The sequence below is a fragment of the Giraffa tippelskirchi genome, chromosome Y, assembly GCF_054371585.1.
Source record: "Giraffa tippelskirchi isolate mGirTip1 chromosome Y, T2T-mGirTip1v1.2.pri, whole genome shotgun sequence".
Taxonomy (NCBI): Eukaryota; Metazoa; Chordata; class Mammalia; order Artiodactyla; family Giraffidae; genus Giraffa; species Giraffa tippelskirchi.
Window position 1 is genome coordinate 22,067,441 of NC_137290.1, and position 60,948 is coordinate 22,128,388.

Here is a 60,948-nt window from a genome sequence, read left to right on the forward strand (position 1 = left end):
GACCATTTTTAAGCTCTTTAGTGAATTTGTTATCATCACTTCTTTTATGTTTATGTTATCATATCACTTGTTTTATGTTCTGGTCTTGAGACACGTGGGAACTTAGCTCCATGTGGATAGAAGCTGCACCCCCTGCGTTGGAAGGTCAAGTCTTAACCACTGGAACACCAGGGAGCTCACTCCCTATTTCCCTTTGTGTTACTGGATGTTGATCTCCAGGACAATTGTGGATTTTTTGTGTTTTTTTTTCTTTTTCAAAATTTCCTGGGAGAGAACATTTTGGTTTTAAGGCAGTTTTATTATCCATTAATATTTCATTTCAGGATAGTAAATGATCTTTTCAAGACATCTGCTACACCACCCTAGGAAACCCCCTTTAATGTGAGAAGGTAATTGAATAGCAGTGACAGCTCTATGGACTTCTCTGTCATTCTCCCGGCAAGAATGAGAGGGAATGTAGTGGGGTGTCCACGACCAGGAGCCTAAGCAGGTTCTCAATCTAACTGATAGAAGCAAAGTTTCTTTTGATCACTGTCACGTGCTCAGGGTAGAGTTACTTCTCAATTAGATCAGTACTTGGAAAAGAGGCTCAAGATGCCCCCTCCCACCCCAACAGAGGGCTTCACATAGGCTCACCTGAGACCAGCTCTTGACCTGGTACACCAGTTTTGGAACCATGTGGTAATTCATTAGGTTCGCACCACTGATTTGGTCAGATCCTGATATATCACCCCTATCATTCAGTTCACTCTCTCAGTCATGTCTGATTCTTTGTGACCCCACGGAATGCAGTACACCCTGCCGTACGCTTCCCTGTCCACCATCAACTCCGAGAGTTTGCTGAAACACCTGTCCATTGAGTCAGTGACGCCATCCCACCAGCTCATCCTCTGTCGTCCCCTTCTCCTCCTGCCTTTAATCTTTCCCAGCATCAGAGTCCTTTCCAATCAGTCACTACTTCCCATCATGTGGCCTAGGTATTGCAGCTTCAGCATCAGTCCTTCTAATGAAAATTCCAGATGGATTACCTTTAAAATGGGCTGGTTGGCTCTCCTTGCAGTCCAAGGGAGTCTCAACAGTCTTCTCCAGCAGCACAGTTCAAAAGCATCAATTGTTCGGTGCTCAGCTTTTCTCATGGTCATCCTTATAGATATTATTAATATTGTCTCCTCCAAATTGAATATATGCCATGCCATGTAATGTGGCATGTGGAATCTCAGTTCCCCAAGAAGGCGTCAAAATTGTGCCCATGCATTGGGATCCCTGAACCACTAATGTTAAGGACAGCCAAGTAACAAATTTCCTCTATATCAATTCGCTTGTTAAAGTTGAAGAAATCTTCTTTAAAAAGAAGTGCTTGGACAAAAATTTGAAGTGCCTCCGAAGGCCCCAGGCACCTCCATGGCCCCACCCTCCCCACACCCTCCCCTTGCCCTTTGCTTGGTGCATCTCTGAGGGCACGCTGGCTCTCCACAGGAAGATCCAGTCTTTGGACCTTTGAACTCCTCGGTTCCTCTTGGGAAATTCTGTCCCTCTTATGCTCACTTGGCTTACTTCCTCTCCTCCCGCCTTTGTCCTGCTGTCACCTCGAAACCAGGCCGGCCTTGATCACCACCTACCCTCCCATCCTGCCCATCCCTAGAGCCTTCTCTGTTCTCCATTCTCCGCTTTATTTTTCTCCAAAGATCTGGTGGTCAACTGACACACTTATTACACTTAGGTGCTGACTGCTTGTAGCCAGGTTGTGAGCTGAGTGAAGGGTGAGATGGCCTGCGTGTTCTGCCCACTGCCCGTGCACAGAGACTGTGCATGAGAGGCCAGCACACAGTAGATGCTCAGCTAATGGAACTTCCCCTCCACATGGAGGGTCGGTGATGAAGCCATGTGTCACAAAGGTACCTGTTTCTTGACAAGAGGGGAGGAGCAATATTGGGAGCTGGGGGAGGGAAGTTCAGGCAGGCCTGGCTGAGCTGGAGGCTGGGAGTGTGAGCAGGGAGGGAATGCTTGCTCTGGAGTGAGGCCGGGGCTGGAAAAGGAGGAGTCCAAAGAGCTGGGCAAGGGGAGGAGCCTTCTAGGAGGCTGGAACGATATATGTGAAGCTTTCTAAGCTTTCCCTCTCATGAACCCTTCTCTCAGGACCCTCCGTCTTCTCATGGGTTTCGTCTGCTGAGACCCTAACCATTTTTGCACTTCCTTAGAATCTGTTTCTGAGGCGGGAAGTGGCAAACCAGGTTCCCGAAATTAAGCTCTGTGACATTAACAATCCACTTGCCAGGCCTCTGGGTGGCGTGGGGGCTGTCAGACTCTCTGGGATGGTGCAGACAGGTCCAGACCCAGGACCTTAACAGCTCCTTCTTTTCCAAGAACAGAGCTGTGGCTTCCAGAACCCCCTTGCAACGAGAAGCCCTTGCATCACAACTCTAGAGTTGCCCCCTGCTCTCTGCAACTAGAGAAAAAGCCCATGCAGCAATGAAGACCCAGCAACAGCCCAAAATAAATCAATAGAGAAATTCTTTATAAGAAATTCTTACACTACAGAGACGTTTCAAAGAGCAAAAGAAGCTATTACTATTGGAGGAAAAGCCTTCATAACAGAGCCTTTCATAGAGGACATGCTCAGTAACCATGCCCTGTTGCCAGGGCTGCAACCACAGAAACGACAGAAAATCTGTCCTGAAGAACTGATGGTCTATCTGCAGAAAGCAGACAACAGAGAAGGATCTAAAAGACTCTCAAGCAAAACTGAAAGGAACTAGTGATAAATGCTATCGAGTGCCTGCTCTTCTCCAGGCACAGAATCCTGCCTTTTGTATGCATGAACAACAAACCTTTCAGTCACCAGGGATGCAGAATTATTTGTATCCCCCTTTCACCGACTTAGAAACTAAGGCTCGGGGAGTAAGAAAGTGGCAGCGTTGGGACTAGAAAAGGATTCTGTCCAGTCAGAGGCCCGAAGTTCTTCCTGGGACTCTACTCTTTCTGAGAACGGGGTCAAGGTGTAGATGGCACATTTTATTAATCGCCTATTCAAATTGTATTCCATTTACCAGCCAGTAACTGCTTAGAGACATCGTGATAATCAAAAACATCCTCACGTGCCTCCTGGGGGAGAAGCAGCCTCACCTGTAAAGAGTCAAAGACCTAGAGAATTCCAGAAATAGTGATCAAGGGTCACTGGTGAATCAACCCTGCCTCCAGCACCTTCCAGGGTTCTTGTTCAGTGTGATAAACCAATGCTCTCCTGACACTGAAGCTGGTCACTTTCATAACTTGTCCACACAGTAGAATCCCCCAGGGAACTCAGTAAGTCCCAATGCCAAGCAGCAGCTAGGACAAAAAAAAGCAGAACAGTAAATTCCTCAGGGGATCCCAGTGGGAGCCAAGCTTGTGAACCAATGTTTTCACGAATCACCTGGGAGTCTTGTTAAAGACACAGATGTGACCCAATTGCCTTGGGAGGGGCCTGGAGTCTACATTTCTAACAAGCTCCCAGGAGATGGACTCATGTGGCTTCTCCAGGGAACATAGTCTGAGTAGTCAGGGCGAAGCCTGTGGTCCTCAACTTTCAACAAGCATCAGAATCACCTGGAGGTCCAGTTAAGATGCAGAGGGCCAGGCCCACCCCAGAGCTGCCAATCTGACAGGTTTGAGATGGGGACCAGAGAATCTGAATTTCCAAGGAGCCTCCAGATGACCCTGATGCTGCTGGTCCAAGGACCACATGTGGAGCACCATGGTGGGGCTGGAGGCATAATCATGGATGGGCAAGACAAGTCATTTCTCCGTCAGCTTCCCAGGCCCAAAATGGGGATGAAGAGATCCTCTCCCATAGGGTGTGAGGAGGGCGACACTGAGTGAGCTAGGATTTGTAAGCCTCTTGGAATCTGGCTTTAGAAAAGGCAGAGGAACCAGAGATCAAATTGCCAATATCCGCTGGATCATCGAAAAAGCAAGAGAGTTCCAGAAAAACTTCTACTTCTGCTTTATTGACTATGCCAAAGCCTTTGACTGTGTGGATCAGAATAAACTGTGGAAAATTCTGAAAGAGATGGGAATACCAGACCATCTGACCTGTCTCTTGAGAAAGGTGTGTGCAGGTCAGGAAGAAACAGTTAGAAATGGACATGGAACAACAGACTGGTTCCAAATAGGAAAAGGAGTCCGTCAAGGCTGTATATTGTCACCCTGCTTATTTAACTTACGTGCAGAGTACATCATGAGAAACACTGGGCTGGAAGAAACACAAGCTGGAATCAAGATTGCTGGGAGAAATATCAATAACCTCAGATATGCAGATGACACGACCATTATGGGAGAAAGTGAAGAAGAACTAAAGAGCCTCTTGATGAAAGTGAAAGAGGAGAGTGAAAAAGTCAGCTTAAAGCTCAACGTTCAGAAAACTAAGATCATGGCATCTGGTTCCATCACTTCATGGGAAATAGATGGGGAAACAGTGGAAACAGTGTCAGACTTTATTTTGGGGGGCTCCAGAATCACTGCTGATGGTGATTGCAGCCATGAAATTAAAAGACGCTTACTCCTTGGAAGGAAGGTTATGGCCATCCTAGATAGCATATTTGAAAGCAGAGACATTATTTTGCCAACAAAAGTACGTCTAGTCAAGGCTATGGTTTTTCCAGTGGTCATGTAGAGATGTGAGAGTTGGACGGTGAAGAAAGCTGAGCGCCGAAGAATTGATAATTTTGAACTGTGGTGTTGGAGAAGACTCTTGAGTGTTCCTTGGACTGCAAGGAGATCCAATCAATCCATTCTAAAAAAAGATCAATCCTGGCTGTTCATTGGAAGGTCTGATGTTGAAGCTGAAACTCCAATACTTTGGGCACCTCATGTGAAGGGTTGACTCATTGGAGAAGACCCTAATGCTGGGTAGGATTGGAGGCGGGAGGAGAAGGGGACGACAGAGGATGAGATGGTTGGATGGCATCACCAACTCGATGGACATGGGTTTGGGTGGACTCCGGGAGTTGGTGATGGACAGAGAGGCCTGGCGTGCTGCGATTCATGGGGTCGCAAAGAGTCGGACACGACTGAGCGATTGAACTGAACTGAACTGGAAGCTGGTACGGAGCAGGTGGGATAAGAGTGACAGCATCCATTCTTGATGAATTTCCCTTGGTCCGGGGGTGCTCCTGGAGCCCAGGCAGACACATTTCAACCACCATGGATGGCCCTCTCCATGGCCCACTCACTGCCGACTTTGTTTCTGTAGGCATTGTACATCTCCTTCACCCAATGTTCGCTGAAGGCCAGCTTTCTAATCCAGTCCACACCATCGTGCACACAGGAACCCAGACACAGGCTGGCTCCCGGGGCAGAACCGTGGAAGCCATCAGTGGAGAAGTTGCAGGTGCTGGGGAGACGGAAGAGGGCAGGGGGATGGAGAAGAGACAGTGTCACTGTGGGGAGCTGGGAGCTTTTCACCAGGAGACCCATGGGTGGGCTTAGGGCTGTGTTTCACTATGTCCCTGAGTGCGTGAGAGTGCTGTGAGTGTCTGCCTTCTGGGAGAAGCAGGGTCAGAGCTTCCATTAACTTCCCAAACAGCAGTGGCTCCCTGTGCTCATGCCCAGTCAGCCTCCGTTCTCTTTTCTTCTGGTGTCAAAGAACATCTTTGGTTTTTGAGGGGCAGTCATCCAGTCCCCTGCATGCACTGAGTGGCCAAGACAAAGAAAACCCCTCTATCTCCCATTTTGGACTTTGAGGCTTGAAGGCAACTCCAAAAAGTGGTTGGCCTTGGTTCATCCCAAGAGTAGGATGCAGAAGAAAATACCAGTGGGCTCTTGATACTTTGATGCCCAAATTTGCGTGCTTCACATGCCTCGAAAGGCCTGGCTGCTAACCCTTTCTTCCTAATCTGTGAGCATCTCTGTATCTTTCTATAGGCATTCCCCTGTTAATTTTATCTTTTCAATTAGGTGGAGTCAGACTTCTCTGCTGGTCCAGTGGTTTGGAATCCATTTGGCAATGCAGGGGGACACAGGTTCAATCCCTGGCCCCAGGAGATTTCACATGCTATAGAGTAGCTAAGCTCCCAGGCCACAACTACTGACAACATATTCTACAGCCTTTGCTCCACAACAGGAGAAGCTACCGCAATGAGAACACTGCACTCGGCAATGAGGAGTAGCTCCTGCTTGCCCCAACTAGAGAAAGCCTGTTCACAGTGTTGAAGCAAAAAAGAAAAAAAAAAGTAATAATAATAACAATAATAATAATAATCAGGCAGAGTCAATTGCATACGTGCAGAGTACTTTGTATACATTACCCTCCTTCAGCATGAAGCCTGCTCTGGGAACACGACCAAGTGTCATGGGAAGTTAATGACAGGAGTGGCAGCTGGGAGCCAGAAGGGGAATTGTGGGGAATTTGTCACCGATAGTAGCTAGAGTATGAAAAGGAAAATCCCAGCTCTCATGGAACACCATTTTCTTTCCCTTCACCAGAAGCCTCGTATAGATCTGCAAAATCACTGGACATCCCAAGGCAATGTGTAGACCAGAAAATTCAAAAAGCTTTTCAGACAGAAAAAGCCTGGGTGGGGAACAGTTCACCATGGTACACCAGGGCCTCTTAATGGGTGGATTTGGCTGACACTTTTCTTTTTCTCTTATTTTGCTGTTTCTGAATTTTCTGTGATGAGTTTAAGGGCAGAGATACGATGTAGTAGGAATGAAACAATGCTTGGGAATTGTACCTAAGATATCCCCAGTTTAATTCCAGTGCTGCCACAGAGAAAACGAATTTGAAAATGGGAAGCACAGGGTCATTCTCTCCTATGCTTCAGGCTCAGCTTGAATATCATACCGGGGACAACAAAACCCCTGCAGGATCCACAGAGATGCCTTGAGTGATACCTCAACTTCGAAAGCAAATTTCACCACTGGGGCAGGTAGCCCAGAAGGACGCTGACTTAATCTGAAAGGGCTCAGTGGCAGACTCTAGCATTCTCTCCAGGAGAGGCTGGATGGACAATCACAGATATACCAACCCGCTGACAGAGGCTGTTCTTCAGATATCTTCAAATTATTGCCAATATGCCCAGTAAACATACACTCAAGCACATACACATTCACTTCAGTCATTTTTCACAGACATATGTGAGTGTGTACAAGATTGGAAGCAAGTAAGTGTTAATGTCAGGAAGTGGTGATTTGGAGTTGGTGGCAATAGGGGTGATCACCGTCTCTGCTCTGCTCTTTACTGAATTACTCAGATTTAAAAAGATGAGGACTTCCCTGGTAGTCCAGTGGTTAGTATTCTGTGCTTTCCCTGCTGAGGCTGTGGGTTCAATCTCTGGTCAGGGTATGAGGAGCCCATAAACTCTGTAGCAGGTCCAAAAAAAAACCCAAAAACGAATAAATCAAATAAAAATTATGTGCAATTAACTTGATCAACCACTAGCTTGATATCATGGTATTTAACATCCTAACTTCTGAGATCTTGAGAAGATTACTAAAAAATGTTTTCTGCATGGAGATAAGATGTGGTTGTTCTAATAACTTGCTTGTATGACTCTGTTCCCAGAGCTGACCGCCTGTGTCTCCGAGAGGCACTAGGGTTAACACGCCTACTGCTGTTCTGTGTGCACAGACTCTCCTCCCCACCATCCATGCACTACAAGGGAGCCTCCACAATGGATCTGATGCAGTGGATGCTGGCCAGGAAGCTCTGCATATGCTGGCACCATCTCCCCTGAGTACTAGCAAGTGAAATTATGGAATCCTTCTTTCCCACGAAAGATGCCAGTGGGTTTATTACACAGAGGTGTTGCTGTCACTGTCTTCTCAGCCCCTCCCTTGGGTGGCGGTAATCTGGGGCTAAAGAGAAAGAAAATACTCCCCAACTACTGAAAGGGAGCAGACAACATCTAATCAGAAAGACAGAGAACCATTTAGTAAGGATTACACACTGTGCTGGTCACTTTTTGAGCACATTCTTAACTTTACGAGAAAGGGTCTATGTGACGTCGTCCCATCAGAGCTCCTCTTTTCCAGAACCCATGATTTTTTTTTTCCACCTGAGAATTTTGATTTATTGGGTATTTCGATAAATACAAGGTTACTTCCCATTAGAGTGACCACCACTATGACTAACATAAAACGGAAATCATTAGATAGCTTGTTGTATAGAGACAACTACAAGGCCTCTACTCTGGATTTTTTTTTTTCATTTTTAACTCATTATTTTATCAAGTAAAGGAAATTTTATGTTTTTATCCATTGATACAGTAAGAGAAAATATTTTGGATATTTCGTGTTGCTTTATACAAAATATTAAAACACATTTTCCTGAAATTTAATTTTTTCCATTTTGAAGTAGTATTTAAAACCATGGATATGACTAACCTAATGAGTGAGATTTGACTAGAATTTTTTGCATATGTTGTAAAATTCATACTTTTTATGAAAGTCAGTGGATTTTGATAAATTACAATACAAGGACCATGTCCCTAGGAAGATACATTATAAGAGGTCATGTTCCAAAGTTTTGAAATGCAAATGTTGTTACTAAGGAGAATCCTATTCCCCAATAACCTATGCTTTTTGCCACATGCTCCTCCTTCTCTACTGTCAAGGTTTTCATCTTATAACATGATTTTTTTTTTAATTCAATTTCTTTCAACCTCTTTTCCATGGCTTTTTTTTTTTTTTTTTTTAAAGAGGCCGGGGAGGAATAGCTTCAGATCACTTCCCATCCAGTGGTCTGAGCACTGATGTCTCCAGTAGGGAGCTACTGGGCAGGCACAGAGGGTATCTGTGTGCCTCTAGACCAGAAGATATTACGAAGAGGTGGCAAGAATACACAGAATAACTGTACAAAAAGATGTACAACTAAGAAAAAGATGTACAACTGTACAAAAAGATAATCACAATGATGCGATCACTCGCCTAGAACCAGACATCCTGGAATATGAAGTCAAGTGGGCCTTACAAAGCATCACTAGGAACAAAGCTAGGGGAGGTGCTGGAATTCCAGTTGAGCTATTTTGAAATCCTGAAGGATAATGCTGTGAACGTGCTGCACTCAATGTGGCAACAAATTTGGAGAACTCCACAGTGGCCACAGGACTGGAAAAGTTCAGTTTACATTCCAATCCCAAAGAAAGGCAGTGCCAAAGAATGCCCAAACTACCACACAATTGCACTCATCTCTCACACTAGTAAAATAATGCTCAAAATTCTCTAAGCCGTGCTCCAGCAATATGTGAACCATGAACTTCCAGATGTTCAAGCTGGTTTTACAAAAGGCAGAGGAATCCCCTAATCGAAACTATGGTTTTTCGAGTAGTCATGTATGGATGTCAGAGCTGGAGTAGAGAGAAAGTTGAGCACCAAAAGAATTCATGCTGTGAAACTGTGGTGTTGGAGAAGACTCTCGAGAATCCCTTGGACTGCAAGGAGATTCAACCAGTTCACCCTAAAAGACATCAGTCCTGAATATTCATTGGAAGGACTGATGCTGAGCTGAAACTCCAATACTTTGGCCATCTGACGCAAAGGACGGACTGATTCAAAAGACCCTGATGCAGGGAAAGATCAAAGGTGGGAGGAGAACGGGACAACAGAAGACGAGTTGGTTGGATGGCATCACCGACTCAATGGACATGAGTTTGAGTAAGCTCCAGGGTGTTGATGATGGACAGGGAGGCCTGACTTGCAGCAGTCCATGGGCTCACAAAGAAATGGACACAACTAAGCCGCTGAGCAGACTGACTGAACCCAAAATCAAAGAAAGGGTTTCTAGGAAATGTAGCCCCAGCTAGGCAAATTAACACAGCAGAGCACAGAGCACTTGACTTACTAAACCCTTCTGCTTTACTTAGTAGAGTGAACTGAGCTTTGAAAATCTGACCTGACTGATAAAGAGACTTTGGACAAGTCTGCAGGGAGGAGACTTTTTAGTCAATGCTTTAATTTTCCATCTTACGAATTTGCACTAGAAACAGTCTGAATCTATTTTTGCCACCTCTTTTGCAGTCAGAACGTACCATGTGACCTAGGCTCAATCAATTAGATGCACCCAGATGGTACCCAGGCTCAGCCAATCAAATACATCCAGATGGCACTTAAGACTCAATTACTACAGCCACATGGAATGCAGGCTTAACCAATGGATACACCTACAGGTGAAAGCAAGGCAAGTGGATTCTGATGCATACGATTCAACCTAGCAGAGGTGGAAGAGACATAAGGCATCTCACTAGTGGCAGCCGCTGTGTCTTGAGCCAGTGGTAGTGACAGTTCAGTTCAGTTCAGTCACTCAGTCGAGTCCGGCTCTCTACGACCCCGTGAACTGCAGCATGCCAGGCCTCCCTGTCCGTCACCAACTCCCAAAGTCCACCCAAACCCATGTCCATTGAGTTGGCGATGCCATCCTACCTTCTCATCCTCTGCCATCCCCTTCTTCTGTTGCTCTCAATCTTTCCCTACATCAGGGTCTTTTCCAATGAGTGACAGAAGATCCTGCAATTAATTTCTATATTGTCCATGGCTGCCTCTCCAGCCTTCCCTCCCAGAAATCTGAGTCACTTAATATTCTTAATAAGTTTCTTTCCTGCTCAAAGTTACCTGTAATGGATTTTATTCTTTTCAAGTAGAAAGCTGACACTCCTCTAACTTCATTTAACCATCAAGCCTCTTTGCAAAACTGGACTAAGTAAGGAACAATGTCCAACCCCATGGGCAGTGGAGTCAGGGAGAGGCATTTTGTCAACTTATTATAGTGCCACAGGCTCTGGGCCAGTGTCCCTCTGCGGGGGTCACTGACCTGGACTCTGAATCGGGTAGACCCATCTGAATCCAGGCTGTGGTGCTGACTGACCTGTCATGTGACATTGAGCATATCACTTTCCTCATCTCGAGAATGGACTGTGATTAGTACTTGCCTCCTCGGGTTGCCATGGAGACCAAAAGATTCCTGAACGGAGCAATCTCTCAACCACACAGCTCAGCACGTGGGATACACTCACACCAATGATGCTAGAAGGAATGAGAGTGACCTTTCTTTTGCTGGATTAAAAAAATAAGTAATAATAGAGGTGGTGTCCTCATGTAGTCCAAGATGAAGATGGTCTGTGAACGCTGCAGTTTAGAAAACAGTTACATGTTTTTCGTTTTGAATTTTTTAGTTTTCTTTCTTTTTTTAATTTATTTATTTTAATTGGAGGCTAATTACTCTACAATATTGTAGTGGTTTTGTCATACGTTGACCTGAATCAGCCACGGTTGTACATGTGTTTCCCATCCTGAACCCCCCACTCGCCCAATCCTATCCCTCTGGGTCACCCCATTGCCACAGCCCTGAACACTCTGTCTCATGCATGGGACCTGGACTGGAGGTCTGTTTCACATCTGGAAATATACATGTTTCAACACTATTCTCTGAATCCACCCCACACTTTCCTTCTCTCGCAGAGTCCAAAAGACTGTTCTATACATCTGTGTCTCTTTTCCTGCCTTGCATATGGGGTTATCATTACCATCTTTCTGAAGCCCATATATATATATGTATGTCTACATATGTATGTGTGTGTGTGTGTGTGTGTGTGTCTGTGTGAGTGTGTGTGCTGTTGGTGCTTTTCTTTCTGGCTTGCTTCACTCTGTATAATAGGGTCCAGTTTCATCCACCTCGTTAAAACTGATTCAAATGCATTCTTTTGAATATATGAGTAATATTCCATTGTGTATATGCACCACAGCTTTCTTATCCATTCTTCTGCTGATGGATATCTGGGTTGCTTCCGTGTCCTGGCTATTATAAACAGTGCTGCGATGAACATTGGGGCACATGTGTCTCTTTCAGTTCTGGTTTCCTTGGGGTTTACGCCCAGCAGTAGGACTGCTGATACATATGGCAGTTCCATTTGCAGTTTTTTTAAGGAATCTCCACACTGTTCTCCATAGTAGCTCTACTAGTTTGTATTCACACCCACAGTGTAAGAGGGTTCCCTTTTCTCCACACCCTCTCCAGGATTTATTGTTTGTAGACGTTTGGATAGCAGCCTTTCTACCTGGTGTAGATGGTACCTCATTATGGTTTTGATTTGCATTTCCCTGATAATGAGTGATTTGAGCATCTTTTCATGTGTTTGTTAGCCATCTGTATGTCTTTTGTGGAGAAATGTCTGTTTAGTTCTTTGGCTCATTTTTTGATTGGGTCATTTATTTTTCTGGAATTGAGCTGCAGGCATTGCTTGTATAGTTTTGAGATTAATTCATTGTCAGTGGCTTCGTTTGCTATTATTTTCGCCCATTGTGAAGGCCATCTTTTCCCCTTACTTAGAGTTTCCTTAACTGTGCAAAAGCTTTTAAGTTTAATGAGGTCCCATTTGTGTATTTTTGCTTCTATTTCCATTACTCTGGGATATGGGTCATAGAGGATCCTGTTGTGATTTCTGTCAGAAAGTGTTTTGCCTGTGTTTTCCTCTAGGAGTTTTATAGTTTGTGGTCTTACGTTTAGATCTTTAATCTATTTTGAATTTATTTTTGTGTACGGTTTTAGGAAGTGTTCTAGTTTCATTCTTTTACAAGTGGTTGACCAGTTTTCCCAGCACTGCTTGTTAAAGAGATTGCCTTGTCTTCATTGTATATTCTTGCCTCCTCTGTCAAAGATAAAGTATCGATAGGTGCATGGATGTATCTCTGGGCTTGAGATTTTGATCCATTTATCTATATATCTTTTTTGTGTGTGTGCCAGGACCACACTGTCTTGATGACTGTAGCTTTGTAGTATAGCCTGAAATCAGGCAGGGCATTTCCTCCAGGTCCATTCTTCTTTCTCAAGATTGCTTTGACTATTCGAGGTTTTATGTAATTCCATACAAATTGTGAAATTATTTCTTCTAGTTCCCTGAAAATCACCGTCGGTAGCTTGATAGGGATTGCATTGAATATACAGATTGCTTTGGGTAGTATACCTATTTTCACTATATTGATTCTTTCAATCCATGTACATGGTATATTTCTGCATTTATTTGTGTCCAGTTTCATTTCTTTTGCCAGCGTCTTATAGTTTTCTATATATAGGACTTTTGTTTCTTTAGGTAGATATATTCCTCACTATTTTATTCTTATCGGTGCAGTGGTGAATGGAATTGTTTCTTTAATATTTCTTTCAGTTTTCTCCTTGTTAGCGTACAGAAATGCAAGGGATTTCTGCGTGCTCATTTTGTATCCTGCAACTTTACTATATTCATCGACTAGCTCTAGTAATTTTCTGGTGGAGTGTTCAGGGTTTTCTACGTAGAGGATCATGGCAGTTGCAAACAGTGAGCCTTTTACTTCTTCTTTTCCAATCCGGATTCCTTTTATTTGTTTTTCTGCTCTGATCCCTCTGGCCAAAACTTCCAAAACTATGTTGAATAGTAGTGGTGAGAGTGTGCACCCTTGACATGATCCTGTCTTTAAGGGCAGTGCTTTCAATTTTTCACCATTGAGGATAATGTTTGCTGTGGGTTTGTCATATATAGATTTTATTATGCTTAGGTATGTTCCTTCTATGCCTGCTTTCTGGGGTGTTTTGATTATTAATGGATGTTGAATTTTGTTCAAGACTTTCTCTGCAGCTATTGAGATAACCATATGTTTTTTTTTAATCTTTCAATTTGCTAATGTGGTGGTTTATGTTGATTGATTTGTAGATATTGAAGAACCCTTGCATCCCTGGGATAAAGCCCACTTGGTCATGATATATGATTGCTTTAATATGTTGTTGGATTCTGCTTGCGAGAATTTTGTTAAGGATTTTGCATCTATGTTCATCAGTGATATTGGCCTGTAGTTATCTTTTTTCTGTGGCATCTTTGTCTGGTTTTGGTATTAGCGTGATGGTTGCTTCATAGAATGAGTTTGGAAGTCTCCATTCCTCTGCAATTTTCTGGAATAGTTTGAGTAGTATAGATATTATCTCTTCTCTCAATTTTTGGTAGAGTCCAGTTGTGAAGCTGTCTGGTCCTGGGCTTCTGTTTGCTGGAAGATTACTGATTACACTTTCAATTTCCGTGCTTGTGATGGGTCTGTAAAGATTTTCTGTTTCTTTCTGGCTCAGTTTTCGAAAGTTGTATTTTTCTAAGCATTTGTCTTCTTCCAAGTTGTCCATTTCATTGGCATATAGTTGCTGATAGTAGTCTCTTATAATCATTTGTATTTCTGTGTTGTCTGTTGTGATCTCTCCATTTTCATTTTTTAATTTGTTGATTAGATTCTTCTCCCTTTGTCTCTTGATGAATCTGGCTAATGGTTTGTCAATTTTATTTATTTCTCAAAGAATCAGCTTTTAGCTTTGTTGATTTTTGCTCTGGTCTTTTTTGTTTCCTTTACATTTATTTGTGCCCTATTTTACTTCTTCTTTCCTTCCATTAACCCTGGGGTTCTTAATTTCTTCATTTTCTAGTTGCTTTAGGCATAGGGTTAGGTTATTTGTTTGACTTTGTTCTTGTTTCTTGAGGTAAGGCTGTTTGGCTATAAACCTTCACCTTAGCACTGATTTTACAGCGTCCCATAGGTTTGGGTTGTTGTGTTTTCATTTTCAGTTGTTTCTATGCATATTTTGATTTCCTCTGTGATTTGTTGGTTATTTACCAGCGTGGCATTCAGCCTCCATATGTTTGAATTTTTAATAGTTTTTCTCCTGCAGTTGGCCTCTAGTCTTACTGCATTGTGGTCAGAAAATATGCTTGGAATGATTTCAAGGTTTTTTGAATTTACCAAGGATGGGCTTATGACCAAGGATATGATCTCTCCTGGAGAACTTTCCATGTATACTTGAGAAAAAATGTGAAATTCATTGTTTTGGGGTGAAATTAGTGTAGATATCAATTAGGTTTCTCTGTTCTAGTGTATCACTTAAAGTTTGTATTTCCTTGTTGATTTTCTGTTTACTTGACCCATCCATAAGTGTGAGTTGGGGTATTAAAGTCTTCCACTATTATTGTGTTATTGTTAATCTCCCCTTTGATGCTTGATAGCATTTTCCTAACATATTGCTGTCCTCCTATGTTGGGTGTTTATGTATTTTTAATTGTTCCATCTTCTTCTCGGTTTGATGCTTTGATCATTATATAGTGTATTTCTTTGGCTCTTTCACAGGCTTTATTTTAAAGTGTATTTTATATGATATGAGTATTACTACCTCTGCTTTCTTCTGGTTTCTTTTTCCAGCCCCTCATTTTCAGTCTGTATGTGTCCCTTCTTTTCAGGTGGGTCTTTTGTAGACAACATAAGTAGAGGTCTTGTTTTTGTATCCATTCAGCTAGTCTTTGTCTTTTGATTGTGGCATTCAACCCATTAACATGTGAGGTAATTATTGACAGGTATGATCCTGTTGCCATTTGCTTTAATTTTGGGGTTCAGGTTTATGCAACCTTTCTGTGTTTCCTGCCTAGAGAAGATCTTTAGCATTTGTTGAAGAGCTGGTTTGCTGGTGCTGAATTCTCTCAGTTTTTGCTTGTCTGTAAAGTTTTGATTTCTCCTCCATATTTGAATTTGATCCTTGCTGGGTAAAGTAACCTGGGTTGAAACATTTTCTCCTTCATCACTTTAAGTATGTCCCGCCATTCCCTCTGGCCTGAAGAGTTTCTGTTGAAACATCAGCTGTTAGTCTTATGAGAATCCCTTTGTGTGTAATTTGTTGTTTTTCCCTTGCTGCTTTTAATATTTGTTCTTTGTGTTTCATCTTTGTTAATTTGATTAATATGTGTCTTGTGGTGTTCCACCTTATATTTATCCAGCCTGGGACTCTCCGGGTTTCTTGCATGTGGGTGACTATTTCCTTTCCCTTTTTAGCGAATTTTTCAACTATTATCTCCTCAAATATTTTCTCATGGCATTTCTTTTTCTCTTCTTCTTCTGGGACGCCTCTGATTCGAATGTTGAGGCCTTTAACGTTGTCCCAGAGTTTTCTGAGGTTGTCCTCTATTCTGTCCTTTTTTTCTCTCTCTCTGCTTCATTTATTTCTACCATTCAATTCTACCTTATCTCTCCTACCTTCTGCCTCTGTTATTCTACTTTTGTTTCCCTTCAGAGAGTTTTTGATCTCATATATTGCATTATCCATGATTGATTGACTCTTTTTTATTTCTGCTAGGTTCCTGTTCAATGATTCTTCCATCTTCTCAATCCTTGTCTGCAGGATATTTATCTGTAACTTCGTTTTGTTTTCCAGCTTTTGGATCATTTTTAACATCCTTATTCTGCATTCTTTTTCCGGAAGACTCTCTATCTCCTCCTCTTTTGCTTGGTTTGTTCCACATTTACCGTGTTCCTTTACCTGCTGATTTACATGTTTAAACCCCGACCTTGACTAACACACTTAAAAAATGATTAAAAGGACAAATTTTGTTACATCTCATTTACCACATTTAAAAAAAAATTGTAAAATACCCAAAGCAATTATACACTTTAAATGCTATCTCAATAAAGCCTTGTTAAAATACCAACCACCTTGGCTTCCCAGTTCCTTCTGATCATAATTCAGCCCCCATACCCCTTGATTTCTTTTCATTCTCTGATCTCATCAGCCCCATTTCCAATGCTGATTCCCTCATTCTGGACTCCCTCACCTTCCTCCTATTCTGAGAAGTTCCAGAAGCTCCCTCAGGTTTTTCTATTTGCTCCCCCTTTTACCTTGGGTGTTCTTACAATCAGGTTACAGGCTCTGAGATCTAGCTGCCCAACAGAATCACCTGAAGAACTTATGGATGCCCCAACCCTACCTGAGAGAGTCAGATATCGTTACTTGGGGAAAGAGGGAGGCACCTGAACATTTATTGTTGTTTTAGTACTTGCCAGGCGCTTCTAACTTTCAGCCAGCACTACGAAATCATTGCCAAAGACATCATGCTCAATTCCCACATAAAGGTTTCAGTTCAAAGGCCAGTTCTACAAGAGGCCATCCCCAATCACACCAACTACTTCCCTTCCATACTCTACATATTTGATTCTATCCCACCTAGGATTCTATCATATACAGATCTGCTTCCCAGTGAGAATGTCAGATGGATGAAGGCAGAGCCTGTGTCCTCAGTGCCTGGTTCACCACAGATGCTCAGCATACAGCTGTTTCATGAATGACCCTTCACCGGTACCCTCCTGGGTCTAGCTCCAGCTCTGAGGGCTGCAGTTCTCCATGACGACCACCAGGTGGCGATAATGCCTGGCTGCATTAAGGGTCATCTCGAGACCCACCAGTGCAGAAGGCAATGGCAACCCAATCCAGTACTCTTGCCTGGAAGATGCCATGGATGGAGGAGCCTGGTAGGCTGCAGTCCATGGAGTCGTGAAGAGTCAGACACGACTGAGCAACTTCACTGAGCCCTGAGAACAGCTCATTCAGACTAAAATCAGAGGCAGAAGTTCCTGCTGCCCTGTCTGGAACCTCCAGGTCCTGGCCAGTCCTGAGCCCTGGATGTAACTTCCTGAGATGAATTCCATAGGTTCCTCACCTAGCTCATGGGTTGCACACAAGGCTGGTCTACTGGCCATGGCTGATGTCAGCAGACAACCTGAATATCCATCAACTGGGAGTTGTGACACACACTGTCACCTTCCACGTAGCAGGCTCCCATACCCAGAAAGAAGAACAAGGAAGCTCTTGTAAGGTCCTCTCTCAACCGGTCCCATTCCGTTCCTTTCACAGCACCAGCCAGGGATGGCTTGAAGGGCCAAACCATCCCTGCTTTGTCCAGCCATGGAGCTGAGGAGTGTTCACATGTTTAAATGATGGAAAGAAAAATACTTATGTGACCCATGAAGATGAAATGACCAGGATGTGCCTGGGCAGAGTCAAGGTCACACATTGCCCACAGAGCTCCTTGTAGCGCAGGTTGCCATCTTAGCCACTGAAAGACTAATTCATTCCCTCCCAGTGTTCTTCTGAGAGTGACCCCGGATTTCCCTTCTGCCTCCATCTCTGTCAGTAAATTCTCTAGAACTGGACTTCCCAGAAAAGCTCCCAGTGGGGACATCTATTAATAATGTGGAGAGAAACCTTCCTGACCTCATGTGGCCCCATCTCCGTCTTTGGCCGAAACCTGATGCATCCATCCTGACCAAATGGAAAACTGTAAGTTCGAGGAAGAGCAAGGCATATTTTTCCCCCCCAAAACAGCTTCATTTCAAAAAGGTGAAGGAGGAGCGGGACCAAGATGGCGGAGGAATAGGATGGGGAGACCACTTTCTCCTCCACAAATTTGTCGAAAGAACAGAACACCATTCCACGTTCGATGCATGAGACAAGGGCTCAGGGCTGGGGCAATGGGATGACTCAGAGGGATGGGATGGGGAGGGAGGTGGGTGGGGGGTCCAGGAAGGGGAACACGTGTAAACCCATGGCTGATTCATGTCAATGTATGGCAAAAACTATTACAATATTGTAAAGTAATTAGCCCCCTACTAAAATAAATAAATTTATTAAAAAAAAGAAAGAACATCTGAACGCTGAGCAAACTTCACAAAACTATTTCTGAACGCTGGCAGAAGACGTCAGGCATCCACAAAGATGGCGCATTATCTTCAAAAAGAGATAGGAGAAATTATAAAAGATAAAAAGAGAGACAAAAGAGTTAGGGATGGAGACCCATCCCAGGGAGGGAATTGTAAAAGAGGAGAAATTTCCAAGCGCCAGGAAACCCGCTCACTGGTGGGTTTGGGGAAAGATTTCGAATCTTGGAGGGCAACATAACTGGGAGAAAAAATAAATAAAACCCACAGATTATGTGCCTAAAGGAAACTCCCAGCAAAGAACCCCAGACGCTCGCAGCCGCCACCAGCAAGTAGGGCCTGAACGGAGAGCAGCTGGCGGCACTGCTTAGGGTAAGGACTCGGCTCGAACGCCCTGAGAACAATCTGAGGGAGCTAACGTGAGATAGTAACCTAAACTGTGGGACAGCCAGAGAGAGAGAACTATCCCGTGAAAAGCCCAAATCTAAGGCAATGCCAGCCGGCTCACAGAACAAAGGACTGAGCGATGCCAGAGGAGAGCTAGCCAGCTGCGGACCGCCCCATCCCCCGCCGGACACAGTGGGCAGGCGGGGCCAGCCAGAGCCGGAAAGGGGCAAACTCGGCCCGAGAGAGGGCACCCACTACCAAACTGCAAACAGGCTCCCAGTTTCTAAGCAAAGACTGCCTGAGGTCCCAGAGGGTCGACAGCAGCCGGGAGGGTCGCAGCCAGAAGCCAGCTTCCCAGAACCGACACAAAACACACCGGAGCCGGGCGCGCCCATAAACCGAGGCGGGGACCAGGGAGGTGATAAGCCGCACCGCCCCCAACAGGGGAGAGTGCGCTCGCCAAACTCCTGGCTGCCTGAGCTGCTCCGACCTGGAACAGCACAAACCGCGGGCGCAACCGAGTCTGCGCCTTTGTGGAGTAACCGGGAGCCTGAACCTGAGCGGCTTAGACCTAGGAAGTGCACACATCTCAGGGCCCACTCCCCGACCGAGTAACCTGAAGCCTGAGCAGGATAGACGGGGAAAGCACACACGCCATGAGCGGGGGCGAACCCAGTGCGGCTGAGACACTGCGAGCTCGCCACACACATGCCAGTGATATAGGTTTGCAGTGGTCCTTCCTCCCCACAGCATGACTGGAAAAGCGAACCTAAAGAGACCACCTCTGCCCCTTTGTGGCAGGGCAGAAATTAGATACTGAAGAGACCTGCAAACAGAAGCCAAATAAACAGAGGGAAGTGCTTTGGAAGTGACAGGCCAACAGATTAAAATCCCTGTATTTACCACCAACTGCATTGAAAGGGGCCTATAGATCTTGAAAAGTATAAGCAGGAACAAGGATCTATTTGAAACTGAACAGACCCCACACTGATCACAACAGCTCCAGAGAAAGTCTGGGATATATATTTTTATTATTTTCATTATTTTTTTTAAATTTTTTTGTTTTTCTTTCTTTTTTCTTGAAGTCCTCTATTACACCTTTAACTTTCATTTTCATAACCCACTATTACCTCTGCAAAAAAAAAAAAAAAACAAAAAACAAAAAACAAACCCTATTTTTAAAGCAAACTGCATACATACATCTTATACATTCTGTGGTTTCTTTTTTTTACTGTGTTTTTGCCTGTTTTACTTTTTTTTACTGTTTCTTTTTTTTTTTAAACTGTTTTACTGTTTTAGTGTGTTTTTTTCTTTTTACACTGTTTCCTTTTTTTCTTTTTTTATATTATATGTTTTATAAGAGGCTAAGCTCTACTCTAGATTCTTAATCTTTGCTTTACATATTTGATATCAATTTTGCACATTTAAGAACCCAATCTTTAGGACCCATTTTTATTCAGGAGTGTGATCACTGGCTTCATTACTCTCTCCCCCTATTGACGCTCATTCTTCTCCCCCAGGGAACCTCTATGTCCCACCTTCCTTCTTCTCTTCTCAACCCAATTCTGGTAATTTCTGCGGGTGTTCTGGGTACTGCAAAACACATCAGGAACAGAATACTGCCCAGATCTCTCTCTCCCCTCTTGATTCCTACCTTTCTACTTATGCTCACCTCTAATACCTTCCTCCCCCCTCTCTGTGTATCTCTGTGAACCGCTCTGAGCGTTCCAGACTGTGGAGAGCACAGAGGGAAGTGCTTACTGGCTAGACTGCTCTCTCCTCGTTGGAGTCCCCCTCTTCCCCTCCTGGTCACCTCAACCGCCCCCCCCTTCACCTCTACATGTAACTCAGTGAACCTTTCTGTGTATCCCTCACTGTGGAGAATCTTTTCACCATTAACCTTAAAGTTTTGTTATTGATGCTGTATGGATGGAGAAGTCTTGAGACTACTGCAAGAATAAGACTGAAAGCCAGGGGAAACATTAATCAATAAGAGATAATCCAATAGCCTCCACAAATACACTGAAACCAAGCTCCACCCAAGAGCCAATAAGTTCCAGAGCAAGACATACCACGCAAATTCTCCAGCAACGCAGGAACATAGCCCAGAGCATTAATATACAGGCTGCTAAGAGGCACACCAAATCCACAGACATCTCAAAACTCAATACTGGACACTCCATTGCACTCTAGAGAGAAGAAATCCAGCTCCATCCACCAGAACACCAACACAAGCTCCCCCAACCAGGAAGCCTTGAGAAGCCACATATCCAACCCCACCCACAGTGAGGAACCTCCACAATAAAGAGGAACCTCAAACTACCAGAATATAGAAAGGCCATGTCTAACACAGAAAGCTAAATAAGATCAAAAGGCAGAGAAATACTCAGCAAGTAAAAGAAAATGAGAAATACCCACTAAACCAAACAAAAGAGGAGATAGGGAATCTATCTGAAAAAGAATTTAGAATAATGATAATAAAAATGACCCAAAATCATGAAAACAAAATGGAGTAACAGATAAATAGCCTGGAGACAAGGATTGAAAAGATGCAAGAAATGTTTATCAAGGACCTAGAAGAAATAAAAAGGAGTCAATATAAAATGAATAATGAAATAAAGGAGATAAAAGACACTCTGGAGGGAACCAACAGTAGAATAACGGAGGCAGAAGATAGGATAAGTGAGGTAGAAGATAGAATGATGGAAATAAAAGAAGCAGAGAGGAAAAAAGAAAAAAAGAATCAAAAGAAATGAGGAAAACCTCAGGGACCTCTGGGACAATATGAAACGCCCCAACATTCGAATCATAGCAGTCCCAGAAGAAGAAGATAAAAGGAAAGGCCGTGAAAAAATACTCGAGGAGATAATAGTTGAAAATATCCCTAAAGTGAGGAAAGAAATAGTCACAGAAGTCCAAGAAACCCAGAGAGTTCCAAACAGGATAAACCCAAGGCGAAACACCCCAAGACACATGTTAATCAAATTAACAAAGATCAAACACAAAGAAGAAATATTAAAAGCAGCAAGGGGAAAACAACAAATAACATACAAGGGGATCCCCATAAGGATAACAGCTGATCTTTCAATAGAAACTCTTCAGGCTAGAAGGGAATGGCAGGACATACTTAAAGTAAAGAACGAGAATAATCTACAACCCAGATTACTGTACCAGAAAGGATCTCATTCAGATATGAAGGAGAATTCAAAACTTTACAGACAAGCAAGAGCTGAAGGAATTCAGCACCACCAAACCAGCTCTCCAACAAATGCTAAAGGATCTCCTCTAAACAGGAAACTCAGAAAGGATGTTTAAACACGAACTCAAAACAACCAAGTAAATGGCAACGGGATCATACTTATCAATAATTACCTTAAATGTAAATGGGTTGAATGCCCCAACCAAAAGACAAAGGCTGGCTGAATGGATACAAAAACAAGACCCCTATATATGCTGTCTACAAGAGACCCACCTCAAAACTAGGGACACATACAGACTGAAAGTGAAGGGATGGAAAAAACATATTTCATGCAAACGTAGACCAAAAGAAAGCAGGAGTCGCAATACTCATTTCAGATGAAATAGACTTTAAAATAAAGCTGTGAAAAGCGACAAAGAAGGACACTACATAATAATCAAAGTATCAATCCAAGAGGAAGATGTAACAATTATAAATATATATGCACGCAACATAGGAGCACCACAATATATACGGCAAATACTAACAAGTATGAAAAGGGAAATTAACAATAACAAAATAATAGTGGGAGACTTTAATACTCGACTCACACATATGGATAGATCAACTAAACAGAAAATTAACAAGAAAACACAAACTTTAAATCACACAATAGACAAATTAGATTTAATTGATATTTACAGGACTTTTCACCCCAAAGCAATCAATTTCACCTTTTTCTCAAGTGCACACTGAACTTTCTCCAGGAGAGATCACATCCCGGGCCATAAATCTAGCCTTGGTAAATTCCAAAACATTGAAATCATCGCAGCCATCTTCTCTGACCAAAATGCAGTAAGATTAAACCTCAATTACAGGAAAAAAAAAAAAAACTATTAAACATTTCAACATATGGAGGCTAAACAACACGCTTCTGAATAACCAACAAATCACAGAAGAAATCATAAAAGAAATCTAATTGTGCATAGAAACAAACGAAAATGAAAACACAACAACCCAAAACCTGTGGGACATTGGAAAAGCAATGCTAAGGGGAAGGTTCATAGCAATGCAGGTGTACCTCAAGAAACAAGAAAAAAATTAAACAAATAAACTAACTCTACACCTAAAGCAACTAGAGAAGGAAGAAAGGAAGAACCCCCAGGGTTAGTAGAAGGAAAGAAATCTTAAAAATTAGGGCAGAAATAAATGCAAAAGAAACAAAAGAGACCATAGCAAAAATCAACAAAACTAAAAGCTGGTTTTTCAAGAAGATAAACAAAATTGACAAGCCATTAGCCAGACTCATCAAGAAACAAAGGGAGAAGAATCAGATCAACAAAATTAGAAATGAAAATGGAGAGATCACAACAGACTCCACAGAAATACAAAGGATCATAAGAGACTACTACCAACAGCTATATGCCAACAAAATGGACAACTTGCAAGAAATGGACAAATTCTTAGAAAAGTATAACTTTCCAAAACTGAACCAGGAAGAAATAGAAGATCTTAACAGACCCATCACAAGCACGGAAATCGAAACTGTAATCAGAAATCTTCCAGCAAACAAAAGCCCAGGACCAGATGGCTTCACAGCGGAATTCTACCAAAAATTTAGACAAGAGCTAACACCTATCCTACTCAATCTCTTCCAGAAAATTGCAGATGATAAACTTCCAAACTCATTCTATGAGGCCACCATCACCCTAATTCCAAAACCATACAAAGATGCCACAAAAAAAGAAAACTACAGGCCAATATCACTGATGAACATAGATACAGAAATCCTTAATAAAATTCTAGCAAACAGAATCCAACATCATATTAAAAAGATCTTACATCATGACCAAGTAGGCTGTATCCCAGGGATGCAAGGTTTCTTTAACATCCACAAATCAATCAATGTAATACACCACATTAACAAATTGAAAGACAAAAAGCATATGATTATCTCAATAGATGCAGAAAAAGCCTTTGACAAAATTCCACATCCATTTATAATAAAAACCCTCCAGAAAGCAGGAAGAGAAGGAACACACCTCAACATAATAAAAGCTATATACACCAAACCCACAGCAAACATTATCCTCAATGGTGAAAAATTGAAAGCATTTCCCCTAAAGTCAGAAACAAGGCAAGGATGCCCACTTTCACCACTACTATTCAACATAGTTTTGGCCACAGCAATCAGAGCGGAAAAAGAAATAAAAGGAATACAGATAGGAAACGAAGTAAAACTCTCACTGATTGCAGATGACATGATCCTCTACATAGAAAACCCTAAAGATTCTACCAGAAAATTACTAGAGCTAATGAATGAACATAGTAAAGTTGCAGGATATAAAATTAACACAGAGAAATCCCTTGCATTCCTATACTCCAATAATGAGAAAACAGAAAGAGAAATTAAGGAAACAATACCATTCACCATTTCAAAAAAAAGAATAAAATACTTAGGACTATATCTACCTAAAGAAACAAAAGACATATATAGAACACTATACAACACTGATGAAAGAAATCAAAGAGGACACAAACAGATGGAGAAATATACCATATTCACAGATTGGAAGAATTAATATACTGAAAATGAGTATACTACCCAAAGCAATCTATAGATTCAATGCAAACCCTATCAAGCTACCAATGGTATTTTTCACAGAACTAGAACAAATCATTTCATAAATTGTATGGATATATAAGAAACCTCGAATAGCCAAAGCAATCTTGAGAAAGAAGAATAGAACTGGAGGAATCAAGCTGCCTGACTTCAGGCTCTACTACAAAGTCACAGTCATCAAGACAGTATGGTACTGGCAGAAAGACAGAAATATAGATCAATGGAACAAAACAGAAAGCCCAGAGATAAACCCACGCACCTATGGACACCTTATCTTTGACAAAGGAGGCAAGAATATACAATGGAGAAAAGACAACCTCTTTAACAAGTGGTGCTGGGAAAACTGGTCAACCACTTGTAAAAGAATGAAACTAGAACACTTCCTAACACCATACACAGAAATAAACTCAAAATGGATTAAAGATCTAAACGTAAGACAGGAAACTATAAAACTACTAGAGGAAAACATAGGCACAACACTCTCCGATATAAATCACAGCAGGATCCTCCATGATCCACCTCCAAGAATATTGGAGATAAAAGCAAAAAATAAACAAATGGGACCCAATTAAAATGAAAAGCTTTTGCACAACAAAGGAAACTATAAGCAAGGTGAAAAGACAGCCTTCAGAATGGGAGAAAATCATAGCAATTGAGGCAACAGACAAAGAATTAATCTCAAAAATATGCAAGCACCTCCTGCAGCTGAATTCCAGAAAAATAACAACCCAATCAAAAAATGGGCCAAAGAACTAAACAGATATTTCACCAAAGGAGACATACAGATGGCTAACAAATGCATGAAAAGATGCTCAACATCACTCATTATTAGAGAAATGCAAATCAAAACCACAATGAGGTGTCATTTCACACCAGTCAGAATGGCTGCTATCCAAAAGTCCACAAACAATAAATGTTGGAGATAGTATGGAGAAATGGGAACCCTCTTACACTGTTGGTGGGAATGCAAACTAGTACAGCCACTATGGAGAACAATGTGGAGATTCTTTAAAAAACTGGGAATAGAACTGCCATATGATCCAGCAATCCCACTGCTGGCCATACACACCGAGGAAACCAGAATTGAAAGAGACACGTGTACCTCAGTGTTCATCGCAGCACTGTTTACAATAGCCAGGGCATGGAAGCAACCTAGATGTCCATCAGCAGACGAATGGATAAGGAAGCTGTGGTACATATACACAATGGAATATTACTCAGCCATTAAAAAAACACATTTGAATTGGTTCTATTGAGATGGATGAAACTGGAGCCCATTATACAGAGTGAAGGAAGCCAGAAAGAAAAAAACAAATGCAGTATACTAATGCATATGTATGGAATTTGAAAGATGGTAACGATAACCCTATATGCGAGACAGAATAAGAGACACAGATGCATAGAACAGTCTTACGGACTCTGAGGGAGAAGGTGAGGGTAGGACGTTCTGGGAGAATAGCATGGAAACATGTATAATATCATATGTGAAACAGAACACCATTCCATGTTCGATGCATGAGACAAATGCTCAGGGCTGGGGCAATGGGACAACCCAGAGGAATGGGATGGGGAAGGAGGTGGGAGGGGGGTCCAGGAAGGGGAACACATGTAAACCCATGGCTGATTCATGTCAATGTATGGTAAAAACTACTACAATATTGTAAAGTAATTAGCCCCCAACTAAAATAAATTTATTTAAAAAATAAAATAAAATAAAAAAGGTGAAGATTCTGAAAAAAATAGCAGGTGAGGAGAACCCATAAGAACATACCTCGTGAATCCACTGGTTTAGTCACAAAGAAACACCCTCATCAGACAAGATATTTAAGTTTAATACAAATGTTATGCAAAAAAATGTGAAAAAAATACTTCCGTATGTGAAAAGCAATTATGCTTCACAAATAAGGCTAGGTTTTTGTATCTTTTGACAACTGCAATTGACAAATGTTCTTTCTTGTTTTCTTCTAGTACTCTCTTTTTTATTTATTTTCTATTATGAGTAACTAGCTGGAAACTGTACAGTTCGCATACCCTTATCAATAATGAAAAGAAAGAAAACAAGACTAAAATGTACAACAGAATGTACTGGAATGATATTGTACAATTAATTTTTATCCTATACATACATCACCTTTTTGCTTTGTTCAATTCTTCTTGAACATGCATACAAAATGGTATTACAGCATACGGAGTGTAACGGCAGAGTGGTGTCCTGCTTCCCCTCAAACTGCCTTCGTTTCATACTGACATAAAAACTTAAAATTCCATCCTATAAATATTACATACATGCTTCATCTCAGGCTCAAATGTCCTCCGCGTGTGTCTTGCCTTTGACTTTTCACTTCTATGAGGCATGGCCATCTCTTACCAAGAAGGTTTGAGTGTCTTTAAAGGAACCACAAAGCAAAGAAAATCTCTGTTTCGGAGCTTCGGACTTGAATGGTTTCTACGGTCTTCTCTTCTGCAACCTGAGGTGAGCAGGGTTGTTTCTAGTTAATCATCTGTAAACAAAGCTATGGATTGTTTCTTTTTTTCTTTTGTCCCTTTTATTGGAGTAGAGTCATCCTGGAAATCACATCAGATTAATGAGCACATCTATGTGCCCTTCTGGTCCAGAGAGCTTCCCGTTTAAAACATGGTAACATAGTACTTGAAAGGGGCCAGTGGGTGCATGTGACGTGTCCATAGCAGCACTAAATTCTGTGCTGCAAATGCTTGATCCCAATGTGCTGTGTACAGACGTACAAATGGAAACAGCTCACAGGGTGTCACAGAGGAGGAGTTGTGCACCGTAAAGCAACCCCTGTGCCCTCTCTGTACCCCTGTGACAGACTGGCTGGGTGACCATCCTTTCTCCAGAATCCAAACATTCCTTTTGTTGTTGGATGTGTCTTTTCTTTTGTTTTGTTTTTCTCTTTCTCTTTATCTCTCTCTCTTTTTTTTTTAATAAGTTAAAGTTAGGACAAGTGCGAAAAGGGGAAGTTACCCTAGGCTTGATGACAGTCACAAATTGTATATTATTTACATCTAAAGCAAAGATTTCATGTGGATGGAAGAGTCCTCAGTCAAGGGTAATGCAAGACGAAATAATGTGCCCTGCCCTCCATGCCAGTTGTAGAGGCCAAGTCAGAGGGTGGCAGTCCTCCGTCTCATGTTTCTTTGCCGTTTCTGATTTCCCAGGTGTCTGGGTTGTTTCCCTCCATGGAGTGGGTGGCTTGTGTCCTAGCATGTCCCTAGGTACAGAACGTGTCCAGGTGGGACTCTTTCAGGAAGAGGCTCTTTGAACTGGTACCAGTGTTCTGCTCATAGTGGGCGGAGCCTCGCTTCTCCTCACTGCTGCTCCAGGAAGTGGAATTACTGCTCTGGGAATGGTCTGGGAGGGGGAAAGCCAAGGGGAAAGGGAGATTAAGCATTCCTGCCCATCCCTGGCCATTCCTGCCCACCCCCTTCTACTTGATCTGCCCCTGCTTCCCCAGGAAGCCACCTTCCCTTCCAACTCTCCAACACACAAGGGAGAAATCCTGCCACCATTTACTGACCTGAATTTTGGGGTCTTGAAGGATTTAACAAGAGCTGGTTGGAAAAGCAGAAGGGCTTCGTGCTCAGAGAAAATAAAGAGGAGTGGGGAAAGGTACTAACATATCGAGAAACAGGTTTCTTATGCAGTAATTGGGACCAGGCACTCTTACTGCATGTGTAGACACAAAGAACTCCAGGCTCTTGTTATATTTAACCTTGGACACCAAGAAAGGCACTGAGATTTGGTGTTCAATCTACTTAATTCTGTTAATGGAGTTTCTTTCATCACTGTATAGACAACTTGAAAGCAGACTTATACCTCAACCAGCCAAAGGAAAAGGAGTGAGGACCAGAATGGTTAAGCCCACCTGGGCTTAATGGTTAACCCCACCTGGCTCCCAGTATGGACAAGCTAATGGATCAACAGAAGGATGAAAGACCCACGGTAAGGGCTAAGGGAGTTTCAAGGACATGTGCACCATAAGGAGCTACATCGTGGATCAGTAAGATGTGAGGACTCTGAAGGAAGAGACAAATGAGGTGTCTGTCCAGTGGGGAGACACCCAGCCTGCAGGCTCAGTGGGATGGCCGACTCTGAGAGACCTGCCAGCACATCACTAAGATCTCATGATATGTTAGATCATTTACCAAGTTCAGACAGATTGGGACAAAACTTTTTTTTTTTTTAATTCTTGAGGTGGGATGATAATATTTGAACACAAGAAGTCGACTGTCAAACTTAGAGACCGAATCAGAGTGGGGGAGCAATGGACCAGATCATCACCTAGAGAGGAAAGTACTCTTATTAACGCCTAGTGATAGGCAGGATGTGTGTGGTTCTGAGCACTGGTTCTGAAAGAGAAGCAGCAAAGGCAGTGATAAGGATCTCCCAAGTCACATATTCACTCAGGAGAGAACACATGCTCATCACTTGCATCTATGGCCCAAAGGGAGCGCTACTGTGGTGGACAGAGCTGGGGTCCAGGGTGGAGCTCTCTTAGGGTTCTTGAATCCAAATCCACCCCTTCTTAAACATTCTTCTCTACTCCTGACACCTACATTGTTAGTCCTCTGGAAGGTCGGTGATGGAGCTGGTCATCTCGACACGGAAACTGACAACAATGTACTCAAGTCACATCGAATCTCCCCAGCTCTGCTGAAGACAGAGACAGCTAGGCAGCAGGGCTTAGCTTACTTAGCACAGAAGCCACATCCCAGAGCCAGGCCACCTGAGTAAGTGCAGAGCCTGACCTCTCCCGTGGACAGGACAGGGCACGCTGGCTGATTTAGCCAGTCACTGCAGAGGAAATGGGTGTTCATCCAGGACTCATCATGAAAAGAGCAAGGATGAAGCCCCTTCAAGAAGCCAGATAGGGATTCCCTAGCAGTTCAGTGGTTAGGACCTGGTGCTTTCAGTACCAAGGGTGCAGGTTCAATCCCTACTTGGGGAACTAAGATCTCATGAGCTGCTTAGCATGGTCAAAAAATAAATAAATAAAATAAAAACAGGAGAGAGAGACAGAGACAGAGGCCAGACCATCCATCCTCGCCCTCTCATTTCCTACTGCTGCTTCCAATGGCCATCAGGAGCACAGCGAGGAAGAAACCAGGCAAAGCCAAGACCCATCACTCAGGAAAAGGCATGCTCACAAAGAAAACACACACACACACTCACTCAAGAGACGAGCACACTGCCTGCTGGGAGAAGATCCCGGTTGGCTGCCATGAAGTTGGTTCATACTTCCACTTCTGTGCTGGGTAGTTTGGGTGAGGCTGGCGCTCTGTGATGTTTGGGGGCAGAGGCAGGTGATTTGTCACACCTGTTGCTAACTGAAGAGACAGCAAGGCAACCTCAGAGACTGGCGGAGGGCTAGAGTATGGAAGAGAGCCCGAGCCCATACAACCCCACCAGCTCTCTACCCTGCTGTCCAACAGGCTACTGATCTTAGCACTGGAGAACTGCTGGGTCAGTGTTGCCATTTTCCAACTTGAGGCATTCATAGAAGACAAATGTATATTAAACCACGAACTAAGATCTCTGGATGCTGCATGAGATTACAGGTGGAAATAAGGCATACCATGACGTAAAAGCCACAAATTCCCAGAAGTTTGAAAGCAAATTTCCTTCAGAACCACTCTGCCAAGAGCTTAGTTCCTCCAGGGAAACTGGAGGCGCTGGCTCCACCACACTTAGGTGGCAAGGCTCCATCGAAGGAACCTAGATTATTTAGGGTAAATATAATAATGAATCTACTGCCAAGGCTGATGTCAGATCAGGAAAGAGTATTATGGAGGTGCATGGAATGAGAAGAGTTGAGGAAGGAGCCACAGGTGAGATTTCAGTGGACCACATCTCAGCCATGATGGTAGGACACAGACACATACTTATTTGAAATGGAAGAGCCCAAAATGTGTGACATGAAAAGTGTCTCAAGAAAACAACTGTCATGGTGAAGAATTTGGCAGGGAAATGGTTGAAGATATGAGAGCGGTGAGCGGGGAGAAAAACACCCAGGGAAAATTAAGGATATATAGAGATGGAAATGTAATCACAGTGCACTAGTTGACTGTGAGACCAACAGCACGACCATAATGATGGACACACAGATGGTCATCTAGCAACGTTTATGACTCAGCCAACAGCCAGAACTGAGACGGACCAACTGCAGTTATAGAATAGAATGCACAAGTTCTCTCCACCTTGGTGATTGGAAATCAGAGCAGAAAGATGGAAAAGTCTGAAAATGACAGTGGAGGAGAGGTGAGGGAGGAAATGTGCACCAAGAGAGGGGTCCAGAGACAGTTTCCTCCAGCTGGGAGAACAAGGACTAAGGAATAAGTGTTTTATTGGAGCAAGGAAGCCCATAGAGCACGTCAAACAGTGACAGAGTGGTCTGGGAGAGAGGGGAGAAGAGAGGTGGTAAGTGACCCCGATTCTCATCTTCTCAAGTGAGAAGTCAACACGCAATGTATAGATAAAGTCAAGAAACAGAAATATGAGGAAACAAGTTATCTATAAATAAGTACAGGGTGCAAAAAATAGCCATGAAGACTGGGACGAGGAATTGTTTTTCCCTGTATGATTTTATTTTCTCTGACTACACACATCACGTCGTATCAGGGATGGTACAGGGGATTCATTCCACGACCGACCATGGACACCAGATTCCATGGAAACTTAATCTCACGGTCAGCCCTCCATATCCATATCCACAGATTCAAGAAGCTACAGATTGTGTAGAACTGTATTCATTACAGGAAAATAAATCCACTCAGACTTGGACCTGCACAGGCCAAACCCATGTTGTTCAAGGGTCAACATGATATGCATGCATCACTTTAAAATCTTAAGATGAGGAGACAAGTGGACAGGAGAGTCATATGGACACCCCAAGGAAGTTCCTATCTCCTATTTAACCTTTCTTTCTCTCAACTAGACCCTCATGTTAACCAGCCTGATTCCAGAAGTTGATAAAGAGCACAGGAACCTCCATGTTTGTAATGCTCAGATTTCCTCCAGCTTCCACCTACACTGTCAGCAAGCAGTGAGCACAAACAGAAGTCGTGAGGCATATGAGGAATGAGAAAATGAGCTGGTCTGTCTACTTTGACATAAGCCTTCAGCCAGATGGCTGTGGAGTGCAAACAGGGGAAATGAACAGGCGTGTGCTCACAGTTCTGATGAGTCCTCCAGTAACCTCCAGCTCAGCTCACACTCTAGAACAATCCTAAAACACTCCCTAATAAATGTTGACAATTTGGGCTCCTTCCCTCCCTCCCCTCTAGTCATCAGGCTCCCTGAGATGTTCTTCTCCCCACTCTAGCCTCTGCACCAACTCACCAGCGTCTCTAGACCCTTACCTCCTCTCTCCACCCTCCCTTTCTATCCTCTCACACACTAGGGTGCTTCAGGTAGGGGGGCAACCAATGATGGTCCACAGGCCAAATCCAGCCCAATGCCTGCTTTCCCAAGTGCAAGTTCACTGCAGCATAGGAACATCTCTTTATGTGCCATTTGTGGCTGCTTTCATGTGACAACAGCAGTTCCGATAAAGACTGGTGGTCCAACAACCCCTGGGCCAAGAAACACCTCATCCACCTCACAACTGGGAGATGCTGTATATCCCAACAACGTTTGTACATGCAAGCCTCCTTGTCACACCAGATTCCGTACCCCACAGCATCACCAATCCTCATCTTCCCATGTGGATGACACCACTTTGCTGCTCCAAATCCCCAACAGGGCTTCCTGCCTGCAGCAGTGTTTTCCCAACTTGAACCCTTCCCCCGGCCAACCACCTCAATGGCTTTGACACAACCAAAGTCCCCCTACTTATGGTTCAGCTGGTGTTTCTAAACTCACATTCCACTTAAGTCAAACAGAAACTCTTCTATCAACACCAAAAGCAGGAAATCATAATACCTGCCATACACAGATGGCAACTCTACAAATCAACATAATGAAAACACAACTGTAGCAGAAAACTCGAGGTGAGTGCTGTGCTGCTGTTGAAGTCTCAAGTCTGCTCTCCCATTGTTAAAAAGAGAAGCTAGAAGAAGGGATGAGGAAGACACTCAGCTCCAAACACAATGTGTCTTGCAGATGCAGTCACAAGACCCTAGTGAGAGTGAGAAGGGAATTGACAGGCAGTTCAGCCATACTTCCATGCCTATACATGTTCGTATTCCCCGTATAATCAGCTCATGCCACTCTCCCATCTTGTCTCCTGGACCTAAACCCCGCTTCCAGTGCCACTGGGAAACCTCCAGCCACCCTAACAAGATACATCATTTCTTACTCTAAGTACTCAATATACAGAAACTAACTAATAAAGAAAATTTGGTTTTCAGCTGAAGAGAATAATCTGGGAGAGAGAAAGACCCTGGAGCTGAAGGACCCTGAAAGAAGCAGAACTGTTCTCACTGAGGATGAACCATTTTAGAATGCCCTAAAACTTATTTGAGAGGGTGCAGAGGAAAGCCTAAAAAACACAGCTCAAAATCCATAGGAGAGAACTAGAAAAGTTAGTGCCAGATAATCTACCCAAAACAGCCTGCCAGCTTATTCCTTAAGAGGAAAAATTTCTACAGAAAGATCACTTCCGTAGAAATGCTTTTCTCCTCTGAAGGCCTTTACAGAATGTGGGTGCTGGGACCTCAGGTACAGGTTCACACAGTTTAATTTACTATGGTCATTTCTGAGGGCAGAAGAACTGTCCAAACCAAATGTATCTTCTACCTCACCCAAATTCAACAACAGAAACTCTCTCTGTCTTTGATTCAGAACTGAAAAATCAAACAAAATACAGCAAGAAAAAAAAAAAACCCACACTCACACAAATAAGGTAACTTCTCGACTTGGAGAAAGGCCTCAAAGCTGCTTGCCCAGCCATCCCTCACATCTACTGACCAGCCCAGAGTTCCCTCAAAGATCACTAAGGAACCACAGTTTGGAAAACACTTCCCTGAACCCTTCAGGCTCCCCTGGAGGAGATGGCTCCCCTCTGCCCCTGTGGAACATGAGAGTACATACAACCCTCAGGGGGCCACGTACCAGAGTCTAGCTTGGATCATAAGAGAAACGAGAGGGTATTTCCCTGGACCCAGAGAGGTCAAGGATCTAGAAACACAGAAAGAGACAGATGGAGCCAAGGCACTGTGTTAAACAGGGCCTCCCCCTTGCCCCGCCCCAGGGAAGCCCAGGTATCCATGGGGGTGCTCATCATGGCCCCAACAACACCTTCACGCCCTCTGCCTGACATGCTCAGGGAGGGAAGGCCAGGCCATTCAGTGTGGCCTAAGCCCTGTGCCCTTTTCTGCTCCATCTCCCTGGACACAGAACTAGGGAGGCCCCTTACTCAACGCTAGAGCCTCAGCTTCAAAAACACTGTTTGTCAACTCCCCGCTCTCTGACCTATTCCACTTTCTGGATTTCTACCCTATCCCCAAAGGATGTACAGCCATCCCCTAGGACCCAAGGTGGAATGGTTCCAGGACCTCCCAAGGATACTAAAATCCAAGGACGTGCAAGTTCCTTATATAAAATGGCCTAGAAGGATGAATAAAACTATGCCTTTGTATCCAACGGTTTCACATTTACGTATTCAACCAAACACAGATGGAATTTTGGTTGGTTGCATGTAGACGTGAGAACTCCATGGATAGAGAAGGCTGCCTATATATTAAATTGTATTATATCACTTCACTTTTATTCCACAATAACCTCTTCCTAGCCAATGATATCAATGAAGTCAAGGAGGTCTGACTTCTGGGATGAATTGATGTTTTTCCCTGATACACATGAATTAAAATCATAATGACTACAAATGTAAAAAATGACCAGTGTGTCCTCTAAAATAATGTCTGCATGCAATTCATATGGCACCCCTGGGAAAATAAGAAATTTGATGTCTATGTCCAATATGACAGTCACCAGCCACCCATGGCTATTGTATCTACATTAATTATCATTAAATTAATTTAATTAAATTAACCTGAAATCCAGGTTTTGGTCACACTAGCCCCATTTCAAGTGCGCATAGTTCAAGTGCCACATGAGGCTGGTCGGAGGTTCTCACAATGGGCAGAGGGGATGTAGAACATTCCCATCATCACAGAAGGTTCTACTAGACAACACTTGCCCTCAACACACACCTGGGGAGAAGAAGCCCTGCAGAGACTCTGTCACCTCTACATGCAGCCTGAAGACAGACAACTTCCCACATCACGGGAATCATCATGGCATTGGGAGGGGGCTCCTCTGAGATTCTGCTTGGCTCTAGGTGTGTGCGATGGATACTCACCAAGCCACTGTCCTTGCATTTCTCAGCTGTCATCCCCTTTGCTTTCAAGGCGCTGGTTTCCAGGGGGGGGGGGTGCCTGAGTTTCGAGGCAGTGCCCTGGGATAACTTATTTAGTGTTTCCGTGTTCACCTCGGGGTCTACTTCCTGCTGAGGGGTGGTAGTTGAGTGCAGAAGGGGACAGAAGTCACATATACGCCGAGCATAGTAGTTCCCAGGACTGCAGGGAACCCTGCTCTGTGCAAGCCACCATGTGTTAAGACATGCCAACCAGCTCCACCCAGGTTACACTGTGGGCCCTGAATAGCTGGATCAAAGCCTTCCCAGACACAGGAATTCCAGACTGTGTGTGAAGACATGTTCATTTTTAAGAGTGAGAGAGAAGAGTGAAAAGGTTGGCTGAAAGCTCAACATTCAGAAAACTAAGATCACGGCAACTGATCCCATCACTTCATAGGAAATGGATGGGGAAACAGTGTCAGACTTTTTTTTTGTGGAGCTCCAAAATCACTGAAGATGCTGATTGCCGCCATGAAATTAAAAGACACTTATTCCTTGGAAGGAAACTTATGATGAACCTAGATGGCATATTAAAAAGCAGAGACATAACTTTACCTACAAAAGTCCATCTAGTCAAGGCTATTGTTTTTCCAGTAGTCATGAATGAATGGGAGAGTTGGACTGTGAAGAAACCTGAGCCCCGAAGAATTGATGCTATAGAACGGTGGTGTTGGAGAAGACTCTTGAGAGACCCTTGGACTGCAAGGAGATCCAACCAGTCCATCCTAAAGATCCGCCCTGTGTGTTCACTGAATGTACTGATGTTGTAGCTGAAACTCCAATTCTTTGGCCACCTGATATGAACGATTGACTCACCAGAAAAGACCCTAATGCTGGAATAATTGGGAGCAGGAGCACAAGGGGACAACAGGAGGTGAGGTGGCTGGATGTCCAGCGGAGTTTGGGTAAACTCCGGGAGTTGCTGAATGACAGAGAGGCCTGGCATGCTGTGGTTCTAGGGGTAGCAAAGAGTCAGACATGACAGAGTGACTGAACTGAACTGAACTGATTAAAGTTTTATTAAATCATTCTGGAGATATAAGCATGTTCGTGAAGCAAACAGTATGACTCTTCCAATTTCATAATTTCCTAATTTAGACGAGTGTACACCCCCATGCACTTGCTATCACCTTGTTACAGCATAGTTGAGAGATTTTCACAGACCACATGGACCACAAATCCTAAAACGTTTATTCTCGAGACCTTCATAAAAAAAGCTTATGAATCCCTGCCTAGAGCTTCTCAAACTTGGGTCATTTATCTACCACCCTTGAAAAATCTAGCAATCCACTGACACATTTACTTGTCACATTATTTATGTTATTTGTATTTAAATATATTCTTTGAAGTGGAGACTTCTACTTCTAAATACAGAAATCTAGTATTGGCCATAAATGAGCACTAAGTATAAAATATTACTAATACATATTGTTAATCAAGTCTTACTAGGTGGTGTCTCCAGCTAGAGTTTCCTGGCCTGGGATCTGCTTCCCGTGCTTTGGAAAGAGATTTAAAAGACAGATTAGTTCCAAAGCATTGATTGATTTGCAGATGTTAAAAAAACCTTGCATTCCTGGGATAAAGCCCACTTGGTCATGATGTATGATCTTTTTAATATGACGTTGGATTCTGTTTGCTAGAATTTTATTAAGGATTTTTGCATCTATTTTCATCAGTGATATTGGCCTCTAGTTTTCCTTTTTTGTGACATCTTTGTCTGGTTTTGGAATTAGGGTGATGGTGGCCTCATAGAATGAGTTTGGAAGTTTACCATCTTCTGCAATTTTCTGGAAGAGTTTGAGTAGGATGGGTGTTAGCTCTTGTCTAAATTTTTGGTAGAATTCCGCTGTGAAGCCATCTGGTCCTGGGCTTTTGTTTGCTGGAAGATTTCTGATTACAGTTTCGATTTCCATGCTTGTGATGAGTCTGTTAAGATCTTCTATTTCTTCCTGGTTCAGTTTTGGAAAGTTATACTTTTCTAAGAATTTGTCCATTTCTTGCAAGTTGTCCATTTTGTTGGCATATAGCTGTTGGTAGTAGTCTCTTATGATGCTTTGTATTTCTGTGGACTCTGTTGTGATCTCTCCATTTTCATTTCTAATTTTGTTGATCTGATTCTTCTTCCTTTGTTTCTTGATGAGTCTGGCTAATGGCTTATCAATTTTGTTTATCTTCTCGAAAAACCAGCTTTTAGTTTTGTTGATTTTTGCTATGGTCTCTTTTGTTTCTTTTGCATTTATTTCTGCCCTAATTTTTAAGATTTCTTTCCTTCTACTGACCCTGGGGTTTTTCATTTCTTCCTTCTCTAGTTGCTTTAGGTGTAGAGTTAGTTGATTTATTTGATTTTTTTCTTTCTTGTTTCTTGAGGTACGCCTGTATTGCTATGAACCTTCCCCTTAGCATTGCTTTTACAGTGTCCCATAGGTTTTGGGTTGTTGTGTTTTCATTTTCATTCGTTTCTATGCATAATTTTATTTCTTTTTTGATTTCTTCTGTGATTTGTTGGTTATTCAGAAGCGTGTTGTTTAGCCTCCATATGTTGGAACTTTTAATAGTTTTTTTTTTCCTGTAATTGAGGTCTAATCTTACTGCATTGTGGTCAGAGAAGATGGCTGGGATGATTTCAATTTTTTTGAATTTACCAAGGCTAGATTTATGGCCCAGGATGTGATCTATCCTGGAGAAAGTTCCATGTGCACTTGAGAAAAAGGTAAAATTGATTGTTTTGGGGTGGAAACTCCTGTAAATATAAATTAAATCTAATTTGTCTATTGTAATCATCCAAAGCAGTACTTTGTCCTTCATGTAAGAACTAATGATTGTTATAGCCTTGAGTCCAAGATGGGCTCCATGGTGGGGGCTGGCTTGTACATTGTACATTGTGCATTGTAGAAAGGGGTAGAAGATGCATTTGATTTGTATGTGTGTGTGTGTGTGTGTGTGTGTGTGTGTGAGAGAGAGTGTGTCTGCTTAGTCAGTCATGTCAGACGCTTTGCAACCCCATGAAATGTAGCCTGCCAGGCTCCTCTGTCTGTGGCCTTTTCCAGGCAAGAATACTGGAGTGTGTTGCCAATGTTGCCATTTCCTCCTTCAAGGGATCTTCTCGACCCAGGGAACGAACCCAGGTCTCCTGCATTGCAGGCAGTTTCTTTACCATCTTAGCTACCAGGGATGCCCACATTGCTTTGGGCAGAGACAAATGTTGCTCCCAGCAGAGAACCACAGCAAACCACATGGAGCTAAAGTCATCTGGGCTGTCATTACAAGCTCCATTCACACAAGTGAATGCCGCCAAGTAAACTGGAGGTTGGAGACAATGGTGCCTGGAGACTTGGCTATGTGTCTGCCTGCTACTCTAGTGTATGTAGGAGTCACTTGTGGTGAGTGAGTGTGGCAAGTGCCCTGTGATCCAGGAGGAGCCAAGGGCCCGTCCACCACAGTTGGGGCCAGGGGACAATCCTAAGTCCCACCTGACCGGGTGCAAGACTTCATGTGCTCAGGCAAGTGGGCCTTCTGACAGGGGTAGTCAGAGTAGCTGGTATTCCGCAGTAGTAGAAGACGGCCTTCTTCTTGCAGTTGGTACACGACAGCTTCCTCTTGGTCCTCGGCCACTGCCTGCTGCTTCTCCAGCTCCAGTTGCTTCTTCACCTCAGCAATGAGCTGGTCCTGCTCCTGTTCTAGGCTCTGCCGCATCTCTGCCTTGGTCAGCTCTGCCAGAGGAGGGGAGGGGAGAGGATACCGACCTCATCGCCCATCCCAAGCCATGGGCTCATTCACACCAGGTCCGAAGGTGAATCCTAACAGGTTTGAATCCTTGGGTCAGGGATGCCCTGGTCATATGAGCCCGTTCAGAGACTCACCGGCTTCCCTGAGCTCCAATGTCTTCATCTGTAGAATGGGCATCCACCATGCTGACCATGAATGTCATCACGATCATGAACGTTAGGTCCTGAGGACACTGAAAATGGGGCCCTGCGGTGATTCTGCAGGAAGTACTCACAAAAAACCTCTGAAAAATGTCCACTCAATTCACTTTGAAATTTATCATTTGTATAAGCTTTTTTCTCTATCAAATACAGACTACCTATGATCTGTAGGCACTGTTGTAAAGACTTTATATATATGAACTCTTTTAATCCTTACTCCAACCTTAAGGAGGTGTATACTCCTATAATACCCATTTCACAGATGAGGAAACTGAGGCACACAGCTAAGATGAGCAGAGCTGGAGCTACAACTTGGATATATTTCCTTTTTGATGTGTTTAGTGGCAGCAGATCTAATCTTCCAGACAGGGTATCAGGACTGATCACTGGGCTGCAGGACAATTATCCAACTGCTCAGGCTACTGAGACTTCTTGCAATTTTACAACAGGTCAGAGCTCACAAGCAGGAGAAGCTACCACAGCTGTTGTGATGAATTTGTTGCTGATGTTGGTATTTGGAATAGAGGAAAACGGGTTTCTGCCAGCTCCTGCTTCATACCTGGTTTCTCCAGGTTAGAAGTCCTAGGATTCTGTATTCTCCCTAAGAGTGGTAAGGCGGCCTGGCCTACTTTTGACTCAGTGCACATTTGGGCCTAACTCTAGACATGCCAAGAAGTTCCTATCCAGAACCTTTGTCAGTGGAGGCCAGGTGAGCAGCATTTACCCAAGTTGTATTTCATGCCTGAGATCTCCTGTTGGTGCAGCCACTGGAGATTTTTCCCCCCCATACAGTTATATATTTATTCCTTGTTCAAATTCTCCATTATTGTTTTTTTATTTTTAAAATATAAATTTATTTATTTTATTTGGAGGCTAATTTTTTGCAATATTGTAGTGGTTTTGCCATACATAGATGTGAATCTGCCACAGTGTACATGTGTTCCCCATCCTGAACCCTCCCCACACCTCACTTCCCATCCCATCCCTCTGGGTCATCCCAGTGCACCAGCCCCGAGCACCCTGTCTCATGCATCAAAAATGGACTGGCGATTAATTTTGCATGCGATAATATACATGTTTCAATTCCATTCTCCCAAATCATCCCACACTTGTCCTGTCCCAAAGAGTCTAAAATACTGTTCTATACCTTTGTGTCTCTTTCCCTGTCTGTCTCGCATTTAGGGTTATAATTACCATCTTTCTGAAATATATATACATATATATGCATTAGTATGCTGTATTTGTGTTTTTATTCTTGGCTTACTTTACTCTGTATAATAGGCTCCAGATTCATCCACCTCATTAGACCTGATTTAAATGTATTCTTTTTAATGGCTGAGTAATATTCCATTGTGTATTTGTACCATGGATTTCCTATCCATTCGTCTGCTCATGGACATCTAGGTTGCTTCCATATCCTGGCTACTATCAACAGGGCTGCAATGAACACTGGGGTATATGTGTCTCTTTCAATTCTGGTTTCCCCTTGGTATCTCAATCCTCAGCCTGCAGATATGTATGGAGACAGAAAGACTTATAAAGTACAATGGGGTGTTTGCTGTCAACAGGGCTCGGAAGCTCCAGCTATCATGATACGGTTAATGTCATCTGCTGTGTCAAAGAGTGGGAAGCCTCGTCTCTGCTGGCCTCCCCCAGATGGTTGTCAGTGGATTAATTCAAATTCAGGAGAAATTCTGCTTAAACAAACAAAAAAACAAATACAAGTGGTCCATCTTTTCTAAGAGATGCTCCAGTAAAAGCCATTTAAAGTGAAAAAGACCAGATTTTCAAAATAAATAGGACAGTGAGTGACCTACCTATGAACAAGTTCCATTCCTAGAGCACGTTCATAAGTCCAATTTCTTTGTAGAAGTCCAACAAAGTTAGCCTAAGCAACCAACTAACACAATCAACTAGATAGTACAATACCAGGAACATCACTGCTGCTTTTATGCTTGCTTATGGACATCCTGGGCTTGAAATAAAGATACTGTAATAGTGCGCTCTGTACAGTAAAGCACACAAATCACAACGACTTGTAGAGGATGTGTGCGGGTGACAATGTACGCCAGGGAGGTGAACTAACTTACAGCATTAAACATGCAAACATTCACGTCTTTCAAAATTCCCAACTTGAAGGTTCACATATAAGAGACTTCAGTTCCATTCAGCCCCTCAGTCATGACCAACGCTCTGTGACTCCATGAACTGCAGCATGCCAGGCCTCCCTGTCCATCACCAACTCCCGAAGTCCACCCAAACCCATGTCCGTTGAGTCAGTGATGCCATCCAACCATCTCATCCTCTGTCGTCCCCTTCTCCTCCTGCCTTCAATCCTTCCCAGCACCAGGGTCTTTGCAAATGAGTCAGCTCTTTGCATCCAGTGGCCAAAGTATTGGACTTTCAGCTTCAGCATCAGCCCTTCCAATGTACACCCAGGACTGATCTTCTTTAGGATGGACTGGTCGGATCTCCTGCAGTCCAAGGGCCTCTTAAGTGTCTTCTCCAACACTACAGCTCAAAAGCTTAAATTCTTCTATTCTCAGCCCTCTTGATATCCCAATTCTCACATCCATACATGTCCACTGGAGAAACCATAGCCTTGACTAGACTGACCTCTGCTGACAAAGTGATGTCTCTGCTTTTTCATATACTGTCAAGCTTGGTCATAACTTTCCTTTAAGGAGTAAGCATCTTTAAATTTCATGGCTGTAGTCAGCATCTGCAGTGATTTTGGAGCCCAGAAAATTTGAGTCAGCCACTGTTTCCACTCTTTCCCCATCCATTTGCCGTGAAGTGATGCGACCGGATGCCATGATCTTAGTTTTCTGAATGTTGAGCTTTAAGCCACCTTACACGGAAATACATACACACATATGAATTAGAAAAAAGATCTTATGGTTAACAATACCTCTGAGAAAGGGTGGAGAATGAAATATGAATTCAATCAAGACAATAGATTTTTGTGTGTCTAGCTATCCATTTCACTTCATTCTAAGAAGACATGTATGCACTGTCTGTAAAATGAGAAAAGAAAAAAGAAAAGTAAAACAGCAAGCTGCAAATTAATTTTTAAAAATAATGCCACATGGAACGTGTCAGGCCTCTAGGATACAGTGGCCAGGCAACCAAGGGGAACTAAACAAATAAAACAAGGACTATTTTTCTCCTGTCCATGTGGCAAAAAAAGAGCTGGTACCATGGAGTGCAGAGTAGGGAGGCTCGGTATATTTCACAGCCTGTCTGTTCTGATATCTCGTCCTCTTGGAAGACTGAGGCTGCTGCTGCTGGCTTTGCTGCTGCTTCTGCTGGTGCTGCATCTTCTGCATGTGCCTCTTTTGGGAGGACGTTTGAAACTTACTTGATGAGGTCCGCACAACCTGTTGCATGACCAGGGCAGTCTCCTTCGGTAAAAATGGCCTCTGCTTTTTCACCGGGTTTCTCGTGCTGCTGGTGGCGGTGGTGGTGGTGGCTGGACCGTAACCGTGCAGATGGTGCTGTTGGTGGCCGTCACCCCAGCCATGGGAGTTTTGGAAGATGAGTGGGTGAGGACCAGCATTTCGGGGGGAGACCGGCTGCCCGCTGTTGTGGATGATGAAGCTTCACCTACGACGGAAGCAAACACATGAAAAAACAAAACAGAAAGTAGACGGGACTCAGGCTGACCTGCAGGGTCTCCAGGCCAGTGAGTTCTAGGTGACCATCCCAGGCTGCCATGCCAAGGGCCTCCGCGTGAATGGGCACATTCTTGCTTTATATGCTTAGGCCACTTCTTCAGTGTGTGCTAGCTTCAAATATCAGGCTCCTTGGGTTACTCAAATGTGGGCTTGCTCATATTTGAGAAACTTGTCAAGGCCTCTGAGGGACTGAGGCCAACATGACCCAGCCCTTGGCCTGGAGTTGCCCACCTGCTAGTCGATGGCCCGCTGGCTGAACAGAATGGCTGCAAGTACCTTGTTTTACAAAGTTAGAGTTCAGTAAGCACTTTGAGAAAGATTTAGCCAAAGTCCCTCTGGTCATTAACAGGAATCCTTTGCTTGGACAGGAAACCTACAGAGCATGTACCCCAAGGAACCAGACAGCCTCCCAGTGGCCAAAGAACTGAATACCAATGAATCACCCAGAACGAAGAATATTCCCTTTCATCTCTTCTAATTCCTTCGCGAAAAGTCTCAGTGTGGTCCTGGCAGTCTTGACACCTATCACTCAAGGGAACTCCACACCAAGGACAGAACCATCCCCAGCACAATGGTATTTATGGAGAATTTAAAAGCCTTGCTTTCATTTTGACTGCAGTTCTCCATTTTGCATCTTTTATGCACAGCACAAAATACTGTTTTCCCTACTGTGTGGTAGTTAAGTTTAAGTTCAAAATTGAATTCATTTTTTTAAACAGCTGCTGCTTCAGATAAGAAAATATGCTAAGGCAATAAGTGAACAAGCAGGTTTTGGGAATGACAAAAATAATGACTACGAGTGACTGAGTTTGAAAAATGCTGCCTTTTGGAGTGCATCTACTGGGAGAAAATGAGCTATGAGAGTGGAGGGCAGGATTTCAACAGACAGCAGGGAAAATTTGGAAGAGAACAGTTTTAGCCAAGACATGCCCAGGAATAGGCAGAATTTTGGTGGGTGAGGTCAGGCAGTGAGAAGGGCTGGCCCGGTGGGGGGGACCACATGAGTATTCATCTGTAAGGGGAAGGGGTCCGTTATGACTGCAGGGGCCCCAGGCACCAGAGAGATGAACATGCATCCCTAGAGAGGATTCCCTAGGGTTCACACACAAAAAACATGGATGCAAGTCAGCATCCTTGATCTGAGACAATGTGCCTGGACATCAAACTGGGTTCAATAAGGACTGAAAGTGAGGTCCCTCAGTCGTGTCCAACTCTTTTGCAACCTCATGGACTGTAGCCCTCCAGGCTCCTCTGTCCATGGGATTTCCCAGGCCAGAATACTGGAGTGGGTTGCTATTTCCTTCCCCAGGGGATCTAACCAACCCAGGGAAAGAAACCTGGGCCTCCAGGATTACATGCAGATTCTTTATTATCTGAGCCACCAGGGAAGCCCTTAATGACAACACCCTTTTTGAGGGGCTCAGCATGCTTCCACTGCATGACTCCATGCCTGTCATTTTTAGATTTCTGTCACCCAGAAAAGACGTGAGTTCTTGATTATTCTAGGGGACATTTTCAGTTAACTGTCATTCTAGGAAAACCAAGAAGTGTGAAAGGAAAAGAGTGCTGACAGGCTGACTTTTCCACCCGAGGGGGGAGCGGGGGTCTTGGTGGTTACACAACTGACTGTCTCTCTTGCTCCTCCGGGGAAGAATTCAGCCAAAGTCCTGGGCCAGAACACAGGGTGGGGCTGGGAGAAGAGCTCTACCTAGAGTGAGGTTGCCCCCATCCTTTCCCAGGACAACCTTTCAAATATCGGTCACAGCCTCTACCCCTTCCCCTTGCAGGGGCAGAAGTGGCTTTGAGATTGTCCCTTGTAAAAGGCAGAGATCCCACATTCAAGGCACCTAACTTGCAAAAGCAAAAGCAACTTTAGGGCCTCTCTTTTCTGCCATGTGATTAAAAAATATACTGTCCTTGTGGATTAGCTAGTCTGATACCTCCTTGGGCAAAGGGCAACCACAAAAAGGTCCTTTCTCTCTCTCATCTTGCAAAAGCAAACAACTGGCTTTGAGCAGAGTGGTAACTGCTCTGAAAGAGTCCCATTCGAGCTCTTTTCTAAATTAAAAAACAAACAAACAAACAACAACAAAGCAGGAGTATGCAATCTGAAAACTTTCCAGGCTTGACAAACTTCTGGGGAGTTTTCATTTATACACGAAAACGTTTTAATTTCTAAACGATATGCAAGGTTTACTGAGGTGGTGGGGAGGGAGAGGAAAGGCCATGGAAAATTCCATTTGTCCTAAAACTTTTGGAGTATATACTCACCTGCTGTCTCAAAAAGAAGTGAATTTCTTAAAGGTCAACACTCCAAAGGCAACCCCACCCAACTAGCCTACTTATATCAGACCTAGGTTGCAGTCTTGTACATTAAAAAAGGACTTTTTAAGAGAAGGCTGGAAACGACTGATATGACACCTGTACGTGGAGTCAAGGTCCTGAAGCGAGCTCCCTTAGCCTCTGCTCTGGGATCTCTAGCTAGAAAAGCCATCTTTCGATCTGAGGATTCAGTTTCTCTGTATAAGCTGCACTCCTAACTGAAGATCACTTGGAGGTCACCAAGCACTCTTCAAAACACCAGTCACTTAATAAACATGCAAGTGAAAGCACACCTTTGAAAAGATGCTCAACTGCAGAGTCTGACATGAAGCCAATTCTTCAAGACCGAAATCATCCTCAGGTGGCTCTGGATTTCAACTTCTGTGAAGTTCCTCTAACTGACTTATTGTTTCAGAATCATCCTTTGCATAAAATTCCCATCACGTTCAGAGGATCCTAGAGAAACTTCCTTCCGACACCAGTGAGAGGAACACCTCAGCTTCATTTTATCACCTGGAGTGCTTTCTATTCGGGGGCCGGGGGGGTACATGCACTCTTTTAAAGCACTCATATGTTTTTTCCCTTTTCACTTCAACTGCAGGAAGCTCAGGGCCAAAAAGGAAGAGTGACTTTGCTAATTCTGAAGGCTGACATAGTTATTTCTGTATACAAACTTTCCCTACATCTCTCCCTATTTCATGTTCATTTTTCTCGCTCTCTTGATTTCCATTTTATCAGTATATCTGAAATCCTTTCTGGAAGCAGTGAAAAAACCCACAACTAAACAAACAATCTACTTCAGAAAGAAAGGAATAGTATAAATGTATCACTCTTAGGAACACTGCCATCTGGTACCCAACAATTCCACAAACTTTATTGAAAAAATGCTACTCCCATTGCTTTCTGCAGCATCAGAAGTGGTCCCTCAAACCCCAATCCACACAGAATTGGATGTTTCAGATGCCACTCATAATTTTAAGGGATGAGGTGGTGATCCAGCCTTCATGAGTGACTCAACTGCTCTCTCTCTTCCTGCCCCATATCACTGAGAGATATTCCATCCTCTTTCAATGAATTCCAGGAACTGAGGTTCAGGAAGCTCAGTTCATTGTGAACTGTTCAGGAACAGTTCACAATGATACAAACACAGAGGATAAAAGCTCAAAACCCATCCCCCCTCCTTCTTTAAGCAGTGAGACTAAGAAAACCCCAGGGGACACAGAACTGAGAAGATGGGTCCTGTCAGAAGCTGCCCCTTGTCTGTTTTGTCACTAAGTCGTGTCCAGCTCTTTTGTCATTCCATGGACTATCTAGACCACAACACTCCTCTGTCCATGGAATTCTCCAGGGAAGACTACTGGAGTAGGTTTTCATTTCCTTCCCCTGGGGATCTTCCCAATCCAAGGATCAAATTTGCGTCTCTTGCATTGGCAGGCAGATTCTTTACCACTGAGCTACATAACTAAACCTGGCTATCCGTGTATGTAACTCACAAAGTACAAGAGGTTTTATGGCTACAATCTCCAATTTCTTCTTAGGCCACGTTTCTCCTGGGCCCTTAATTAATTCTTATCTTTCTTGGGCATATCAACACCCAGTTGACAAGCCAGTTGAGAAATTCACTGACTGCTTCACCGATGGGCTAAATATCTTTTAAATCATTCCTATGATCCACTGGTATGGACCTAAAAGAAGCAGAAGATATTAAGAAGAGGCGGCAAGGATACACAGAAGAACTGTATAAAAAAGATCTTCACGACCCAGATAATCACGATGGTGTGATCGCTCACCTAGAGCCAGACATCCTGGAATGTTAAGTCAAGTGGGCCTTAGAAAGCATCACTAGAAACAAAGCTAGTGGAGGTGATAGAATTCCAGTTGAGCTATTTCAAATCCTCAAAGGTGATGCTGTGAAAGTACTGCATTCAATATGCCAGAAAATTTGGAAAACTCAGCAGTGGCCACAGGACTGGAAAAGGTCAGTTTTCGTTCCAATCCCAAAGAAAGGCAATGCCAAAGAATGATCAAATTACTGCACAATTGCACTCATCTCACTCGCTAGTAAAGTAATGCTCAAAATTCTCCAAGCCAGGCTTCAGCTATACGTGAACCGTGAACTTTCAGATGTTCAAGCTGGTTTTAGAAAAGGCAGAGGAACCAGAGATCAAATTGCCAATATCACCTGGATCATTGAAAAAGCAAGAGAGTTCCAGAAAAACATCTATTTCTTCTTTATTGACTATGCCAAAGCCATTGACTGTGTGGATCACAATAAACTGTGGAAAATTCTGAAAGAGATGGGAATACCAGACCATCTGACCTGTCTCTTGAGAAATCTGTATGCAGGTCAGGAAGCAACAGTTAGAACTGGATGTGGAACAACAGACTGGTTCCAAATAGGAAAAGGAGTACGTCAAGGCTGTATATTGTCCCCCTGCTTATTTAACTTCTCTGCAGAGTACATCATGAGAAACGCTGGGCTGGAAGAAACACAAGCTGGAATCAAGATTGCCGGGAGAAATAACAATAACCTCAGATATGCAGATGACACCACCCTTAAGGCAGAAAGTGAAGAAAAACTAAATAGCCTCTTGATGAAGGTGAAAGAGGAGAGTGAAAAAGTTGGCTTAAAGCTCAACGTTCAGAAAACTAAGATCATGGCATCTGGTCTCATCACTTCATGGGAAATAGATGGGGAAAGAGTGTCAGACTTTATTTTTGGGGGCTCCAAAATCACTCCTGATGGTGATTGCAGCCATGAAATTAAAAGACGCTTACTCCTTGGAAGGAAGGTTATTGCCAACCTAGATAGCATATTTAAAAACAGAGACATTACTTTGCCTACAAAAGTCCGTCTAGTCAAGGCTATGGTTTTTCCAGTGGTCATGTATGGATGTGAGAGTTGAACCGTGAAGAAAGCTGAGTGCCGCAGAATTGATGCTTTTGAACTGTGGTGTTGGAGAAGGCTCTTGAGATTCTCGTGGACTGCAAGGAGATACAATCTATCCATCCTCAAAGAGATCAACCCTGGGTGTTCATTGGAAGGTCTGATTTTGAAGCTGAAACTCCAATACTTTGGCCACCTCATGTGAAGGGTTGACTCATTGGAAAAGACCCTAATGCTGGGTAGGATTAGGGGCAGAAGGAGAAGGGGACGACAGAGGATGAGACGGTTGGATGGCATTACCGACTCGATGCACATTTGTTTGGGTAGACTCCGGAAGTTGGTGATGGACAGAGAGTCCTGGTGTACTGCAATTCATGGGGTCATAAAGAGTCAGACTCGAATGAGCGACTGAACTGAACTGAACTGATGTTCCACTGCAGGCTTTGCCAACATGCCTGGGGTGTGGCAAGTTTGAAAGAAGCCACTGCTGGTTCAGTCCCTAACAGCAGTAAAGGGAGAACTGCGAAGACTCAGGCAACAGTTCACAACTAGGTGAGATTTAGCTTTGTCAACACACTTTTGAAGTCCTCCACTGGGTAGATGCTACTGACATCCAGTTGGTAAAGGCCAGGGATACTGCTAAACATCCTTCAATAAACAGGACAAAGAACTGTCCAGCATAAAATGTCAATAGTGCCAAGATTGAGAGGCCTGGGGCCCATGTCAGCTAAATGCAAATATGGCAGAAAATGGGCTCAGGTACGCATCATATAATGCTCCTTGGATTTCTATGGACCTAAAGAAGAACTCAGCAGTCTGGTGTCGCTCACCCAGAAAGCCTTATACTCTAGTAAGAAAATGTATTTTGAGATGCCTGGGCAGTGTGAGGGGAGGTAAGGGAGAATAAACTTATCAAGGTGTTTGACCTGAATGCTTTTATCAATTTCAGACCTGTCTAATGTCTCAGCATCGATAACCACTTGAGACATGTAAGTGAACATATTGGAAAGGAAACTGCTTAGGTTCAAAATAACCTGACTTCTGGAAGCAACTATTACTTTCTAAGAGACTTCTTCTCCTGTGCTCAAAATCAACCACATTGGGTATCAAGAAGGTTAAAGGTAGGCAGGCCCAGCTCAAGTCCTTGTCCTGATCAGTAACTAGCTAGATGACTTGGAGCTAACCAAAGCTTTGTTGTGCACACTTCATGATGTCTGAGGGTGACATGACATGTCATAGTATAAATGGCAATGTGACATTCAAAAACCAAATCAAGAAAGCAGAAACTGATACAGTAACTTACCCTCCTGCTTGTGAGATGTTTCTTTGGGTACCTTCCTAGGTTTTCAACCCTCCAGCGCAAATCTATGACAAATGCACTCTCTGAATCAGAATCCCGGCCCAAATGCACTCTTGGGGAGTCAGTCTCACCTTTTCCCTTCAGCTTATCCTTTGTGGGATGAGGAAAGGGTTTTGCATTGTCTGAAAAGTCCTTCTCAAGCTGATGCCTCATCTTCTCCTTGACTGATCTTGAGTCCACTTTCTCACTGGCTGGTGACGTGCTTTCAGCTCCTCTTCCATCTCTACTGGATTCGACAATTTGGGCTTTTTTTTTGACAACAGATGGCTCTTTTCCCATCTGAAACAACTCTGTGTCTTCAGCATCTTCAGCTCATTCTTGGACCTCTGTTCCTCATCACTGATAGGGTCACTTCCGCTACTATCTGACTTCTCAGTATCCTTGGAATTGCTGGGCTCGACAGTCATATAAACATCTTCTGAGATTTCATTTATGCCCACATTAAAAAAAAAAGAAAGAAAGAAAACTGGATGTAGCATATTCACAGAAAAAGGAGCAGGGCCAGAAATCCACAAATATTTAACATGCTCAATTCTGAAATTAAAAAAAAAAAAAATCACATTGCTTCACACTGGCCTGGTGGCGTTAGCAGTAGACTTAAGTTGCAGGTGAATAGAGGTGACAAATCGAACTTGCCTGGAGAGTGTTTCAGTTACTGACATTCAAAAATGACATCGGACCAAACCACGTGAATTTCTAATTTATACAGAGCTCAATCTTGGCAGCATAGGTAACTACTGGGAAACATAGAATGGGAGGCATGGAAGGGAACACTACACAGGATTTGTTAAAACTGATCAATTTTCAGTTCAGTAGAGTTCAGTCGCTCAGTCTTGTCTGACTCTTTGCGACCACATGAATGGCAGCATGCAAGGCCTCCCTGTCCACCACCATCTCCCGGAGTCCACCCAAACTCATCTCCATTGAGTCAGTGATGCCATCCAACCATCTCATTCTCTGTTGTCCCCTTCTCCTCCTGCCCTCAATCTTTCCCAGCAGCAGGGTCTTTTCTAATGAGTCAGCTCTTCGCATCAGGTGACCAAAGTATTCGAGTTTCAGCTACAACAGCAGTCCTTCCAATGAACACCCAGGACTGATCTCCTTTAGAATGGACTGTTTGGATCTCCTTGCAGTCCAAGGGACTCTCAAGAGTCTTCTCCAACACCACAGTTCAAAAGCATCAATTCTTCAGCTCTCACCTTTCTTTACAGTCCCACTCTCACATTCACACATGACAACTGGAAAAGCCATAACCTTGACTAGACGGACCTTTGTTGACAAAGTAATGTCTTCGTTTTTTAACATGCTGTCTAGCTTCGTCATAACTTTCCTTGCATGGAGTAAGCGTCTTTAAATGACATGGTTGCAGTCAGCATCTGCAGTGATTTTGGAGCCCAGAAATATAAAGTCAACCACTGTTTCCTCATTTATTTGCCATGAAGTGACGTGACCAGATACCATGATCTTAGTTTTCTGAATGTTGAGCTTTAAGCCAACATTTTCACTCTGCTCTTTCACTTTCATCAAGAGGCTTTTTAGTTCTTCCTCACTTTCTGGCATAAGGGTGGTGTCATCTGCATACCTGAGGTTATTGATATTTCTCCCAGCCATCTTGATTCCAGCTGGTGCTTCCATTTTACAGATTAGAAATAAAAGAGGGCTTGAGAAATCCCTTGTCCTGGGACACAAAGAAAACCAAGACAGAGAGGCGAGGCCAGAGACATGGGTTCTTGAGTCACCACTTGGGCTCTTCCCACATATTCCCAAAGCATTAAGTCTTTTACTCTTTGTGTCCAGGACTCAAAGAAATAAGCCAAGCCTTAAAGCAGGGAATGCAAACTCACAGCCCAAGAGCAACGTGGGGTGAGCAGACGTGATATTTAGGAGGCAATGATTTGACCCAATGCTTTCCAATCTTTCGTTATTTGTTGCTTATAACTTAGAATGTGCTGGCCAATTCAGAAACCAGGAAGTTTCACACAGAAATTAAGATTTTAGGCTTGCCTGAAAGAGCAGAAGACCTGGCCATTCTGGGTCACAAGGCTTCAAGGCTGGCTGAGGCTGAGAACTACTGTCCCTTTTCGGTTGGGGGAGCACTGTTTCCAGGTCACCCAGCTGCCCAGCCCCCATCTGGCTCCCTGCCCTGAAGCAGAGTCAACCACCATTGTGCTTCTCCTGTTTTTCTACTTGTTACTGAGTCCAGAGGAAAGGCACCCATTTCCATGTCTCAAACAAAAGGAAAACTGATCAAACAACAGGAGTTTCCTACATATACAAGCAAAAATGGGGAAAAGTCTATTTCTATCAATAGTTTCATTTAACCTGTTTATGTTTCCTACTCCCAGTAGTGAGCGTCATCCATCTGTAGGTAAATAATCCGTTACCCTACAAGTTTGAAAAGAGGAAATCCCCATCAACTCTGTATTGTCTTCATTCTAGAGCAAGGGTTACCATGAGTGGGATCATGGAAGAGAAAATCGTAAAAGGGTAAGAGCCACAAACAGCCCAGCAGGATCAGGAGTGAACTATATCCACCTCCGCAAGGGCTCAAAGGGAAAGAATCTAAAAACCAAATCTGGTTTGATTTCTGGATCTCAGGGCTGGTGCAGTTGGCAACTAAAGGTCGGACCCAAGAATGACAAGCATGACCACATTTGCTTGGATACTGGAGCCCAAAGGAGGTGAATTCAGATCCTACTCCTCTGCTTCTATTAGTTGTGTGACCCTGAATCGGTGAACTACCTCTCTGAGCCTCAGTTTCTTCCCCTGGACAATGGGTTTGATAACAATTTCAACCTTCCAGGGCAATCTTTGCACAGTGCAGGGGGGATAGGAAGTCCTCTGTAACTCCTTATTGACAATAACAAATCGATGAGCTAGACTAGCTGCCTGGAAGAACCCAAGAAAGATATGGACTCCATAGTTCATCCACGTCACTCAATGACCTAACCAAATGGGCAACCCAGCAAGGAGTGCTTTGGTTAGACAGCCTAGGTGACACCCAACTACAGCTCCTTTCTTACCCGAAGGTCCAGAGCACCCAGTGAAAAGGAAACCTGAAGATTCCTTAAAAAACTGTGAATAGAATGGCCATATGACCCAGCAATCCCACTGCTGGACATACACATGGAGGAAACCAGAACCAAAAGAGACTTATGTACCACAATGTTATTCAAAGCAGTGTTTACAATAGCTAGCACATGGAAGCAACCTAGATGTCCATCATCAGACAAATGGAGAAGAAGTCTCTGATCCATGCACACAATGGAATTTTACTCAGCCATTAAAAAGAATGCATTGGAATCAGTTCTAATGAGGTGGATGAAACTGGAGCCTATTATACAGAGCGAAGTAAGCCAGAAAGATAAAACACCAATACAGTATATTAATGCATATATATGAAATTTAGAAAGATGGTAATGATGACCCTATATGTTAGACAGCAAAAGAGACACAGATGTAAAGAATAGACTGCTGGACTCTGTGGGAAAAGGTGAGGGTGGGATGATTTGAGAGAATAGCATTGAAACATGTATAGTATGTGAAATAGATCGGCAGTCCAGGTTCGATGCATGAGACAGGGTGCTCAGGGCTGGTGCACTGGGGTGAATGACTCTGAGGGATGGGATGGGGAGGGATGTGGGAGAGTCGGGATGGGGAACGCATGTACACCCAGTGCTGTTACACATGAATGCATGGCAAAAGCCACTACAATATTGTAAAGTAATTAGCCTCCAATTGATATAAATTTTTAAAAAGAGGTAAAAAATAAAAAGAAAAATTAGAAAATATTTTAACTCAGTGATAATAAAAACACAGTGTATCAGAATTCATGAGATACATGTCTAGAAGTGTTCATAATTTTAAATGCTTGTATTAAAAAAGAATAAAAGCCTAAGGCAATGGAAAACAGAAAAGAAAAAAAAAAAAAACTCCCTCAAAGCGTTCAGCAAAGGCTATGTATAGGAAAGGTGAGGGATGGTTGTGATTAGCTCTTGCAAATTTCTTGGTGTCAGATCTTGTGTTCTTGAAGTAAGTGGTGGTAGGCTAACTGTGTTCCTGTAAGCCTTGAAGGAAGCAAATATTATTCCCTATTCCCTATTTCCCGAAAGGATAGGTCCCATGATTGACATTCACCCTCCACGGTACTGGTTGGGATGTGGGGGTTCCCTGTGCAGGCCGGTTATCCTAGTCATGGAGCATTCATCTAGCACCCACTCTTGTTACTTCTAGCAGTGCCCAGTCCCAGGTGGAAGAGGCAGTTCTCAGCTCTCTGTGCCCTCCTCTTTCCAAGGCCCCTATACACTGTCCAGCCACCTTCAATGAGGGAGCCAGGTATCCAGCATGTAGCTGACCCTTAGCCTCCTCAGTCTACCCAGTTGGAGAGCTGGGTCCTGTAGACTGTGACCCATGCAGATTGCCACAACCATTCAGTCATGGAGGTGGGAATGGAACACATTGGCCATTGCTTTGAAACCTGGGCCAAACCAGTCAGTGGCTTCAGCAAAGGCTCTGGGACTCTGCAAGACACAGCCTGTTCCCAAGCTCCACAGTTCATTCCCCATCCCAAGGCCCAAGGGCCTAGAGGGCTCTGTGGGAAGGCTGTAATATATCTCACTACACTCTGCTCAGAGGCTTTCTGTGGGTGGTGTTGGGGTTTCTAACTCCACTAAAGGTCTTGGGCTGAGGCCTGCAGCACCGTTTTCCATCCTGCCTCTACTACAGTATCTTCCTTGATGAGCTTATTCAACCGATGACTAAAAGTTGGCACCTTGGACCATCATGGGCCATTTCCAGTAGCCCGAGGACCACATTGTACTCTGTTTCTATAATGCAGGGATTTCAACTTCACAATGTCATGTGATGTAAAAGATTTCATCTTCCTCTAACTGAAATATTTAACTTAGAATAATGTCCCCATGGATATATATTGCAAACGAGGCTACCATTTATTTATTCACTGCTGGAATTATACTTGACGTATAATATGATTGAAACAATTATCATCAGGCTATAGTTGCATTACAATGTTGCTTTAGTTTCTGAGTATGTATGTCCAAGTGAATCCATTTTAAGTGTACATACATCCCCTCATTTTTGGATTTCCTTCCCATTTAGGTCACCACAGAGCTGAGTCGAGAGGCCTTGTTCTTTCACTTTTTTCAAACTGTAACATTTTCTTAAATGTTAACTGGAGGTTAATTACTATACAATATCGTGATGGCTTCTGCCATGCATCAACATTAATAAGCCATAAGTATATCGGGGTCCCGCCCATCCTGGAGCCTCTCCCACATCCCCTCCTACGCTATATTTCTGGGTTGTTCCAGAGCACTGCTTTGCATTCCCTGCTTCGTGCTGAGGAAAATCTGAAAGATGATTTTTCTGTATGAAATATGTAATTTTCTCTATCTCACATGTGAGAACATGGGTGCAGATTTTTCTACATGAAATAGGAAATACGTACTTCATGTTTGAAAATCTACCTGTATAATTTTTTCATCATATATGGAATCTTGTCTGATTCACATGTGGATATCTGTGCACACGTTTTCCTACATGAATGGGGAATTTCAGATATTTCAGTTATGAAAAGTTGAGCGTATGCTTTGCTGCCTGAACTCTGAAGTTGTATACATTTCCTATGTGAAAATCTCAATGAAATTTTACTGACATGAAGTATGCAATTAAGATATGGGAACCAACAGGGAATTGGATTTCTATTTCATAAAAGAAATTCTGGGCACCAGTGTTTCATCGTGAAATACTTAATTCTTTGTATTTCTTATATAGAAAATAATGACTTTCCACCATGAAATATGGAGTTCTCTATATTAACTGCATCAAAATCTAGGCACTAATTTTCCTTCATGAAACTTGAATTTCTCTACATTTCACATCTGATGATCAGAATGAACATTTCCCTATGAGAAATAAGGAAATCTTTGCATTTCCTGTAAACCATTGGTTCTTCAGTCTCTGAAACACCTGTTTGCATTTGTTCCCTGTGCGTTACACGTGTGTGTGTACACCTATGTGCTTGTGTCACCTGTTCCTGTGTGTGTGTGTGTGTGTGTGTGTGTGTGGCCTAATGTAGGTGCTCAGTGTGAAACACCAGACATCCTATGAGGCAGATTGTGAGCATTGCATCTATCCAGGCACTTAACGTGAGTGTGCCCACGTTAGCTATGTGGTCGAGAGGAAGAGAGTAAGCAATGGTCAGGAGGAGCATTTTGGTCCACTTAAAACACTTGCAGGAGGAGCTCTGCTTCTCTGGGAAGTGCATCCGCAGGAGCACATCCTTAGCCGCCGGGGTGCCTGCTCTAAGCCCTGGGCCAGAGGAAAGGCCAAGAGCTGACAGAGAGCAGGCCAGGGGCTCCAGGGTGGTTTGGCTTGGGGCTGCGTTGTGGGGCCCAAAGAGCAAGCCAAGGAAAGTGTGCTGCTTCATCTTCAGAGGATGGCTGCATTCCTGACACTGCTCAAGCCTAAGGCACACGGTTAGGGACGGACTCTGCAGGCGGTGAACTTTGGTGAGGTCAGCGGTAACAGCGCCTCCCCCGCCGCCCCCCAACCCCCACCAAACCCACGCTCTGCCCGTGGCTTGCCGTTTAGATCCAAGGTGAGCACCTGTGTCCCTGACGTACCCACGAACCCTGTGTCACCTGTGTGAATCCCTGAGCACACAGAGTCGCCCGCTGCCCCAGTGGCAATTTCAAGCTTGAGGGTGACTGCAGTGTCACCTTCAGATTCCTTGCCTTCGACTCCAGCTGGCCTGGCTCGCCCAGTCACTGGTCTGGCACATCTACACTGTGGGTCAGGCAAACGGCTTGTGTGGACTGGCGCACTGTGCACTGAGCCAAGTTGGGCCCCTGCGTGCCCAGAATTCCAAGGGGTGTGTCCCATGAGCGAACGCCTTTCGACTCCATTTGATTGGTTCTGTGATGAGGTCTGGGGGTCAGGGTATAGAGTTCAGCTCCTTCCCGCCACCATATTACCTGTGCGTGGTGACACACGGTTCTGCACATGCCTGTCTCCCTTTCCCTGCTCATTGACTGTGGGCAAGTAACCAGTTGGTTGTGCCACGTAGACTGCGGCCGGTGGGCGGGCTTTGCCGGCCGCCGGCTGTGGTCTCACGTCCAGCTTCGTCGTGGCTCTGGGCTATGGCCAGAACACCATGGAGAGTGGAGACGGGGCCAGAGGAAGGCGGCAGCACCCCGGGATCCTGGGTCTTAATTGTGAGCCTGGGTCTTCACGAGGGAGGGACCCTGGGGCCTACCAGTATGGTGAGGGCGTCAGAGGCTATGCAGGCTCCAGGTGGTGCACCAGGCGAGGAGGCCACCCTCTTCTGGGTGGAGGCGTAGAGGAAGGTGTGGCCCGGGAGGAGGGAGAGTTGGCGGGATTAGGGCAGGAGTTCCAGCTGCTGGTGTTAGACGTCATGGAGGAGGTGGAGTTGGTGGCCTACGAGGAGCAGGAACAGGTGTCCTCACAGGAGCAGGGCCAGGAACATCCAAGCCCCAGAGCCCGCAGGGACCAGCCCACACTGGAGGCCCTGACGGCCCTGCAGCTGGAGCTGGATTCCATGAATAAGATAGCCCAAAGGACCCACGCTCGCCTGAAACACAACTGCCAGAGGAGGAAGCTGAGTCTAGAACACAGAAGTGCCATCATCCAGGGAATCTGTGGATTCTGGGTCGAAGTTGTATCCCTTGGTGTGGTGCTTGTGGATTTTTTTTTTTTTAACCTGGGTAATTGCAGAAGCAGTTTAGAGATCTGGCAGTTCTGGTACAAAATGTATTTTTTGGATGCTGTGTATTGGTTACCGTTCTGTGTATCTGTTCCCGATATTAGGTGTGATGTCCTTGCTGTTCTGGTTAGCACAAATTGCTACTTGGGCTTTACTTGCAGAGGTCCCAATCAGAATCGTCATTAGCACCAGGGACTCTTCAGAGAAAAGGCTTATCTGGGATCCAGGTCTTCTCTGAAAAGCTGAGTGAATTTGGGGGTGAGGTTGCGATGAGTAAATACTCATCCTGTTTGTACGTAGGAGTGCCTGTTTTCCAGAAGTAAGCTAAGTTTTAGGAGGCTGAGATGGAGCTTAGGGCCTTTCCTGTTAGGAACAGAATCTCCCCTGGCAGTGCATTCATAGGTACAGCCTTGGGGCTTGTCATGCCTTCATACAGTCTGCGTTAACAGAAATGTGACGAGTTAACTCGTCGCAAGTTGAAGTCAGATAGTGCCATTCTACTCTTTAGGCACTATCTGACTAGATTTGTCCTTCCAGCACTTTTTTCCTCTAGCATCTAGAGGCTCCTTGACCTAAAGCAGTTTATGAACCACCCCCAAATGTCAGCTATGATGGCTGACCAAGATGAAGACATGCTTCACTTCATGGCCAACTTGAAGGTCAGGCAGGGGACACTGATAATTGTGGAGGGAAGGTGACTGGGGAGGGGAGAGGACATGATTTACCCCTGAAAACAGGAAAGGACAGCTCTTCTCTAAAGAGTTTTCACACACACCCACCCTTACCCCATTCCCCACACTTTGTCCTGGCAGGTGGAAGAACTCAGGCATCCCACTCATCACTGCAACATCACATTGTTCTTCTGGAAGAATAGGTATTTCCAGAATGAAGTGATTGTTAAGAACTGTCTCATTAATGTCACTGGTAAGAGGCAGCTCCTTGGATTTGGGGAGTGGGGGCAGAAAATTGTAGGTTGAATTGGAAAGTGATTTAGGTCTTTCTCCCATACTCCTTTTCCTGCAGGATATTGAGCATCTCATTTCACCGTAATTCACTGGAACCAGCGAATTGTATGTAAGGCATACAGCCACAGGCACCACGACAGCAGCATTAACTTCTTCAACTGGTTCTTTGACCACAATTTCACAGGATCTGACCAGATTGCTGAGGTAGGGTCCCACGCGGTCACTGGGCCAGAACTGGTGATGTATGTTGGGGTTCTTGGCGGTGTACGGAAGGGCTCAGGGTCTGGCCAGCGCTGTGCTGACCTCGCTCTGTCAGATTGCCCTGACAGATCATCCTAAAGGATCTGTGGCCCAATCCTGTGCGGTACTATATGAGGAGGAAGGCTCTGTCACAAGAGGTACTGGGAGGACGAGAGGTGAGGAGCCCAGGAATCGGGCACTGGCATAAGTGTTTTCCAGAAACTTCGGTCATTTATTTCACTTGTGGAGAAAGTTAGACTCCGTGGAATGCAGAGTAACACCAAAGAACGAGGGAATCCACAAGAGACAGCAGGAGTAGAGAACTGTAGTGAAAAACAGGTTCTAAGTAGAGAAGCTTGAGGTAGATGAAGTGTCCTGGTCAGGGCAATGTCACTCCAGTTTATATCTGACTCAGCTGCACATCTCTGAACTGGCATTCCATGGCCAACAAGGCTACCCTCAGGCTTCTCTTAAATTGAGGCCCACCTACTATTGAAGTCCCCTTTCTACAAAGGTCTGTGAGCCTCCTTTCCACTAGGCTGTTCCCCACTGACCATCATTTGATTCCATTTTGATCATCACACTTGTTTCTGGTTTTGTTTTTTTTACATTTTTTTCACTTGCCACTCTCATTCGGAGAATACTGACCACTGTGCAAGATTATGGAGAATAGTCTTTTAACTTATTTATTTTACCTGGAGGATGATTACTTTACAAAACCATGACAATTTTTGCTTTACATTGGCCAACACGAATCACCCATAGATATACACGTGTCCCCCCAAATGCTGAACCCACCACACACCGCCATCCCCTACCTGTCTTTCTGGGTTTTCCCACAACATGACTTTGGTTGCCTTGCTTCACACATCAAATTTGCACTGGTCATCTATTTTGCATAAGGTAATGTAAATGTTTCAGGGCTATTTTCTCAAATTAACCCAGCCTCACGTTCCACCACGGAATCCAAAGTCTGTTCTTTATATGTCTGTGTCTTATTTGCTGTCCTGCATGTTGGATGTCCAGTACGATCTACGTGGTCCTAAACTCCATATATTTGTGTTAACATGCCGTATTTGTTTTTTCTCTTTCTGACTTACTTCACTCTGTTTAATAGGCTCCATATACATTCCAACTCATTAGGACTGAGTTCAATGCATTCCTTTTTAGAGCTGAGTAACATACCATTGTGTTTATGTACCCCAACTCCCTTAACCCTTCATCTGCCGATGGACATATAGGTTGCTTGCATGTCCTAGTTCTTGTAAATAGTTGTACGGTGAAGATTGGGGTACGTGGTTTAAAAACGTGTATGCAGGTCAGTAAGCAACAGTTCGAACTGGACATGGAACAACAGACTGGTTCCAAATAGGAAAAGGAGTATGTCAAGTGTGTATGTTGTCACCCTGACTATTTAACTCTATACATGGAGTACATCATGAGAAATGCTGGGCTGAAGGAAAGACAAGCTGGAATCAAGATTCCCGGGAGAAATATCAGTAACCTCAGATATGCGGATGACACAACCCTTATGGCAGAAAGTGAAGAAGAACTAAAGAGCCTCTTGATGAAAGTGAAAGAGGAGAGTGAAAAAGTTGGCTTAAAGCTCAACATTCAGAAAACTAAGATCATGGCATCTGGTCCCATCACTTCATGGGAAATAGATAGGGAAACAGTGGAAACAGTGTCAGACTTTATTTTTGGGGGGTCCAAAATCACTGCTGATGATGACTGCAGCCATGAAATTAAAAGACACTTACTCCTTGGTAGGAAGGTTATGGCGAACCTAGATAGCATATTTAAAAGCAGAGACATTACTTTGCCAACAAAAGTCCATCTAGTTAAGGCTATGGTTTTATCAATGGTCATGTATGGATGTGAGAGTTGGACGGTCAAGAAAGCTGAGCGCTGAAGAATTGATGCTTTTGAACTGTGGTGTTGGAGAAGACTCTTGAGAGTCCCTTGGACTGCAAGGAGATCCAATCAATCCATCCTACAGGAAATCAACCCTGGGTGTTCATTGGAAGGATTTATGTTGAAGCTGAAACTCCAATACTTTGGCCACTTCATGAGAAGAGTTGACTCATTGGAAAAGGCCCTAATGCTGGGTAGGATTGGCGGCAGGAGGAGAAGGGGACGACCGAGGATGAGGTGGTTGGATGGCATCGCTGACTTGATGGACATAGGTTTGGGTAGACTCCTGGATTTGGTGGTGGACAGAGAGGCCTCGTGTGCTGCAATTCATGGGGTCACAAAGCGTCAGACACGACTGTGTGACTGAACTGAATTGAGAGAGGAAATGTAAAAGTTCACAGACTCTCTCTCCTGGGAACTGACTAGAAAGATTAGAGCTGTCTTTAGTGTTGTTCAGAGAGGATAGGTTGACATATCTGTGTCTGTGCCTCTGTCTGTTTTGAAAGGAAACCCCCGATTTTGAGAAACTTATGATGGAGTGTCACCCTTTACCTAACGTAGAAAACCTAAGAAGGTGCTTGACATGAAGATCAATGGCCAACTAGTCCTCTCGGACTGGAAAGTAATGAAGAGTGGTCTGGTGGTGAAAGAGATAGCGAGGGAGAAACAAGTAAACATGAAATAATTCCGAAGGATAAATAGAAAGCATCAACCGTATGTGTCTGTGTATTGTTTGGCCAGGTCCTCAGGACAAATACTTCAACTCCGTGTAGGGTTCTCAGTTTAATGCGTGGGAATTACCAGACCATGGAGAGTTGTAGAGGGGGTTAAGCCATATGATGGGGTTGTGTCAGGGAACACAGTTCTTCCTGTGGGGCGGGGTTGGGGAG

The 60,948-nt window shown here is 43.8% G+C and overlaps 2 pseudogenes; one reads left to right on the plus strand and one right to left on the minus strand.

Moving 5' to 3' along the window:
- Positions 1–27,877: 27,877 nt before the first annotated feature.
- LOC145537733 (MYND-type zinc finger-containing chromatin reader ZMYND8-like) lies at positions 27,878–49,602 on the minus strand (annotated as a pseudogene).
- A 5,718-nt stretch (positions 49,603–55,320) lies between these two features.
- Positions 55,321–60,645, plus strand: LOC145537734 (testis-specific Y-encoded protein 3-like; annotated as a pseudogene).
- Positions 60,646–60,948: the final 303 nt, after the last annotated feature.